This window comes from Quercus robur, chromosome 6, assembly GCF_932294415.1.
Source record: "Quercus robur chromosome 6, dhQueRobu3.1, whole genome shotgun sequence".
NCBI classification, from domain to species: Eukaryota; Viridiplantae; Streptophyta; class Magnoliopsida; order Fagales; family Fagaceae; genus Quercus; species Quercus robur.
In genome coordinates, this window is record NC_065539.1 from 9667053 (window position 1) to 9739141 (window position 72089).

Consider the following 72089-nt stretch of genomic DNA (forward strand, 5'->3'; position numbering starts at 1 on the left):
AGCAATCACCTGTGCAGCTCTCTAGAACGTTTAGGGAAGGAAATAAGATTTTTATTATTCAGTTGGGGTCCAATGCTAGGGGAAATTTTTTGCTTGTTTTTGAACTCATTCATGGACGACGAAGAGGGTCCATAATGATACTGGAAGGAAAATTAGGGAAAGGGTGGGGTGGATTTGGTCTTCACCAAGGAAGACATTAGAAGATTCTCTTCTCCGGCAGGGACATTCCGGGATTAGAAACAGTGAACCCAAGCATCCTGCTGTGGTGGTACAGGAGGGGCAATAGAAAAAATTTGGAACCATTGGAATTAGAAACGGTGAACACAAGCTTCCTGCTGTGGTGGTGCTAGAGGGGTAGCAGAGGAAGTATGGGTTTGTGACTAAAGGGAAGGGGAAATTTTCGGAATTTCAAAATTTGAAAATCCCAAATTCCAGTGGTAATCTTTGTGATCTCAACAATGATCTTCTTGGAAAAGAAACTGCTGGGTTTGGGGCAGAAGTCACGTCTGTTATAAATGGCATCATTACCAATGGTATTAAAGGTAAGCTGACTTTGGATATTTGCCTTTGTGTGGAACGTGGGTCTGAGGGGAAGTAGGGTGTTATTTTTTTAGAGGTCAAGGAAGTGGGCTTAAAGCCCAGTGGCCAGTAAGCTCCTACTAAAGTGTCAGCCCCTAGAAGAGAGAACAGGCCCATATTTAAACCTGCTTGGAAGCCCCGTGGCAGCTTCTTGGGTCATAGTGGGTCTGTTCAAAAGCCCAAAGCCCAGCAACCAGCCTCTTCTTTACAAGGCAATCACGTGAGGAGTCCTTCAAATGTGTTTCCATCTGTGCCATGTGACTCATCTCACTCCCAAGTTGACCCCAAGACTCATATCCCTGCCAAAGTGGTGTTGGTGAACATGGTGGTGACTTCTTTAGATGCCGATGTTGCTGCATGCTTCGATATTGGCAAATCTGAGTTTGCAATCCAAAACCCAAAGGTTAGTTTTGTTTTTCTGAAACCACAAGTGCTTAATCCTGCTCCCACCCCTCTTTCGAAACCAATTCTAATCAATGAGGTGCATAATTTTGAGAAAACTTAGAACCCACATGCTGATTTAGTCTCCATTCCACAAATATCCTCTTGCTCTGTTATGGTGGTTTCAGAGTCTAATTCCGCTGTCGATAGGGGGTTGGTACAACAACAGTTCAAGCATCTTTTACTTGATAATGCTATGGACTTGAATTATTTAAGGGGCTTCTCGGACAAGTGGGGATTAGAACTTGGTGATGGGAAGAGAGTGGTGGTGCCGATGGGGATCGAGAGACAGCCTTCAGGCTTTTTTAAGGGCTCTGTTTTGGATGAGCCTGTGGCCATGGATTATTCAGGAAATCCTTCGAGGCCTTTAGCGGTACAATCCGAGGGGGATGGGGTGATGGTGGAGGATGTAGACTTGAAGAGTTGGTTAGAAGGTGGTGAGATAGTTGAATTTGATTGACAAGGTTTAATTTTGGATTGGTGTTGTATGTGTAAAAGAAATGGGGAATTTGTTGACCACCTCCTCATCCATTACTCTATTGCTTTTGATTTATGGTCTATGGTGTTTACTCTGTTTGGCATTCATTGGGTTATGCCGAAAACATTGGTGGATCTGTTGGCTTGTTGGCAAGGAAAGTTGGGGAGGCATCGGAATTTGACTATTTGGATGGCTGTGCCCCATTGTTTGATGTGGTGCATTTGGAGGGAGAGGAATAACCAGCATTTTGAGGATTTAGAGAGATCAGTTGCAGATCTTAAACTCTTGTTTCTTAAGACTCTTCTGGATTGGGTTATAGTGTTTAGCTTTCGTTCTTTTTCTTCAGACCATGGTTTCATGGACTTTTGTACTTTATGCACTTGATTTGTATTTGTCCTTGATGTATACTTCCTGTATACTCAAGTGACACCCCTTTTCTTTTCAATATATTCTTATTACTTATCAAAAAAAGAAAAGAAAAGTAAAGTGCATTTTGTTATAAGATATGTGAATTGCATAAAAATATGACCCTTACACTATCATTATTGTTACACATAATAATGAAACTTTCTCATCAAAAGTTCATTTGTAGCATTTAGTAGGAGGAGATAGTAGAGTAGTTCTAATGGAATGGTATATATTGGTATTTTTTTTGTTATGACTTATGGTTTTCGGTACTAAAATGGTATTGTGGATGATTAATTGTAAAACCTTAATTAACTAGTCTAACTAGTTTTAGACTTTTTTCCCAACCAAACAACCTCTTGGTGTCTCAGCAAGCAAGAACCTATTTTGTAAAGGAAACCCCACCTAAACTTGGAATCTAAACCCTCTTTATCATTCAATTATATTTAAAAATAATTGAAAGGATTATAATAAGCTTCCCCTTTATTTATTAGTTCCACAATAGCATTTTTTTTTTTAATTTTTTTTATTTGGCATCTACACAAATTTATCAAAGGGTTTATATCCAAGTTGGCCAACTTCCTACCTTCTTAGAGCATTAGTAACCATGTTGTCATATGACATATGTTGGTATATTTTACCATCAAAACACAAAAGACATGCTTTATCTGGGTTTTCAATTGCGAATTTTTTTACAATATTGCTACAATAGCATCTTATATGTAAGATGGTACTGTAGTAGGCTTGGATAGTTTTTTACTAATTTATTCTCTCTCCATCACTCTGTCTCCCACTCTCTCTACGTCTCCCACATCTCTCTTTCTCTCTCTCTCTCTCTCTCTCTCTCTCACACACACACACACATTTCTTTGATTCTCTCTGTAGCAGTGTAGCATCAGTCCTCACTCGTGTGTTTGAAATCAGCATGGTGGCATGGAGGTCGGTGTGGTGGAGATCGGCAAGGAGACTAGCGTGGGGAGTGTTTTTTTTTTTTTTTTTTTTGGTGGTTGTTGTGGCCAGTGTTTGGGATTGGTTTTTTTGTGGTTTCTTTGGTTCTCTCTTGGTGGTTCTTGCTATGGCTGTAGTGTTTGGTGGGTGTTTGGTCCATCTAGATATGGGGTGGTGGGTTTTGATTTGGGTTCGATTCTGTCCTATGGGTTTGATTCTCACTGTGGCTGTGACTATGGTGTTTGGTGGGTTTTTTAGCCGTAGTTTTGTTGGTTTTGTGGGTGGAGGTGGTGGTGGATTTTATGGGTTTTGTTCCTGATGGTAGGGGTGGGTTTTTTTCATGCTAGTGGTGGTGGGTTTCTTGTGGTAGAGGTGGTGGTGATGGGTTTTTTCTTGGTGGTGGTGGTGGGTTTCTTGTGGCAGAGGTAGTGGTGATGGGTGATTGAAAGAGAGAGATGGTGAGGAAAAGATACAGAGAAGTGATGGGGGAGGAGAGAGAGAGAGTGAGAGATTGGATTATATTATTTTATTGGGTAGTGTATATTATTTTAATGAGTTGAATGAGAAAATAAAAGTTGAGATGTTGGGTGTGTTATAAATTGGTATGATATAATAAATAAAGTAGCTTTTGAGATAGTAAAATGAGATTTTTTTGAAGAAACTGGATGCTAATGCCCTTATTAAGTCTCTTTTGTACCTTGGAAACCCAAGTTTGCATAATGTCCAACAAACTTACACTTATCAAATTTTTCTAGAATAAAAGGATATTTAATGCTATACTCAGGTTTTTGTCACTCTCCAAGTGAACAATAACTATGGGGAATTTAAAACTCATAGCAATCATCATAGAGTCATAGAGACAGGGCATAGCCAATCCTTTGTTGATTTTTACTAATTGCATCAAAGAATAGGGGCAAATCTTAAAACTAATATCTCTAGACTAATATTATAATTAATAAACAAAATTTCAATAATAAAAAACTGTCTTGCCATAAACCCCAGTAGCTAATATCACTTAAACATGTCAAACTCCAATACTTAACAGGAAGGTTTGTAATTTTAATCCAAAATTGGAATCTTAGACCAAAAAATGCTTCAAGTACATCTACTACATACCATTTATAGAGGAGATCATTTAACTCTAAAGTTGATAAAATAACAAAAAACAAAACTCTTCAGTTTGCTCTATGCTTCTCTATTGAGCTAAAGAACAGGAAAGCCCCCAATTATCGAGAGAATCTTCCACAACGCAGAGTTGCTAATTTTGTCAGGACCCTCTAGGCTTGTTTTAAGTTTTAGAGCATCCACACCAGCTCGTGGATACTCATCTAAAATACAAAAAGTGCTCCAATTTACACATTTTATCCCAAAATCCTTCCACATCAGTTCTTGTAAAAATGTCTAAATATACATGATATCTTGCAAAATGAACAGTAACCGTGCATATATACACGATTACTGTTTACCATGTAAAAGATTTTTTTTTTTTTAAATTTTCTCTCTCCTCTATCAAACTACTTCTCTTCCCCAACCATTACAACATCCTAGCGCGCCAGAATAACCACCCAACCACCAAACCCAGCGCCACCACCAAACACAGCAATCTAGCACAGAGTATTAACCAAACTCAACTGAAAATTAACACAAAATCAATTGAAAATTAACCCAAACACATCCACACAGACAAATCAACATAGAGATACACTTGCTCAAAAGTTAAAAAAAAAAACACAAAGATACACCCACACACAAACAAACCCAAACGAACAAACAACAAAGAGAGATCGGTGCTAATCAGAACGATCGGTGCTTGATTGGAACGATCAGAGCTCTTGGGTCTTGCTTGATCGGAGCTCGTGGGTCTCTCTTGATCGGAGCTCGTGGGTATGGGTCTTGCCTGATCGGAGCTAGGGAGATACATTAACTGATCGGTGCTTGTGGATCGGAGCTAGGGAGATCGGAATAGAGATGATTCAGAAAATTGATTCAGAAAGGGAGATCGGTATAGAGATGATCGGAGCTAGGGAGCTGTGGATCGGTATAGACCGAGAGGGAGAGTTGATTCAGAAATGGGTAGAGAGATGGGTTATGGGTAGAGAGATGGGTATAGAGAGAGAGAGAGCTGTATCAGAAAAAATGGGTTGAGAGAGAGAGAGAGAGAGAGAGAGAGAGAGAGAGAGAGCGCGTGTATAATAAGGGGTTAGGTGAGGAAATAATAATAAAAAATTGAGAAAATTGATTATTTAAATAAAAGAGGTGATAAAATAGATGAATTGATGTGGGTGTCTTGTAAAAGTGGATGTGTAAAATAGAAAAAGTAGGTTTTTAATGTAAAAATGAATTTGTAAAATACACAGACTGATGTGGTTGCTCTTAGCATCTCATTTTTCTTTTTGACAATTTGCTCCTCTTTTTAAAATATCACTTCCATAGAAAAAGTATCCAATAATGTCATGCAATGTGAGTGTTAGATTTTAACAATTATATTTATAGATGACAAATCATGTAGTAAAATTTGTAATGTCATACTAACATTTAGATAATACTCATCACAATCTAATTATGAAAATTTGAATTACTTTATTATGATTAGTAACATATTGATTTATAAATTTTATATAGTAAAATTTTTAATATTCTTAACATTACGCTAATTCACTTAATAATTCCTAGTGCCAATGACTTTTTTTCACGATAATTGATAAATCATTTTCCAAAACTTAGATGCCATGAATTTTTAGGCCTAGAGAACTTGGCGAGTAGTGCCAGTGTCACGTCGTATTTGCCCAGCTAGTGTGTCCAAACTCCAAAGTATAAGATTATTCAAGTGTCTAACAGTCACACGCACAACACAAGGTGGAGATGGAGAAGAGGGAGAGGCATTTTGTGCTGGTTCACGGAGCCTGTCATGGAGCATGGAATTGGTACAAAGTGGTAACCCTGCTGAAATCAGCTGGTCATAAAGTAACAGCCTTGGACCTAGCTGCGAGCGGGATTCACCCAAAGCAAGCACATGAGCTCAGATCACTATCAGATTACCTTGAGCCTTTGATGGAATTCATGGCATCTCTTCCAGCAGAGGAAAGAGTGATCCTTGTGGGCCACAGCTTCGGTGGAGCCTGTAACTCTGTTGCCATGGAAAAGTTCCCTGAGAAAATTTCTGTTGCAGTATATGCTACCGCCCTTATGCCTGGTCCTGACCTCAATTTCCTTGCATTAAACGAACAGGTACTGCTCTCATCATCTACCTCTAACAATCGTTAGAAAGCAGATCCGGGTAAGTAACACTTTCCTAGATCTTCTACCGCGTAGTTGCGTAAATAATCATTTTCACGTAAACCCATTATTTACTGTACCACGACTCAAAATTTTCTGAACAGGCTCAAGGATTTCCTTTCTTCTTAACTAATCAAATATTTTCGGTATATTTGAAGGCTACTCCCCCAAAAATAATAGGACATGTTTGAACATAATTAGATCATTTTAGTCTTTTTTTTTTTTTTTTTTTTTGGGGATAATTACTACTTACTAGTCTCCTATTATTAGTTGAAAGGGTCACGCTATTATGACCGTTCGAGTCTTCGACTATCCAAGTGGGTTGCTTTCAGATAATTTAGATAAAAGTCTTATGCATGCCACAGCCTTACACGTGGCTGGTTTTATCTCTTTCATTGAAAAATGTTACCTTTGTATTAAGAGAAAGTACAGGAAAACACAAAATTTGACATATGGTGAATTGGTGATGGGCAGATTATTAGTGGTAAGAAAAAAAAAAAAAAAAAATATATATATATATATATATATATATATATATATATATTGAGAGTGAATTTAGATAAGAATTAGTGGAAATTTGACAATTCGCCAAGTGCCAAAAAAAACTGTCAATTTTTCGTATGCTTAGTATTACTTTTCGCAACTTAAACGACAAGTATTGGTTATTTTTCTTTTTATAAAACATGAATTGATTGATTTAACATCATTTTAATTGATTACAAAAAGGAAACACCATTTTAATTAAATATTTGAGAGAAAGAGAGAAATGTAATCAGAATATATTATTATTATTATTATTTTATAAAGGATTATAAATCTTTTTTTTTTTTTTTGAGAATGAAAGGATTATAAATCATAATGTATTACTTTATAGAATATTCTAGTGTCCTTTTTTTTGCGTCATTTTATCTTATCTTTCTATCTAAGTATAAGGTAAAAATGGATAATCACTTTATTCCATACTCACAATGTCATCTTAACATTAAAAAAAGTTCCCCCTCAAAAAAAAACATTAAAAAAAGTTGTATTTATTTTCTGTGTTAATCTCTTACTTAATAAAGAATAGTCTCATTGTCTCAAAAAAATAAAGAATAGTCTCATTAAAAAAAAAAAAATAGTCTTATCAATGAGAGTCTTTAAGGAAACAATTTAAAAAAAAAAAAAAACAATAAATGATCATCTATAAGCTATAATGCTCATTTTTTGAAAAAAAAGAAAAAGAAAAAGAATGCACTTGTCATTTGTCAACAATGTATTATTGGCTTGCATAATGCTTTTTTTTTTTTTTTTGAAGTACTTGCCTATAATGTTTTAGCTTCCATATGTAAATTTGTTGTAATTGTGTTTTTTTGGAATGTGTGCACAAATAAATAAATAAATAAACACACACAACCTTAAATATTGCAATGATCCAACAAGAGTTTCAAATTTTGGACCCTCCTTACATCACACATTAAAAAATAGAAAGAAAAAAAAAATCTAATTATTGTAAACATTTTCCCATTTTCTTAAGTGTTTGGTACGGTTAAAAATGGTGTAAAACAATTTATGCCCCAAAGCTCTCGAATAGGAGACCTCCCCCCTCCCCTCTTTCAAATTTGCCACCTACCACAACCACCACACTCCTCCTATGGGTTGCACTCGTCGCTCCCAACCATTGTTGACCCATGACTTAAATAACCCACATTGTTGATCCAGCATATCTAGACCTAAGGAGATTAGTGGTTCTTGTCTTGGTGGTATTGTTTGAATGGCGTCAAAGCTTAGCAGTGGTGGTGAGATCTATGACTAGAAAGACTCTCCCTCTGGCGTGATCATTTTTTTTCCAAATCTATGAGTAGATCGTAGAGAGATTAGCAACTGGTTCATTAGTAATTTTCCGTACAAACCAAACACCAAAAATCAAATATTTTCCAATCAAAGAACATTTGGTGTTTTTTATTTTATTTTTTGAGGAGAAAGAACATTTGGTGTTGAAACAAATGTAGCATTAATTTCAATATCACTAAAGTCAATTGGAGTTTTGTAGCATAAAGTAGGATTTGAATTAATGATTTGGATTAAATGTAATAGTGTAACTATGTGAGAGGTAAAAAAGTAAAAAGGTTTAAAATGTTTTGATCCATGGGTTGAAATTAAAAGTGAACATGTCAAGTTTCAATCTTGTTCGTAAAAGTGGTAATGCATGGTTCAATAAGATCTTAATCCTTGAATTCATGTTCCACTTCATGATGGTTTTTAAGCACGGACATTGACATGGGTATGGGTCTAGATACATGTATGACATAGGGACATGATCAGTTTCTGAAAAATTGTAACATGAAACAGCTAGTACAACACTGATATGACGTGAATACAACACCCTAAATGTAATGTATGTGCTTCCTAAGCTTTTACTCACTGTCGACCACTAGTTCAGTGTGATTACCAAGTTTATTTACCACATATCAAGTCACAAAAGTTATGGGTTGAGATCAGGTACAACCATGCAATTAACTCCATTTCTTCACAAAATTTTTTACATTTTAAAATTTTTAACTTTAACTTTTTACTTGCTTTTAATATTTTTTATTATTTAATAATTGAGATTGAAAGTTACTTTTTCCAACTCTGAATCTCAACTCTTCATTGCAATTGCATCACCTGATCTCAATCCAAACAATTAACAATACTATTGAGCTTAGGTATGTGATGTGAGTGTGACCTTGATGGTGATATGTACCTATGAGATTGACCTTACCAAGAGAGAGACTGGTTTGAGGGATAGTATCATAGGCATATACCATGAAAAGATCACCTGAAAAATAAATGAAATTGTTACATGTTTTACTGTGCATTTGATAGTGTTTAGTTCATGGATTTCCAATCATCCTCTCTCAAGTTTAGGAAATTCCATCATTGAGTCAATTGTCATTGCTGTCTCCCTTCCTAGCTAGCTAGTTCCCAAATATGCTTAATGATATCTTTAGGTATATGTAGAAATCTCAAAGATTGGAGGATCCTCTCAAGGACGCGCAATTCACATTTGATCAAGGACCCAACAACCCACCTACCTCATTGCTATTTGGGTACAATTCCATGGCAACCAAGTTATACCAACTCTCCCCACCTGAGGTAAGATACATAATTTATACTTTATACTTCTCTTTAACTTCATATTTATTTAATGGGTTCTAGTTAACTTAACTAATTAATTTTTAATGGTTGAATAAGAAATTTAAGGTTCAATTCCTGCACATACTAAAAATCAATTGGCGTCTTAGTCTGATGATAAAAAAAATTATCATCAAGAGAGGACGTCATATGTTGAAATTCTCTATTAAAAATAAAAAAAACTTCATATTTATTCAATAAAGTCACACCTTCTTTAGGAAGAAAACATTAAATAAAAGAGCCAAAAAAGTTAGTCAGGCATGCAATCATTAGTTTAACAACTTTATAATTAAAGGTTGAATGTCTTAAACAATTAGCTACTTACCTAAATTGCATTTAAAAAATAAAGGGTCATATTAGCGGATGCCCTAAGGGCAATTATTAATAAACCATAATAGGAAAGTTTTGACACCACTTTCAAGAAAAATATAAAAAATTGTCAATAACATTTATTGTTTTATCATTCTCCTAATAAAGTGTTTCTAAAAATAGTTCATTAGGGCATTGGTTAACATTTCTTAAAAAAAAAAAATCTTTAACAATGATCCTTTTTTTTGGGTTGGGGGGGAGGAGAAAACTTTAACAATGATGGTTGATGAATTGAACTAGGATTTGACGCTTGCCATGTCATTGGTGAGACCTTTTCGTCTTTATGGTGATGATGCATTATTGTTAAAAGAATCAGAACTCACTAAGGAGAAATATGGATCTGTTCGTAGAGTTTATATTGTGTGTGACCAAGACAATATTATAAAGGAGGATTTTCAAAGGTGGATGATCGAGAATAATCCAGCAGATGAAGTGAAGGTGATAACTGGTTCCGATCACATGGTCATGTTTTCTAAACCGAAGGAGCTATGCTCATGTCTCCAAGAGATTGCGGAGAAATATTCTTAAATTCCTTATCTATGCCATTTGCATGTTGGACTTTGGAATATATATTTTTCACGATATATTTGATATAGTGTGTGGGTAAAATCTGTTACACTGTTTGTGTAATGATTATAACCCATACTATATATTTTTTCTAAAAAGACATGATGAAAGTATTGCAAATGCACAATAACATATAACATATATGGAATGTATGTTATGTGCAATAACATATATTGCAAATCCACTCTTGCTATTCCTTAGGAGGTATTGAATATGATATACTTGCATCATGTGTGTGTGTGCTCAATACGATGTTGTATGTGTCTTAAAAATGACCGGTTATTCTGTGGCCCAAATGAAACTATTTTTATGGTTCTATACAACAAAAGCAAGTGAAAAAAATGCTCAATACTTCAAAACCTGCACGTACCAATAAAAGCTCAAGACTGTAAATATAGAATTGTCTACAAACATAAAAGCACACACACATTAGTATAAAATAGTATAAGATGTTAATTTTACTCATTTAAGTTTAAAAATTACCTACATCAATTAATCTAAAAGTTTGTAAATTTATATTGTTGTTACAATAACAATGTAAATATATATGGTTATTATTCATATGCAAATTTATTTTTTTATAATACTTCTTTATTTATATATACAAAGAAAGAGAAAGAGATAATTTGAGAGAGTAATAAAAATTAAATAATCTGATCTGAGTGTTAAAAAAAAAAAAAGTTGCATAAAATAAAAATAAAAAAGTAAATTCTTTTACTTAAATAGATATGGATTTTTGCTGTGGATGCTTTATCATATATAGATACGGTACTTTATCAGATATGGTGTCAAAGTTGAAATTCAGTAATGACTTAAAAATGAGAATCATTAAAGATACAAATTTTATAAATCAGTGTCAGAGTTCAAACCACCCCCCCCCCCCCCCCCCCTTCTACATACACCTAGCTATCACATTTTTCATTTTTGTAGGAAAAGAAGATATTATATTTAGTAAAACAAAGATTAACAAGAAGTCGTAGTAAGAATGACTAAAGCCTTCTTGATTACTAGGGGAAAATAAAGCCAAAGGCATTAACAACAAGCATCACAAATTATTAATGGATAACAATCCCTCACAGAATCCCCAACTATATATACTTATCTGCACTTAATAAAATTTTATAATTTAAATGTGTATATTATAAATACATGCTAGTTTGATTTATTCAGTTAGCTTGTTAAATATTATTACATATAAGTGCTGAATAAATTAGTCATTATTTGAATATATTCAAATTATATAAATATATATATATATATATATATATATATATAAAATCAATTTACAATTTAAGTGTGCGTTTGGCATTGATTATTTTTGCCAGCTTATTTTACTGTTCAAATTATTTTTGCTACTTTTTATAGGTTCCATTACACTTTTTAGTATTATTCATGGGTTCCACTGTACTATTTCAGCTAACTTTTATCTTTATCTATAGTATTTTCAACAAAAAATTTTCAATTTCAGACAAATAAGTTGTTCCTAAACGGACACAGATCTGCTTATTTTACTAAAACTGAAAACTTTTGTTGAAAGTACTGTAAATAAAGGTAAAAAATTAGCTGAAATAGCATAGTAAGATTTATAAATAATAACAAAAATAAACTAAATAGTTAAATAAATTAATAAAAATAATTTTTACCAAATTGACACTCAACTTTCACAGCTATGACTATGGTTTGAGCAGAAAAAATGTGGGAAATGCTGGTACTGTATTGCCGTGCCACCAGAACTACGAGACACATTTATGGACTCTTTGAAAATTTTGGTCCTCTTGTTTGAAACTAGACTAGTGGATTAAGAGCACTTGTTAGCATGACAAGGCTCTGTTTGAAATCTATTTATTTTGTTAAAATTAAAAACTTTTTATTGAAAGTATTGTAGATAAAAGTAAAATTTAGCTAAAATAGTATAGTGAGACCCATAAATAATATTAAAAAGTGCAATAAGATTCATAAATAGTAATAAAAATAAGTTAAATAATAAAATAAATTGACAGAAATAATTTTTACCAAACGTGCCCTTAGTTTTCACAACTATGACTATAGTTTGAGCGGAAAAAATGTCGGAAATGCTGGGACTGTACTGCGGTGCCACCAGAACTCCAGGACACATTTATTGACTCTTTGAAAATTTTGGTCCTCTTGTTTGAAACTAGACTAGTGGACTAATAGACGTAAGCCCCACCAACAATAATTACAATTACATACGTGTTTTACTCGCAAAGTCGAAACCAGTTTGACATCTAAACTTGCATATTTATTTGAGGAAAAATATTGAAGTCCTTATAATAATGATTAATAATTCATTTAAAAAATATTTATTAAAATAATAATAAAAATAAATTAATATTTTAACAATTTTTTTATTTTTTATAAAAATAATATCAAATTTTTTTTAAAATAAATTATTAACTATTATTTCAAAGGGACCAGTTAACTTGGCCCTCATTTGATTGAGACGGAGGAGATTTGCTTGCTATTTACTGTCAACTAAATTCCATTGTACTATCTTACGGAGGAGATTTACTTGCTATTTACTGTCAACTAAATTCCATTGGAGATTTGCTTGCTATTTACTGTCAACTAAATTCCATTGTACTATCATATCCGTGTGGGACATATGGGCCGGCTGTTAAGGTAAAGTAATACTTTGAAGCAAAAAAATAAAATAAAATAAAAAAGGTAAAGTAATTCTGAAATATTTTTGAAATATTGTAAATAATACTTTTTATTATTATTTATATTTATAGTGGAATTTATCTTTAACATGAGAGGAGAAAATATAATTTTATATTTTAGAAATATTTAAGAATTTTCTGTTATAGTGACAAAACTGATTGAAGTATGAAGTTTTTTTTAGATGTTTTTTTTGAGAGAGTCCGTTTGGTAGATGAGTTTAAGTAATATTGTTTGTATTTTTTTGAAATACGTGTGAGTAAAAAAGTGTGTGAAAATACGTATAATATTGTTTAAAAACTGAAAACATGTATTTAAGATGTTCTACCAAATGGGACCAAAACTGTCTCCGGGAGTGAAATCACCAACTAAAAGTTGAAGAATAATTGACCAAAAACGAGAGGATTTTTGGGTAGAACAAGCTGCATATTAATCATTAATAACCTGAACACATCATTGACTGATCAATACATCATAGGTATCGATATCAAGATCCAAATTAATTTATATGTATTAGTTACAATATAGTTTAGCTATCAAATTTATCAAGTTTAAGAAAGCAAAATAATGCTAAAAAAAATTCTCTTTAGATCAGGTAAATTCTTTTTAATATTTTCTCTAATTTGACATTTTATTTATTAATATTTATTAATTGAATATTGTGTATATATTTATATATAAAATTTTTGTCGAACTTTGTTGTACATTGCATAACTAGTATCCTAATATTGTCTCTCTTTTTTCTTTTTCTTTTTTTCTTTTTTTGGAAAGAATTCTTATCATATTGTGTTGATGTATATGATTGAATTGATAGGTAGACCTAGCTCTAAGACATTCTATAACACAAATTCCTATTCAGGAATTCCGTGCATATATACACCTATCACATTTTTCATTTTGTAGGAAAGGAAGATATTATATTCAGCAAAACAAAGACTAACAAAAAGTAATAGTACTAAAAATGGCCAAAGCCTTCTTGATTACTGGGGGGAAAATAAAGCCAAAGGCATTAACAGCAAGCATCACAAATTATTTGGTATCATAGTGGTTTATAGATGAAAGCATGTAAACATTATTAAGCATATTTATGTGCTGTCTCCAGAAGACAATGGCAAAGTTCATCTGGCTTTGAAAGCATTGCCATATGATCAGCTCCTTTTATCTCCATCACATCTTTAGGCACTCCATTTTTAATCATCCATCGCTGAAATTCCACCGGAATCCCTAAATCCTGATCACAAACAACATAAACTTGTGGAACCGACCCATATCCGTCATTTGAGAAATTCTTTGCCTTGGACAAGTCATCAAGGAACAGCGATCCTGGCCTTGCTAAAGTCATGGCTAGTTCAAAATCCTTGAAAAATGTACACACATTTGAATCATGTCCAAAATTCTTCAATTATGTATTGCGCATGCATATGTAATGTTGCACAAAAGGAGAAAGTGTTTACCTCGGTGGGGCTTAATTGATAGAGCTTCGAGGACAAGAACTTGGGGCCAAAAATCATTGACGTTGAAGGTTGGTTGACGCTTCCATAGTCAGAAAACTGTGTGTCCAACCATGCTTCTGCAGGGGTTCTTTCATTATACTTCTCGCATAGAAAAAGACTACACGATTAGCACAACTGGAAGTTTCGGTATAAACTTCTGATGTCTTAATTTCACAACTACCAAATAACAAGGGCGGCCCATAATTCTAAGGAATGAGTCAAATGCAATTGGAATCAAATCCCCTCAATCTAATCTCTTTTAACATTCCTTCTCAATTTTAATTGGATGTACGATATGTGTCTATTAAAAATCAAATAAATTTTACGTGTAGCAGGTCATCTAAAAATGGGAGGCAATTGAAGGGGATCAGTTTCACAACGTGATCAGCCTAATAATCTGATTCTCCCAATGTTTTTTTTTACGAACCTCAATTTCTTCATGAAATTTATGTGACATTATCGACCATTATATGGAGAAACTGGGGGCTAATCATCATTCATCAATCATCAGTACAAGGCAGCAATATCAGTACCCAAAAATTCTAAGACCACAATCTAACCCTAAATTTTTATCACAAATATTTATATGATAAATTATGAGTGGTGAAGAAAAATCAGTAGATTTTTGTAAAAATGAAAGACAGTTAGTTACAATTTACCATGTGAATATAAACAGTTATTATTTAGTTCATGATACTAAAATTACTTTTTTTTAAATACCCAAAATATGATATTCATAACCGATGTGTAAATCTAAATGATATCATAAATATATATATATTTTTTGCCAACAATAAATATCTATTCCCATGCCAAACGACTTGTTATAAGAGTCCAAAAAATCACACCCACAAATATAATATATATATTGGGTTGAAAATTCCCAAAATCCTAATTTTAAATAGTAGCTATCTATGTCATTCCTTTCGTAATGGAAATTTAGTGGGTAAAATATCAATGTCAAACCTGTTCCAAGACATATGAGGGCTTGTGTTTCGTATCTGGCATAAAGGCCGCCATGAAAACCCCAACAGCTACCTTCTCTGGATACTTGTCCATGGCTAGTGCTATATTCAATCCACCTAGACTGTGCCCAACAAGCACCACCTTTTCATTTGGAGGAAGAGAGGCCAAATACTCCAACAAAGGCTCAGTGTACTCATACATAGTATGAACATCTTGAATTGCCTTCCTGTTGATGCCTGAAGCCGCAAGATCAAGAGCTGTGACCCGGTGGCCAGCGGACTCGAGCCGTGGTTTGAGCTTGTACCAACTCCAGGCCCCATGACATGCCCCATGCACTAGAACAAAATGCTTTTGTACTCTGGGAGATGCCATGTTTTCTGTGGGGAACGCTGTTTTTTTTCTTCTTCTTTTTTTAATGGGGGCAGTGATGTTCTTCGTTGAGCATTATATATAATGTCAAGTGGAGAAATCTATTTTTTCTTTTCTTTTCTTTTTTTGATACAGAAAATTCTAGTTTATTATAAAAAAAAATAAAAAAAATGAACACTGCCCTTGGATAACCTTTAGATTATTGAACGAATCATAATGGTGGGTCCATGATACCTTATGGGCTGTCCTTTTGTTTTATTAATAGTTATTTCACAGTGGTTGGTATTGAAGGGCCGGCCCGGCAGTGTCTCTAGGCCTGAAGTGACCTAGGCATAGGCCGTTTGGTTTGTCTTTTCAAAACACATTGTTCAGTGTTTAAACACTGAACATCAGTGTTCAAAAATAAAAATATGCGTTTGATAACATATCTGTGTTCAGTGTTGCTTGAAAATTGTTGTTGAAAATATAGTTTTTAAATGATGCTTTTTGAAATCACCCGTCGTCTCTTTTTAAATAACAAACAAAATTTTTTTGATAGGAAGTGGCAGTACCGTAAATACCTTTAAATACTGTGGAAACCACTTGATGTGACATATCCGTGTCAGTTCTATTCCTCTCATCAGACCATCTGCCCCTCATCAAATAAAAAATTTTATTTTGTATAGGATAGATGTTAGCCTTTTTTTTTTAAATTAAACACATATATACCAAACATATATTTATATTTTTCGAACACTGAAATATATTATTTAAACTATGATGTCAAACACATTTTTTTTTTTTATAAACAATAAAGCACGTTTTTCAATAACACTTTTTAAATCACAATTTTCACATCTTTTTAAACAATAATTTTTAAACTCTATGACCAGACGGACCAAAGTCTCCCGCTACCCAAAAATACATCTCAAAAAATTCGGAATGACAATGTAATTGTATTTGTGATTTTAGCTTAGTTAAATTTTATTTTGTTTTAGCTTTTTAATTTTCAAATTAAAAATACGTGAGAGTCTACATGGCAGTTTATGTGGTATAAATTAATATTTTAGTATTGCCGTACGTTAATCATGTCAATTTTTTTTCATCTACCACTTAGCTATTTTGACATAATATCAAATGTTATGCACTAAACTAATATATTCGAGAGGTTGGGGATTATTTTGATGCATGATACAAATAGACCAAAATGGTAAATAAATAAGTAATGCACTTTTTTCATATATTAACTTTAAAAATTTTATTAAAAAAAAAAAAAAAACCTATGAAAATTCCAACTCAATTAGAATATAAAATGTATAAATAAAATATCAGCAAAAAAAAAAAAGTATATACTTTTTTATGAGTGATGTTTAAAAACACTAAAAATTTTATTACGTAAATCTTACAAATTGATATGTAAATAATCTTAAAAAATAATTAAAACACTTAATATTTTATTAAAATGACATTTTTATAAACTTTTTATAGTAAAATTTATAATATTTTTCTTCTTTAAAAAAATTATTTAACCCAAGCTCACTTGGGTTGGTTATTATTTAACACGGGCCCATATTATTTTGTGTCATGGGGCGCAACTAAGTCCGTATTTGCACACGCAAAAGTAATGAAATGAAATTGGTGTAATTATTGGGCACTTTTTAGGGGCATTTGTTAATCATTGTTTTAGAAAACTTTTCCAAGAAAATTTTTTAAAAAAAAAAAAAAAAAGATTTTTTGAACGCTTTTTATATTTCACTGAAAATAGGATCAAATACTTTTTTTAAATGATTGGTTTACAAATGCTTTAAGTTAATCAGATCCATTAGATAATTCATAGATAATTTAGAATAAAGAAGGATTGGTGGGGGTTGGGGTCATTTGAATTGAATTCTGAAGATATGTTATTGCATTCAGGATTGGTATTACTTTCACGTGCAAGTGGGATTTCTTGTTTCTTTTGTAGTTCTTTTCTTTTGTCGAAAACTGACACCACTATGTAAGAGTGGCCCCTCTAAATTAGTGGGTATTTAGAAGAATAAAATTTAATTATAAAATTGGTTATAATCTAAGATTACAACTTTATTTAATATTTTATTTTTATTTTTACTATTGGATTACATATTTTTCTTATATCCTTCATACTTGCAAAATTTTTAGAAAATTAAAAATTAATAAATATGCCATCAATAAATTATTTAAATTGCTAGTTTTTGTAGTTTAAAATTATAAATAAAATATAAGCTTATAAATTATATAATATATAATATCTAATTAATATAAAATTTGACATGTGTATTAAGAGTATAAAGAACATGCAATTAAATGGTTAGATTTTCAAAATATGTAGTAATGTTTATTTTATTGAGTAAAGTTATAACTTTAGGTTATAACGTCTAATTTTGTTGTTAAACTTTGTCCTATTTAGAAAGAGTTAAACTCCAAACTAAATTGGAGATGTATAATTTGTTGTTGTCTTTAATTTGTTGTAGCATTTTAATATTATGTAATTGAAATGGATAAATATGGCAACATAAATATAAAGATGTAGGAGTTAATATGAAAGACAAAGAGTTAATAAAATGTTTAATTCCACATTAAAAATGAGAGACTTTTTTTATTGTTAAATGCGGTGATTAAATGGCTGAAATGTATTAGAGTGGATATTGAATTAGATATGTGCACAATGGGCAGGTGAAGGCTGAAGGGAGAAGATACTTTTGTCAATTTCACATAACTTGTTTAAATAATAGATATAAATAGTATAATAATCATCACATAGTGTGTTGGAAGAAATTAACTCCAAATCGATTTAGACCTAAGTTTTGTTTGGTTTATTTTCTCATGACAGTGGGGGAAAAGAGGTATGGCATGCGACGATGGTGGGCAATTGCTGTGTAGTCATGGGTCACGACATGATGTTAGCTTTGCTCTCTCCTCTCTTGTATATTTGGTTTAAATGTTTGAGTCATGACATGGTAAGGCTAATTGGTGGAATTTTTAAGGGTAGCAACAATGGAAGTGGTGTCTAATTACTTTTTTTTTTTTTTTTTGGTTGAGAAACAGTGGTTAATTACTTGAACAAGTGATGCGATTTCAGGTTGAAAGTCTTTATTAATTTATAATTTTATTTTAAAGAGGAGCGTATATTATTGGAGATTGTAATAAGTGAAGAGGGCTAATAATGGGTGGAATTAGGGATGTGCATAGTTGAGTTAGGTCAAGTTTAAAGGATTTTTTAACCTAATTCAACCTAGTTGGGTTATAAATTTTTAACCTAATCTAACCCATTACATGTGTAAAAACCAACCCACATGGATTGTCATGGATCGGTGGGTTGTACTTACATATTTCATACCTTGTAAAAAATTTGACTTTCAAAAACTATTTAATTTTTGTTTTGTCAAATAAATTATTATAATTCATATCTATGCCTAAATTATATTCTAAAATTTCAAATCCATAAATTTTTTCAAAAAAATACTGAAATAAATTGAACAAATAAAATAAGTATAGTAAAATAAACTATATATATGGTAGGTTGGGTTGAGTCAGGTTAGTTGAAAGACTGTCAACCCAAACTCAACTTAATCCGAAACTCAAAATAAAACTCTAGCCTAACCCATGAACCCCAGGCATTTAGTTGGATTGGGTCAAGTTTGCGGGTTGGATGCACAACCATAAGGAGAATGAAACTTGACGGCGGCTTGATGTTATTTGTGTGTGGGGGAGCTTGACTGAGAATGATAGAGGCATTGGGTGTCATATTGTAAAATAAGTTTTGGTATTTCTATCATGTAATATGCTTAAGGAATTTTTTTTTTTGAAAGGACTTGAACTTAACACTTTTTTTAGGATTTATCTTTTTTGGAATCTTTCTAGAGTCTAGACACCCGTGAGAAACAAGATAAAAGAGTTTTAAATTGTCTTCTATTTACACTATGTTTGACACACATGAGTCGGCATGAGAAACAAGATAAAAGAGTGCTAAATTGTCTTCTATTTACATCGAGTCAGGATCAATTCTTCCTTCTTTTTTTTGTCGCTTTCTTGAACTCCAGCGACTTCTTCAATCTATGAAGTAGCGATTTTTCTCTACTTCCGCTTTTTTGGTCAAATCGCGCGCGCTATAGCTGAAGTTTCTGTTTTGCTTGAATAGTTGGATATGGTGGTGCGTAACACAGTTGTCGAAACGATAAATCTTATCGTGAATTTATCATGAAAGTATACCGAAGACGATGGACCGATCGAAAAAGAGAAAAGAATTCTGCCAACCCACAAACAAACCACGTAGTTAATTGGATGAATTCATTTTTAGCACACATACAGCCTTACAACAATACTATACAACAAGGTATCGTGTTTTACAGGGTATTGCTGTGCTAGTCCTGATGCGGTTAATGTGGTTTTTATCAATTTGAATTCATCCATTTTCTGCACTGTGTAGTTAGTTTGTGGGCTTCAATGCTTCATAATTTGGTGCGTGTACAAAGTTATCTTTTTTACACGTAATGTCGCCTAAAAATAATTATAGATATACATATAAAGGTTTATATTTATTATAAATTTAGGACATATTCAAGCCAAAATAATAATGTCTTCATTATCATATTCAATATTTTGCCTAATCAATTTCATCTAAGTTAATGTTTTCATCATGAACATCATTTTGCAAAACTATTTCTCCATTGACATTCCTTATCATCAACATTTACCATCTCTTCTTGTTCTTTTAAAAAATATATATATATATTTTCTTGGCATTCTAGCTTCTTAGGCTTATATATAACAACAATAGCAAAAATAAAAAATAATTATATTGTCATTTAATACCTTATTCATAGTATAAAGAAGAAATTTGCAAATATAAAAGGAAAGTGTTAAGTGTGTAGTCTTAATGTTAATGTTGTAGGAGGAAAAAAAATCATAGACATGCTATTTTATTGGGCTCAATCTAATAGTCCAATAATTTTATGTAACGTTACATAAAATTTTAATCAAAAACTCATTTTAAACTCACGTATTTATGCATCAATTGTATGATGTTTATGTTTTTATGATTCATACGATACTCATTTGGGTATTGTATGATTTATGAGCATGTTTGATATATATCTATGACATAGTACTTTATTATCAATTAAAAACAAAACAAAACAAAACAAAATAAAACGATAACCGACATCTATGGTGCTTACAATAGAGGATAGAGATGATGCTAATGGGCTACATGCATGCATTATATTTTAATTCAAGTAATGATCGGCTGAAATATAATTTCAGTTGACAACACCCCTAAAAATAGAACTTTTGCCAATTATTTTTTGGTTATGGGTATTATAAAAAACTAAGAAATGTAATATAATATAATATTTAGGCATCTAATATTAATTTAGTAATGAAAATTTATCTTACAGGTATAAATTTTATAAAAGATAGTAGTAATTTACAAAAATTATAATTTCTCTCCTTCCACTTTTTCTTTCAATCAAACAAAGCAAAAATACATTTATTTTTCATTATTATCATTTTTCATCATCTATTCGAAATACACATGATATAAAAACTAAATATTTTACATTTTGCCACTTTCTATCCTCTTAACATTTTCCTTTCTCTTATTTTTCTATGATCACAACCAAACAGAATCATATAGGCATTCTTAAAGGCAGCAAAACAACTTCCAACTTCTATATTTATTTTTTGTTGAAAGACAATTCTATATACATATACTCTACTTCAAGCATTTTTTATTTTAAGTCGACCTTACACTTGCCAAAACTCATATGGGTGTGGTTACAAACATAACGATTGACTCGATTTCCAAATATCATCTCATTCTTCGCATGACAGCACTGTGGCCATGTAACGTCGTCAGCTAGTGCCACCGGGCTATGCATGTTGGGTGCGTGGCACCTAAAGGGTCTAGCCCACTTACTTGTCACATCAATCAAAGTGTAATTAATGTGCTTGCTTCCCTCATGCTTCCAACTGAAGAAAAAGAAAAGAAAGAAGCAAAGGCCATTTGGCCTTGTGGAGAGCTGAAGCAGAAACAGAGAGCTGAAGCACAGAGAGTTTCGGCCTTTTCTGTGTGAGTTCTAGAGTGAGCAAGAAACACAAAAGAGAGAGCTTCAGTTGAGAGTTGCAGTCCGAAAAATAGAGAGAAATCAGTGTTGACTCCAGGAATTTTGTCCAGGATGTTTCTATTCTACTTTGAAAAAATTTCGGGTCATTTCGGGTGTTTCGGAACGTTTCGGTAAATACTGGCCGAAATTCAAGATTTGGCTGGCATGAAGTTTGTGTTTAAAAAAAAAAAATGTTTTTAAAACCAAAACAAATTTGCATTCTGTACACCGAAAAACCTTAAAAGGAAAAAAAGTGAAAAGAAAAGAAATGAACAAAGATACCTGCACAATAAACTATAATGACCTGTTTGGAAGTTTAGAGAGGGAGTAGAGGGGAGGAGAGTAGTGGGGAGGAGAGTAGAGGGGAATGGTTCCCCTCCACCTTATTTGGATGTTTTTAAAATTAGTAAGAAGAAATTGAGTAATTAGCCATTTCTCTTATTTGGATGTTTTAAAAATTAGGATGGATAGGAGAGGAAATGATTAAAATAGACAAATTTACCCCTATTTGAAAATGGACTTACAACATTGGTCTATTATTAATTTAGAAATGGTAAATTGAGAAATTTATTTAGTCAATAATTTATTTACTCTACTCTCTCTCCAAATCTCTCCAATTTGGGGGAATTAAAAATGAGGGGTTAGAGGTGGTTGAAACCCTTCCAAACCACTCCAAACTCCTCCCCCTCCTTCCTTAAAAAACTTCCAAATAAGGTAATTGAATTACTCTTCCTCCCTCTACTCTACTCCCTCTCCTTTTTTAAACTTCCAAACAGGCCATAAGTTCATTTGAAATATTAATAAAATTATTAATTATTGTTCTTTAGTTGTTTCATTAATTTGTTTGTCTTTTATAAACTATAATTTGTTATATTGTTATTTCATTAATTATAAAATTATTAATTGTTGTTTAGCTTAACATAATTTAATTTGTTTGTCTTTTATAATTTATTGGTTAATTATACTGCTTTAATTATTGTTGTTTAGCACAACAATAAACTATATTGCTTTAATTTGTTTGTTATTAATTATATTACTTTAATTTGTTATATTGTTTAGCCCCATGTGCACATTACACTAAAAGCACTAAAAGAGCCACTGATGTGCACATTATTTACACATCCCATGGCCATGTGGAGCACAATAATTAAATCACTAAGACAATTAATATTTCACAAATAACGCAACACACAACACACATCCCATGTGCCCATCCACCTCCATCCCACTCAACACATAAGCACGCCTCATGATGCCTCTGCCAATCAGAAAATTTCACAAATAACGCATTACACTAAAAGACAATTAATATTTCACCAACACCAACACCAACAGATGATAAAGCCAAATTTAATTTTCAAAAAGTCAAAAATAGACAAAATTTAAAGCTAAAGACTAAAGTTCAGCCAATCAAAAGAGAGAGATAGTTATTGAGTTGGTCTTATTAAAGAATAAAGAGAGAAAGAGTGAGAGTCATTTCATAATTTTCATTTCAGACTTTTCAGTTTAGATAGAGAGAGAGTCAGAGACTGAAAGTGAGAGTTAGAGAGAAAAAGAGAGAGACTGAGAGAAGTTAGCTTAGAAAAAAAATGAAATACCTTGAGGGAGGGTCGGAGGGAGCACCGGAGCAGCAGCAACAGTCGAGCAGCGAGCAGGGAGGTGGGAGGCCTGAACTGGATTGGGCACGAGTGGACGAGCCGGCGGGCAAGCGATCTGCCAATTTGGCACTGGCGATCTCCATCTTCCGATCCGATGAGTGACGACAAGCGGCGTTGGCTACTTGGCTTGGATAAGCCTCAACAAGCGGCATTGCTCAATGCTCTGTGACCTTTGTCTGTCTTTAGGTTAGGGTTAGCTTAGTGATTTCCCTTTTTTTTTTTTTTTTTTTTTTTGTGAGAATTTGTGGCCTGTGGATTTGTCTGTAATCTGTTGGGCACTTGGGCTTGCCTCTGTTACAAATTTTTTTTTTCTCTTCGGATTTTAGTTCAAATTTGTTTTTTTGGGCTTCTTTTTTTTTTTTTTTTTTTTTTTTTTAATTTGAGGGTGTTCCTAATTTTGTGATTGAGGGTGTTCCTAATATAGGGCAAATATATATATTTTTTAATTATATATAAATTTTTTTTTCAGGTCAGGGTGTTCTTGGGAACACCTTGAGCTGTACGTGGCGTCGCCACTGAGAGAGCCACAGTGAGAGTGTGAGAGAGTGAAAAAGAAAAAAAAGAGACATTTTTCTTTGCTCAAGTTACACACAAAGAAGACAAATGGTTCTCATGGAGTCTTTGAGAGTTACAACTATGAAAAGTTGGAGTATTCAAAGGAAGATTTTGCTACTGGCTTTGTGGTGAGATTGTATTTACTCTTTGAGATTTATTTGTCGTATATCCAATTTATTGTGAACTCAAGTTTAGTATAAACTTAATAGTTGTAATCTCTATTCTATAGTGGATATTTTTCGGAGCTATCCCGTGATTTTTTCTTCTACACCGGAGGGTTTTCTACGTAAGATTTGGTGTTTTTGTGTGGTTGTGTTTATGTGGTGCTTGCTAAATTTTATTTGTTTCCATAATATTGCTATTGTTTGAAAGTCATTAATTTTAATTCACACAAACACATAGGGAATTAGGATTTTTCCCCAACAATGCACACGCTATCCCACGAGCAAGAAAGCAAAAAACGGTAGAGCTTTTAGCAATACTGCTGCGAAATTCAAAACAGACTTAAGAAGAAACCCCACGGAACAGAGATGTTGGACGGTTCCCATATCGTATAGAAAGAACAAAATTTTTGTAAGAAAATTTCTTAGGGCAACCACTAATTGTATTTTATTATATTACTGCTAGAAAAGTTCAGTTTGCGGCATCAACTTGCATGCAAACTCATGCTGCGTCCACGCAAAAGGTGCGCATCTCATGTTGCGTGATCGTTTTGAAAAGAAAAACTCTTCCATGTCACTAAAAAGTCATAGTAGTTACTCAAAAACAAGTGCGATTTGACTTACTCATCAGGATCGAACGCCACCGCTATGTCATTTGCGGATAATCCTGGTGGTATCTCCATGTCTAGAATAACGTAACTTAACTCTCAAGCCCTTTTTACTATTAAGCTTACCCCAATAAACTTACCTCTCACACACACACATATATATGTCATGTTTAATTTAATTAATGATTAGATTATATTACATTTTTTGACAAAGTCATTATTATTTGAGGAAGCTTAGTAGGCTTTGGTGGTGTAAGATATGACAGAGTTGCTCCTGAATTTTTTTTGGGATATAAATGAGTTAGGTAGAAATTTCTTTTGAATTATAGTTTGCCTTATATATACTATTGCTTTGGCCCTTTTGAATATTCTGAATATTTCCTTTTTAATAGTGAAAGTTCTCAAAAGAAATTTCAACTTCAAAGATGTTGAGAACTTTCATATTTCTTCCAAGTATGTCCCACAGGTTGACCTGAATATTCCAACTTCATTTTTTATTTTCCTAAAAATTTCATCCTTATTTGTAGTAATAATATATATATATATATATATATATATATATATATATATGTAAAATCAAATGTTGTGCATTCAATAAAACAACAAATGTTTAATCCTAAAAATTTTTGTGTATCCATGTTCAAAATAAAATACCAAAATTTATGTCCCCCCCCCCCCCCCCCCCCCAAAATTTTTTCCTTAATAGCTCAACATTCCTTTTAGATTTCATTTTGATTTAAAGATTATATTTATCATTTTTACATTGATTTATTTTTTTAATTTACTCTTGCACTTCATTTGGAAGTTTATAAAGGAAATGATAAAATGAAATGAGTAAATCATTATAAAGAAATAAAATAGAATAGAATGCATTTAAATAATGAGAAGGAATTGAAAAGAAAAGAATAGAACAATATTAGAGAAATAAGTGAATCAACTTTCCATTTATTCTATTAAAACTCCAAACAAGGAAAATGAAGGAATATTTCAAAATTATTCTTTTCGTTTCTTTCAATTTTATTCTTTTCTCTCCTCTCAAACGACATGCTAAAGATACATTTACATTTATTAAATTTAAATGAATATTAATTATTTTTATTAATATATTTGAATTTTATAAAAAAATAAACCTATTTATTTGATATTACGTAGGAACATGAGCATAATCTATATATATATATATATATAAATGTGTGGGGGTAAAATTTATCAGTCAATAGTGGGCCTTGGTACCCATGCGGAGCCCAGCCATAACAGGAAGTGAAGACATGGCCAGAGGACTTCCAGCCCAACCCTGTTGGGCCAGACCGGGCTTGTTTAAGAGGCGTCCGAGGAGGAGTGTCTCCTCGAACGCACCAAATGGGAGTCTAACGCACACCCTTCACATGGTGGGAAATCGTCCCAAATCGAGGGGAAATGCTAGACGCTCAGGGGGCAACCACAACTGCCGCATTAAATGCAAGGAAGCTACTTTTTCAGCCGCATTAATGTAGAAAAGACAGGAGAATAGTATTATCTTGGACAGTGCAACTCACAGAATAGGGGGGGTGTCCTATGAGACAAGCACTCAAGTAGAGGCCCAGATGGTTAACAAGTGTAGGGCCATAACCAATTGAAGGGTGCTATATAAGAGAAGAAAATCCCCATGACTAAGGGATCGGAAACTGGAGAGAAAAAAGCAAGGAAAAGAGAGAGAGAGAGAAGTTCTGTAAACAAAACATAAGATATAGTCCCATGGACTGTAATCCCATGAAACTTGATGAAACGTCCTCACGTTCAAATGATTGTATGGCTTACTAACAATTACGTTTACTCTGTCAAGACCTAGTTCTACGACCCACTCTCTACAAATTCATTGTTGAGAGTCTTTTGGGCCAGAATCGCCTGCTTGCTGGGCCCGGGCCCCAAACTCCGCCCTTACAATTGGCGCCGTCTGTGGGAAGAATTTGTGTCTTGACAAGTGAAACAATAAGAAATGGAAGGATCAGGCCCGCGCCAAACTGGACGTGCAGATTCTCAACGGCAGGACAATTTTTTAAATATCAAACGAGGGAAAGACCAAGATAATCAGCGAGAGGGCAGCGTGAACACCTCTCACACGAGTAAAAGCCACTCAAAAGGGAAGGATCATGCATCCCATAAGCAAAACGATCGAAAGGCTTTACAACAAGAGATTGATGATTTGAAGAAAAAGCTGCGCCGAGCACAGCAGAAACGTACTTCACCCGGCTCGGGCACTAGCAGTGACGAGGATAACGAATACCGGCGAAGATCAAAAACCCCTCCGAGCGAGACCTTTTCCAACGAGGAAGAGAGGCCTCGTAAACGCAGCCACAAAAGCCCATCTTACCAAGGCCTGGCCAACGATGCCATGAGCAAGGCCCTGGATAGCATTTCCCAGTCGCCGTTTACACGTAGAATAGAGAGTGCAGTGCTTCCTCGGCGGTTCCATCAACCAACGTTTGCTATATACAATGGTCGGACCGACCCAGTGGAGCATGTAAGCCAATTCAATCAGAGGATGGCCGTCCATACCAGGGATGAGGCGTTAATGTGTAAGATATTCCCATCTAGCTTGGGACCCATGGCGATGAGATGGTTCGATGCCCTCCAGCCGAATTCCATAGATTCCTTTAAACAGCTGACACAGGCTTTTGGTTCCTGTTTCATCACCAGCACTAGAGTCCATCGGCCCCTCGATTCCCTCTTATCCTTGTCCATGCGGGAAGGAGAGACGCTGAAGGCCTACTCGGATAGATACTGGGAAATGTATAACGAGATAGAGGGGAATTATGATGACGTCGCCATCAGTACGTTCAAAAGGGGCTTGCCGACAGAACATGGCTTAAGAAAGTCCCTCACTGGAAAGCCAGTCACCAGCGTGCGCCAACTCATGGACAGAATTGACAAGTACAAAAGGGTCGAGGAGGACCAGCAGATGGGGAAAGGTAAAGCGAAGGTCGTCCCTTAGGAGAGGAGGAACTTCAGGTCGGAACGATTTAACAACAGTAACAGGCCGAGAAGGGACTATATAGAGCAGTCCGGATCTACTGGGGCTCAGGCAGTTAATGCTGTGTTCCGAGAACCTCTTCACAAAATCCTAGAGAAGGTGAAGTATGAACCTTTCTTTCAGTGGCCGAACAAGATGGCTGGTGATCCTTTGAAGCGCAATCAGAACCTGTATTGCGCATACCATCAGGAGCCGGGTCACACCACTAATGATTGCAGAAACCTGAAGAACCATTTAGATCGGCTCGTCCGAGAAGGGAAGCTGAGACATCTGCTGCATCGCCCAGAAGGATGGCAGGAACCATCGAGCAATGAAACCAGACAAAGTACGTTGAGGCCACCCATTGGCACGATTAATGTTATTCTCGCCGCACCTGGAAGGACAGGCTCTGTCCCCTTCAGGGTAATGTCAGTAAGCAGTTTCCCAACTGGGCCAGACGACAGGGAATCCAAGAGAGCCAGAGTGAGTGCCACGCCAGTAATCGGGTTCACGGAGGAAGACAAGCAGGGAACTATTCAACCCCACGACGATGCCCTAGTCGTCATGCTCAGAATAGGGGGTTATGATGTGAAGAGGGTGTTGGTTGATCAAGGCAGCGCCGTGGAGGTAATGTACCCTGATTTGTATAAGGGGCTGAACTTGAAGCAAGAGGACCTGTCGCCCTACGATTCCCCCCTGGTTAGCTTCGAAGGGAAAATCGTCATCCCGAAGGGCATGATCAGGCTGGCTGTGCAAACAGATTCAGACGTGGTAGAAGTGGACTTCATTGTCGTAGATGCATACTCCCCCTACACAGCTATTGTGGCCCGGCCATGGCTTCATGCACTAGGGGCTGTGTCGTCAACCTTGCACCAAAAAGTCAAGTACCCGTCAGGGGGTCAAATCAAAGAAATAATAGGGAACCAGGGAATGGCTAGACAATGCATGGTGTCGGCAATCTCACGACAGCCGAATAACAAACCTTCCACTTCAGCCGAGAACGGCTTATAGTAACTAATGACTGCGGTCCCAACTGCGGGCAGTGGAGGACCGGCCATGGAGTTGAACTGTGAGGAGTTAGAGAAAATACTTGTCGGATCTGACCCCGAGAGGTTTTTTCAAATCGGTTCGGAACTACCGCCCCGGGAAAAGTCAGCACTGATTGCTTTTCTCCGACGGAATGTAGATGTGTTTGCTTGGGACCTCTATGAGGCCCCCGAGGTCGACCCAGATTTCATCTGCCACCACCTTAATGTGAACCCGGCTATAACACCTAAGAGGCAGGCTCCTCGACGACCGTCGAAAGAACATACCGACGCCGTAAGGGAAAAGGTCGCAAGATTGAAGAAAGCAGGGGCTATCAAAGAGGTCTTCTATCCCGAATGGTTAGCCAACACGGTGGTGGTAAAAAAAAAGAGCGGGAAATGGCGGGTCTGCGTAGACTTCACAGACCTAAACAAGGCTTGCCCAAAGGATCCCTTCCCTATGCCCCGGATAGACCGGTTGGTAGATTCAACTGTCGGACACCTTAGAATGAGTTTTCTAGACGCCTTTCAGGGTTACCACCAGATACCCTTGGCTGCCGAAGACCAGGAGAAGACTGCTTTTGTCACCCCAGTTGGGAATTATCACTATAAGGTGATGCCTTTCGGCCTGAAGAATGCCAGGTCAACCTATCAAAGGATGATGACCAGGATGTTTGAACAGCAGATGGGTAGAAGCGTTGAAGTGTACATAGACGACATGGTGGTTAAAAGCAGGTTGGGTCCCGACCATATTGAGGACCTCGGCAACGTTTTTCAGATACTGAGAAATTACAAGCTACGACTGAACGCAGCCAAATGTTCATTTGGAATGGGATCAAGGAAATTCTTGGGTTATATGATGACTCACAGAGGCATAGAGGTTAACCCTGATCAAATAAGAGCCATCCATAGCTTGCAGCCTCCTCGGAACCCTAAAGAGGTCCAGAAGCTTACCGGTATGATAGCTGCCTTAAACCGTTTCATCTCGCGCTCAGCAGACAGATGCAGGCCATTTTTTCTCCTATTACACAAGTGGAAAGGATTTGAGTGGAATGAGGAGTGCGCTATAGCTTTCCAACAGCTAAAGGAATACCTCGCCCAACCACCAATTATGTCCAGTCCCGATGCCGACGAAGTTTTGTTTGCCTACATCGCAGTAGCCCCACATGCAGTAAGCTTGGTGCTAATCCGAGAAGACAACGGCACACAGCGGCCAGTCTATTACGTTAGCAAATCACTGCAGGAGGCAGAAACCCGTTATCTTCCCCTCAAAAAGGCAATCTTGGCCATCGTACAGGCCACACAAAAGCTTCCCCACTACTTTCAAGCACACACCGTAGTAGTGTTAACTCAGCTCCCTTTAAAGTCCATCCTGCGCAGCGCCGATTACACAAGCAGAATTGCAAAGTGGGGAACGATTCTGGGCGCCTTCGACATTAGATACATGCCACGCACCGCTGTAAAAGGCCAGGTCCTCGCCGACCTAGTGGCAGAATTTGCGGAGCCCACACTAGAAGAAAAAGAGGTGTCGGTATTACTAGGGGCTGATGAGAAGGTGATCAGCACAGTTTCTCCGCGTGGACACACCTTGTGGAAAGCATACATTGATGGCGCAGCGAATCAAAGGGGCTTAGGGTTAGGACTTGTCCTGCTCTCACCTGAAGGGATAACAATAGAGAAGTCATTGAGACTCGGTTTTTCAGTCACGAATAACGAAGCCAAATATGAGGCACTATTGGAGGGAATGGGGATGATCCGGAAAATGGGGGGGAAATCCGTAGACATGTTCTCGGATTCAAGACTTATTGTGGGGCAGGTAAATGGAGACATGGAGGCGATGGACGAAAGAATGCAAGAGTATCTAGTTCGGGTTAAGCACCTGCAGACCCATTTTCATCACTTCCGCTTGACGCACGTACCCAGAAGTGGGAACACTCATGCTGATTCTTTCGCGACGTTGGCTACCTCCTCGGCTCAACCCCTACCTCGAGTCATTTTGGTAGAAGAGATCCTCCGTCCACTAACAGAGAAGGCCAATGGGATTGGAATACATAACATCAGGGCATGACCGAGCTGGATGGACCCTATCGTTCTGTACTTAAAGCACGACACCTTGCCAGATGATAAGGTTGAGGCTGGCAAAATCAGGAGAAAAGCTACTCGATTCTGGTTGTCGGAGGACTCCAAGCTTTACAGACGCTCGTTCTCGGGGCCGTATTTGCTGTGTGTGCACCCAGAGGCTGCTGAACTCATCCTGGAAGAGTTACACGAAGGAATTTGCGGAAGTCACACGGGGGGTAGGTCTTTGTCTCACAGAGCCTTAACGCTGGGTTATTAGTGGCCGAGCATGCATAAAGAAGCCCTGGATTATGTGAAGAAGTGCGACCAATGCCAGAGATTCGCTCCGAGCATACACCAGCCTGGTGGAGAGCTAAACCCATTGTCCAGTCCCTGGCCATTTGCGCAATGGGGCCTAGATATACTTGGTCCATTCCCCAAGGCATCAGGGAACCAGAAATTTCTTCTCGTCGGCACCGACTACTTCACCAAATGGGTGGAGGCTGAGGCGCTGGCAAACATTAGGGACGTCGAAGTCAAGAAGTTTCTCTGGAAAAATATAGTCACCAGGTTCGACACCCTGCACACCCTGGTGTCGGACAACGGGCTCCAGTTTGACAGCAAAGCCTTCAGAAGGTACTGCAGTGAGCTAGGAATTGTTAACCGGTACTCCACACCAGCTTACCCCCAGAGTAATGGACAAGCGGAAGCCGTCAATAAAACCATAATGAACGGACTGAAAAAGAGACTAGATGATGCAAAAGGAAGATGGGTAGAGGAGTTAGCCCATGTCTTGTGGACATACCGTACCACGTCTGGTAGGTCCACAGGGGAAACCCCTTTTTCAATGACCTATGGGGCTGAGGCTGTCATTCCACTGGAGGTGAACTTTCCAACCCAGAGGACCACCACCTTCTGCCCCGCTACCAATAACAAACTTCTGGAAAAGAGCTTGGACCTCATTGACGAAAGAAGGGAAGGCGCGATGGTCCACCTAGCTGACTATCAGCAGAAGCTCAAGCAAGGTTACGACGCCAAGGTGAAGTCCAGACCATTAGCGCCTAGGGATCTAGTACTGAGGAAGGTCTTAGGCACTGCGAGGAACCCCGCATGGGGAAAGCTCGGACCAAATTGGGAGGGACCGTACCGCATCACTTCTGTAGCCGGCATAGGAGCCTACTTTTTGGAAGACTTGGACGAACGTGTAGTGCCACGCCCTTGGAATGTAAACAACTTGAAAAGGTACTGTTATTAATGAATGATATAATCTTTGATGCCGTATTGCTGTGCAGTTACTTATGTAAGTGTTAAACAAAACCCAAGTCCTGCATGGCTTCTCGGCCACAGACTTGGGGGAAATTAACCGCGAAGCGATTCTCTCTAAAAGTTAAACAGAACCTAAGTCCTGCATGGCTTCTCGGCCACAGACTCGGGGGAAATTAACCGCGAAACAGAACCCAAGTCCTGCATGGCTTCTCGGCCACAGACTTGGGGGAAATTAACCGCGAAACGATTCTCTCTAAGTGTTAAACAGAACCCAAGTCCTGCATGGCTTCTCGGCCACAGACTCGGGGGAAATTAACCGCGAAGCGATTCTCACTAAGTGTTAAACAGAACCCAAGTCCTGCATGGCTTCTCGGCCACAGACTCGGGGGAAATTAACCGCGAAGCGATTCTCACTAAGTGTTAAACAGAACCCAAGTCCTGCATGGCTTCTCGGCCACAGACTTGGGGGAAATTAACCGCGAAACGATTCTCACTAAGTGTTAAACAGAACCCAAGTCCTGCATGGCTTCTCGGCCACAGACTTGGGGGAAATTAACCGCGAAGCGATTCTCACTAAGTGTTAAACAGAACCCAAGTCCTGCATGGCTTCTCGGCCACAGACTTGGGGGAAATTAACCGCGAAACGATTCTCACTAAGTGTTAAACAGAACCTAAGTCCTGCATGGCTTCTCGGCCACAGACTTGGGGGAAATTAACCGCGATACTATTCTCATTAAGTGTTCAATAGAACCCAAGTCCTGCATGGCTCCTCGGCCACAGACTTGGGAAAAATTAACTTCACAGCCATTTTTGTCTAATTATGAACTATCATTATTTTCACGAATTCATTCATTTATACTTAACTTTCAACAGTAAATGACAGAACAGACGTCCATTCATGATGAAAACAGAAGAGAATAAAACAACGATATCTGAAAGGAAATAACCTTTATCATTCAAACCCAAAAGCGGTTCTGTTCACAAACATTAACAACACAAAACAGAACAAAACACGAAAAGTAAAACAAATAAAATCCTACACTACTTTCCTAAGAGCCCTGAGTCAGAGCGGGCTGATCATCTGCTGCTTGGGTCTCCGGGGCAATCTCCTTGGCCTGTGCAAGAATCTCGCTAATACGAAGGCTGTCCTCGGGTGACTTGCCCTGCGCGGCCTGCTCCGTGCCCCCAGCCTCGGGAATAAAGGAGTCTGTTGGAAGAGGCTCTTTAGAGGCAACCTCGTCAGGAATCTCGCGTATGTCCTCCGGGAAAAAGATGTTCTCAGCCTTCCTGAGATCAGAATCTGCTGGGACAGTTGCCTGATCCAGGGCTACACCCTAGGACGTGGTGATGTATTCCCTGCAGACGATGGCAACTTCCTCGGCCAACCTAACCTCAGTATCATGGACTCCACGTTCATATAAGGCCGCCACAGCCTTCTCGGCAGCTTCCCTAGCCAAGCGGGCCTCCTCCTTGGTCCTTGTAAGCTCAGCCTTGAGCGTTGAAACCGCCTGCTGCTCCGCCGTAAGTTTCTCCTCAGATTGGCGGAGCTGTATGCGCAGATCGTCAGCTTGCTTTTCGGCATTCTTAAGGCCGGCTTCCGCACTCGCATGAGCCTTCTTCACCTCCTTTATTTCATTATTCTGGCGATCAAAATCCTGTTTGAGATCGCCAGCGGCCTTCTCGGCGGCTGAGAGGGACTGAGCCTCCCTATGCAAGTCCTCACGAGCCTTCTTGGCCCATTCCTCAGCAACAAAAATTTGTTGAGTGACCTGCGCTCGGAAGGAAATAAAAACCCTATTAAATCATGACGATAAGAGGGTACACAATATAGAGACGAGATAGAAGATTCCACTTACCATGGCCATGTCCCTCTTCAATAACATGAAAAGGTCTGGCTGGCGAGTCTTTCTGAGACCCTCCATATCACGAGGCAAGAGAAGAGGCTGCTGTAGGGCCTCGTCCAAGAATGATGCCTGCCCTCGTTGGGATTCCCATAGGGTCGCATCCCAAGGGATCGGGGCGCCGTCTAATTCGATCCGCGGCGACCATGTTCGTTGTTCCCTACGAATGGCCGCCTCGTCTCGACTGTCAGTGGACCTAGTCCTCTTCTCTCGGGGCTCTTTCGTCTCCTTGCCCTTCTTCTGAAGCCTGGTCTTTTCACAGCTAATCTTGGACTGCCAGCCCTTATAGCCTGACCGGCGTCTACCAAGGATCAAGTGAGGGGAACGTAGTCCAAAATCAAAGGAGCTGACCGCAATTGTCCATCCTCGCTTACAAAAATCTTAGATCTCAGGAGGTAATTTAGAGCCGGGACGTTGACCAAGCTCAGCCGAGGGGATGTCCGCTCCTTGTCTGCAAAGGCCGTTAAAGGGTTTACGTTAGTCCAAGGAGGCATGCAACCAAACCAACAACTTTAAAATTTAAAAAAAAAAAAAAAAAAAAAAGAGAAAAAGAAAGAAAGAAAAGGGGGGGGGGGGGGGAAAGCTCAAAACTAGGGTCCTCCCCACGGAATCTAGTTCTATGACACCCCACCTGGCGTTCCCGCCCTAGTCGGACAGTGAATGCCGTCATGCCATGGTCCGGAGACGATCAGATGGTCGTCCTTCAAGCCTTTGCTAAACTTGGGAAGACAAGATATTAACCTCACTTCGTCAGTCCTGGACTTTAAGTAGTATGAGTCGCCGAGCTTATGGCATTCATAGAGATGAACCACGTCGTGCCATGAAAGGCCGAGGTTCATCTGGTTGTTTAAGGCGTTGGCGCACCCCAGGATACGGAACAGGTTCGCGGTGCACTGATGGGGGGCCAATCTATGACCACGTAGGTAGTCCCTAGTTATTCTCCCCATTGGAATCGTCATTTCTCCTTCCACGAAGGCTATCATTGGAATTGCGACCTCCCCTGTTCTCCTCTTGAACAAAATTTCCTCTTGGTGGCAATACTCTAGGCCTACCTCCGGAGGAATACGATACTTCGCCCTGAAGCCCGCCATACCAAACGGAGAGTCTACCATTTTTTCAAGCCTACCCATTCCCCCTAATCCTAGACAACACGAAGGGAGTTTGCCTAAAGAAGAGTAACAAAGAAGGAGAAGGTAAATTGCGCGCACTTACGGGTAAGAAACTCGACGGAATCTTCAAGGGAATGACGGCAAAGGTAAGAGCGTGCTGAAAGAGAAGGCGCTGAGACGTTCTGAATACTGGAGCGTTCGTCAAAAGTAAGGAACGGACGCCTTTAAAACCTTATATACTCAGAGGGAGTTGGACAGACATGCTCCCGCCTAGAGCAAATGAAATAGTGTCCACTGTTGATCTGATCTCCAGCCGTTGGATTGAAAGAGCGTAAGGCTCCAAAAGCTGCAATTAATCCCCCCCCCCCCCGGGTCATTAAATGCCTGCTGCATTAATGAGGCACGTGAGGGCACACCCTCGCACGGGTGAAGCGGGGATCCACAGCGAACTATCCAGTAGGTATCAAAATCTCGCCTTTCCTCCTCGGATCAAGAAGAAAGAGTCGAAATTTTGAGGGGCTATTGTGGGGGTAAAATTCATCAGTCAACAGTGGGCCTTGGTACCCATGCGGAGCCCAGCCATAATAGGAAGTGAAGACATGGCCAGAGGACTTCCAGCCCAACCCTGTTGGGCCGGACCGGGCTTATTTAAGAGGCGTCCGAGGAGGAGTGTCTCCTCGGACGCACCAAATGGGAGTCTAACGCACACCCTTCACATGGTGGGAAATCGTCCCAAATCGAGGGGAAATGCTAGACGCTCAGGGGGCAACCACAACTGCCGCATTAAATGCAAGGAAGCTACTTTTCCAGCCGCATTAATGTAGAAAAGACAGGAGAATAGTATTATCTTGGCCAGTGCAACTCACAGAATAGGGGGGTGTCCTATGAGACAGGCACTCAAGTAGAGGCCCAGATGGTTAACAAGTGTAGGGCCATAACCAATTGAAGGGTGCTATATAAGAGAAGAAAATCCCCATGACTAAGGGATCGGAAACTGGAGAGAAAAAAGCAAGGAAAAGAGAGAGAGAGAGAGAAGTTCTATAAACAAAACATAAGATATAGTCCCATGGACTGTTATCCCATGAAACTTAATGAAACGTCCTCACGTTCAAATGATTGCATGGCTTACTAACAATTACGTTTACTCTGTCAAGACCTAGTTCTACGACCCACTCTCTACAAATTCATTGTTGAGAGTCTTTTGGGCCAGAATCGCCTGCTTGCTGGGCCCGGGCCCCAAACTCCGCCCTTACAATATATATATATATATATATATATATATATATATATATATATATAAATAAAACCAAAGCTTTTGAATCTCCCACAATTTTCCACATTAGCATTAATTAAATTTAAAAAAAAACATTAATTAAATTATAAAAAATAATAATAAGAAGCCCAAAATATTTTTCCAAAATCATAAAAAGCAAACCCGATACCCACAAACCCTACGCTGAATCCTCTCTCTCTCTCTCTCTCTCTTTCTCTACCTTTCTCCCCAAAACCCAACTCTGAATTTCAATCCCAAATGCCATCTTCGTCTCCTCTATCTTCTCTAAAACCTTCCCTAAAACCTTCTCTTCTCACTTCCCTTGGAAACCAAATTTAATCATCAATCTGTATCTCCTATATTCTTCCCCAAAGCAAACCCTATACCTAAGGCAGCCAACATGCTGGGCCTATGCAGGAGTTTCCTTGGTCTCCACTCTCAGCCTCTTTTCTCCATGGACGGATTCAACCACAGAGCCGATTAGGTTAAATAATTCCCCCTCTGTCATTCTCTTTCCTATTTGATTGATCTACTTCTCAAGAAATTCTTTCTCTACGATTTTCTCTAAATCTTATTTTTTGAGTTTCGGTTTCAGGTAATGATGATGATGCCAATTACTCAGTCCGAATGCCAACTGAATCCTAGCAGAGGTGTGGTTGCCTTTTCGGTTGTCATCGTTGGCATCACCAGGTCTATCTCTATCTCTCTTTTTCTAATTTTAGATTGTTTAATAAATAATGGAAACCCGTAGTTCTAATAGTTCTTCATTGCATGAGAAGAGAAAAGAGGCCAACCCCATCATCCTCAAAGTGTTTGACAAAATGCCTGGCTTGGAGGCATGGCTTATAAAGATAGCTTTTGACCTTAACATAGTCCAAGTTTGTTTTGGATTGTGTTTATCAGTGAATAACTAATGGACTAAGAAAGCTTAGTTATAATCTATAATCAATTCAATTTAGTAGATTCTTTTTTAATTCTCAAATATAAAATTGTTTGCTTATTGTCTTCCTTGATTTTGTACTCAACCGTATATCATGGTTTAGATTGATTTTATTAGGTATGCATTTATTTGTTTAATTGATTGAAAAAAAAAAAATTAAAAGTCTTTGTTTCTCCATAATTTATAAGATCCTTCTATAGTGGTGGCTATTTCAAGAGATGCTTTAAGTTCAAATCAATATGTGTCAAATTACCTAGCCAAAGCATCCGACAACTATAATTATGAAAAACAATAACTCAGCCCTCAAAAAATGTTTGAATTTTGGCAGTGTTTAAATTTTCAATGTAGATTTAACAATGTTTCTTTCTCATTGTAATTTGTGATATATGTTAATGATGATTTTAGGGTCCTCCAACTCATGAAAGTATGCAAGATTTATGTTTCTTTCTCATTGTGTTTCTTCCAACCCAAATGGATACAAGAAGAGAGAAGTTTTGATGCTAAGGTTGACAGTCATAAGTGGAGAGATTCCTAATCCAATTAAGTTTCCAATATATATTCTCTTTGGATCTGCTAATTTTTCATACTTTACATTGTTTTTGGACAGTACTGGTCTGTTGTTGACCATTTAGCGAGGCCATAAGTGAAATGAACCTTCTGTGTATTCTTGCATTGCCATCACTATGTTAGTTCTATTTTTTTTAGTGTATTACGTCAATGTTGGTGTGTATCATATTTCTATGTTTTTTTTTTTTTTTTTTAGTGAAATATGATACCAAAACATTGAGTATGTGTGTGAATTTAATTAGTAATGTATATATGAAAAGTTAATTGTGTAATTTTCTTTTAGTGTTATTAGTGTGTGGTTGATGCATTGCTGTCTATATAAAAGGTTTTAATTCTGCATTGTTTTGGTTTGTGACTTTTAATATCTCCCCCAAATTATTTCTCCCCCAAATTCCGATACTTCCTACCCATGGACCTCTACATTTTTCAAGTATGTTGGCAAATACAGAACCCTATATTATAAATAGTGTTTTTTTAGAGATTATTTGTTACAATCGCAATTCACGGCTTAAAATTTGTATAGTTTGATAGGTGATTTTACTAATAGGCTTTGGCTTTAGGATTTATTTTATTTTATTTATGTCAAGTTCTATAAAAGGAGCACTGTTATTTGTTCCTATGATTTAATTTGTTGTATTGGTTGGTATGTGATTTTACTAATAGGTTTTGGCTTTGGGATTTTTGTTTCTAACATGCATTTGAATCTAAATAAATTAGGTTTCGTATCTCAAGTGCTATAAAAGGAGTAATGTGGGTTTGAAGGTTTTTTCTTGGTTAACTTTGTGTTTGTTCTCTATGTGTAAAATTTGGTCTATGGATCCAATTTGTTAAAAAGTTTTCTTCTTCAAAACGTTATTTTTCTGCACTATTTTTCTACATAAAATCTGCACTATTTTACATCTAAAATCTGCATTTTTTTTACAACCAAAATTTGCACTGCATTGTTTCATAAAAATCTGCACTGCACTGCACTATTTCATAAAATCTACATTGTTTTGAATAACTTTCTGCATTGTTTTTAAATAACTTTCTGTATTAAGTACTTTTTAGCACCTATGATATAACCAATTTTCTGTTTCGTATGTCAAGTTCTATAAAAGGAGCAATGTGGGTTTGAGGGTTTTGTCTTGGTTATCTTTGTGTTTGTTCTCTACGTGTTTGTTTAAATTTCTCAGCGAATATGTAGAACATATTGAATGTGTGTGTGTTCTCTATGTGTTTGTTTAAATTTCTTAGCAAATATGTAGAACATATTGAATGTGTGTGTGTGTGTGCCTTGGATGATCTTAATTTGAATTCCTTTGACATTGTTTCCTTCATATTCAGAATCAATAATGATTAGATTAGTAGGACTCTCCTCTATGTGTTGGACTGAATTTTTTATTTTAGCTCCCAAATTTAGTAGCAACCCTCAATTGTATTTGGTATGAAGGGAGGTATTACCTATGTGATTGATAGGAAGTGTTTAGCCATTCCTAACTATGACTTGGATGATTTTTATGTTCTAAATGCTTTTGTTGTACTTTTTTCCTCTGCATTTGTAGTTCTTTTCCGGCTACAGTTGGTTTATTTAATTTGTTCTATTCTATTAATGTTTCTTGAATGTTGGCTGAAAATTGGATTTTATTGTTTTGTAGATAGGTATTTGGCAATTTTTTATCTGGGTTATTTGGAACTGTGGATCCTTATTTGTGTAAGACTCTTAATACGACAGCAAGATGAGAAAAGCCAGGTATTTACCAGTCTTCTCCTTTATTCTGTATTGTTTCTTGCATATTTATTGGTAATATGTTTCTAGAAAGAATTTGAAATTGGAATGTGATTTCATATTTCAGTTTCTTTGTTATCTTAAACTTGGTTTTATGTTTGGTTTAATTAGCAAAATTACAAATTTGATATTTCACTTCTATATGCTGTAATAGATTTCTCAACCTATTCTATTGACAGGCTTACATCAGTGGTATTTCAAATGAATGTGACAATAAGATGGTGATTCTACAAAGTTTCAAAAAGTTGATGTTGAAAGCAATGTACAACTCACACCAACATTTGTAATCAAGGAGAATAAAAGGAGTTATTCAGTGGCTACTGTGAAGCAACAAAGGAAGAAAATACAAATAATACTTTAAAGTTGGCTTTAAATTTATTTCAAATATTAATTAAGTAGTTCTTTAAATTTGTGTTTCATATATTTATTGGATGATTAAGGATGTTAAGGATTGGAATCTTAATTTTAATTTAAATTTAAGTTTGATTTATATTTTTCATTATGTAATTTAATGTTTTATATAAAGGATAGAAAATTCTGAGGCTGGAATCTTAATAAACAATCAAAGAGAAAGAGACAAATAATTGTTAACATCTACATACATAATAACTTTCTCGTGCATCGCACGGGATAGCAACTAGTATGATTATTATATTGAATCCCAATTAAAGCCTCTATAAAGTTTTATGAAAGTGGGATTTTTCGAATCTTCATATAAATCCTTTGTTAAGAACGGATTTTATATATATATATATATATATATATATATATATATATATATAATTTATTTCCATCTCATCAAATACAGTTCAGTTTTACATTATTCTAATTTTATATAAATTTAATTTTTAATTGTTTATTTATTTTATTGCTTATATTGGTTAATTAATATTAGTCATTACTTTCAACAGTTTTTTTTTTCGTTAACTACAAGTATTATTTTTTAAACTTTTGTGATTTTTGTCTCCTAATTACAATCTTGAATTTCGTATGAACTATGACCTTAAGCTGAACTCGTGCCAACTACCACAGAGGAAGCAAAGCTTTTGCCATCTAACACACAACCACATTGTGTTGACACAGAATAAATAAATAAAATTAATGACTGTAATCCTTGTTGTCAAAAGATCTCCTCCGCTGGTTGCCACCTTCCTTGCAAGCTCCAGCTCCACACTTTGGCATACACCAATCAGGGCTTCTTACTAACAAAGTTTCCATATAATAGACAGAAAAGAAAACATTACTATATTGCATTTTTATATGCTTTTTCCATAAAAAAATTTGTTAACCGGTAACTATCAAAACTTCATAGAATTTATTGCAAGTGGGAAAATCTTCATAGAATCGCCAATATTTGCATAAAAAAAGGGATTCAGATTCTCTAGATTTTTTAGGGTACTCTATCAATAGATTTCCTTAAATCCTAACCATTCTTTAATGATTTAATGGTCTAAATTCTACCATGTCAGTATTCCACTGACAATATTTTTAAAATAATAAAATAATATTGCAAACAAAACAATTAATATTATTGTTAGTGGAATGCTGACATGAATCTAGACCATTAAATCATTAAAGAATGGTTAAGATTTAAGAAAATCTATTTGATAGAATATCCTAGGAAATTTAGATAATTTGAATTCTAAAAAAGCACTGTAAGTAGGGAATCTTTATTGAAGGCAAAGTTATTTATGGATTTCACTTTTATCTTTAATCTGTTTTTTACATTGTTTGTGAAATTAATTCAGGAGACTTTATTTTCATTAATTTATTGGACTTAAATATATTGGAAAAAGCATAATTATATTTTAAAAAAAGTAAAATCTTAAAAAAAGAATTGTACATGAATCAAATAAACTAGTGAATAAAATTAAAAATAACAAGTTAAGACACATAATCAAATCACTTTTACTTGCACCTGGGGATGAAAGTATGGAAACAAAGGGTAGGGGCCAACCCCTCAATTTTTTATTCTTTTTTTTTTTTTTTTTTGTATATAACTATATATTGCTAAATTTGTCCTTGAATTTCCAAAATTTACACTTAACTCCCTCTAAAAAATTAAGTGAAAAAAAAAAAAAAAAAAAAAAAAAAAGGAAATAGTTAACTAGTCCACAGACTCACACACCTAAAACTCCCTAACCTCTCTTCTAAATATATATATATATATATATATATTTATATATTTAACCTCCAAGTGCTGTCAACTCGTGCACCAACCAGTGTTATGTCAAGGTCGTCAATTATACCTACAGTATCAGATAGGCCTTAGGACGAAGGTTCTTGCCCCCACGTCTCTCTCTCTCTCTCCAATTATTTTCATAAAAATAAAATTTCTGATTGATCTTATTTATGATTTTGGTTTCTTTACAAAAATTGTTTAAACTTTGCGTTTGAAAAAATTATTATTATTATTTAATTTACTAATTTTAGTTATAATAAAAAAATTTTAAAAATAAAGAAAGTTGAGGCATGTTTGGATATAGCTAAAATAATGATCAACAAATTGTGTCATGAAAATCAAGCTTCCCAATAAAAACTAAAACCAGGCTACACAATTATGCATGTTCACTGCCTTTGTCATAAGCAAGTTGACTCTTCCGCTTAATCATCTTTGCACCATTTTTATAGGAGAAACCTTATTGTTGACACCTCATTCTGAAGAATAGTCTCTTTTCACTTACGCATTAAAGAAGGGAGGAAAATCTTATTAGACTTATATAACGTATGCTAAGAGTTTTATAACTTAATTAACACTTGATGTTTCTAATGAAAATGTTCAAGATTCAAATTCTCTACCCCAACTCTATATATATATATATATATATATATATATGACTCATCTTCACAAATCTGTATTAATAGATTTATGAATTATGACATCTCCACCTTATAACTACAAAATTGCTGTTGTCATGTTCTCTTTTTAACTCAGCCAATTTTTACCTTAGCTTAGGGTCTAACTTGCTTATAACTGGGACAAATACAATTGAATAAAAAGATAATTGGCAAGGCAATTCATTATGGATTATGTTGGGATCCTTTTGAAGTACTAGTTTCCAACACCAAAGCAAAAGATAAATGAAAGTAAGTAAACAAAACAGCGAATCTTTAAATCAGAGTAATGAAGGATTAGGAATTGGGCAAGAACTTTGTTCTTCTTGGATGAGATTTCCTGGTGGAGACTTAAAGGTAAGCACAAGGCCATGACAAAAACTGCTACTAGTGAAGTTTATTGGGGGAAGCTTTAGGGGTTGAAGTATAAACAAAAAAATAATAATTATTATGAAATTTCAAATAAGCATTCATTTAGTATTAACAAACTCTTAATAAAGACAAAAACACAAAATCATTATTTTTTAATACATTACAATGCAATCATTTATGTAAAAGAAACTCAACATTTTTTTAAATCTTCAAAATCATCTATGATTGAATCCGTACTAACTGTTGCAATGATATCCTTTTCAATGAATAACATCATAGCTTTCATAAAAAACTCATCGTCTATTTTATTGTGAAAGTTAGTTTTGATGACATTCATAGTTAAAACTACTTGTTCCGTAATTGCAGTAGAAACTAAAAGAGTAAGCATAAGAGTAAGCATAAATACGATGACCACTCTATCATTAAGCAAGTGATATTTTGATTTTCTAGTTCTCAATATTTATTGGCACAATTTAGAAATAATTTTCAAATTCTTGAACCCTAGACGTTAAACTACATCATGCTCATAAAGATTAGGTTCCGTATTCTAATCCTTTTTTCATCATTTGTGAAATCTTTTTAATAAAACTTATTTACCAATGAACAAATTTCACTTATTTGAAAAGATTCAAATGCCTCTCAAGGGTTTAGAGTTGAGGTAAGCATAATGATGTGTAACAAAATATATACAATAAAGTACCCTCATATTTGCAAATTTAGCCTCATTTTTGTGTTAATTTGTGACTTATTATAATTTATCTTGTTTTATAGGTTATAAAGGTTTTACATGCTAGTGGGCTTTGTTTGAGACAAAATGATGGATTCTAATTCAGGTGGGCTGAACCCAAATCAGACTTGAAGATCTACAAGATGTGAATAAGCCTAATCAGAAGTGGAACAAAGAAAAGAAAGAAGTTACGTGGCCATGCTAGAACAATTTACAATGCTCAGGCTGGGCCAATTGACTCAAGCCAACTAAAATCCGGCCCTGTGGGAATTAAAAGAAGAATAAAGCAAAGAAAGGTGTGGGGCATAAAGAAAGAATATGAGAAGCCCACTAAGTATTTAACATGGAACTGTTGAGATGGCTAGTAATGCAATGGGCCAATGGCTTTGAACGGTAGTATATTTGAAAGTCTTGTTGCATACTTGTTAGTGGGCCTTCACCAAAACAGTAATAAGTGAGCTGTAGTCTGTAGAGGGTACTTCAGCTTTTCTTTTTTAAGTGCTTTAGGTCGGCGTTCATGTGGGATATAAATAAGAGCAAATCTGAAAAATAAAGGGAGGACGACGGGGGCTGGAGCGAAAAAGAGGAAATAGGAGCAGGAGCTAGAGGCCCCGCATGAGACTTCTTGCTTTTCTCTAGCACTGTGGCTTATCTCTTTCACTCTAGCTTTATTTTATTTGTTAAGTTTAATGCTTAGTATTTTACTTTTGTGTTTTTTTGTCAATTATTCTGAGTAACTAAATTTTAATTGAGGATAAAACTTTGTTAAGGATTAACAGTGTTATTTATGTGATTTGATTTTTCCTACAATAGTTGTTCTTTAATGATTTAAATTGCTCTTGCTTCATTACAACTAATTAAGATAGGATTCTTAATATGAGTTCAACATGTTTTTCTCATGATTTTGGATTTATCTTAATTAATTGAATGCTTGGTTTTATAATTGTTTGATTTTAAAATTGGATATTTTTTGTGATTTGTTTGGCTATAAATACAATTGATGATTTGATTTTATATTTAAAAAGCGAAGAAGAACATACTTTAGATTATTAAATTGAGAATTTAATGAGAATATTTTCCATAATAGCAAGATTGATTTCTAGATTATCATGCAGTGGGTTGGAAAAAATTAATGATCATAAATATATGCCAATATGACTTACAAGGTGGGTTCCAAAACCTTAATTCATTTATCTTGTTTGTTTATATCTTTTTACTGCTTTATATCACATCTTTGTTTTGTTTAATTATTTACTTAGTTTATTTTAATTTCAAAACAACCAATTTTTATTAAACTAGATTAGGATTAATTTGGTTAAAATTTGACTAATTTTCCTATGTTCATACAAGTCTATGTGGGTTCGACCTCGTTCTTGTGAAACTATACTTTGGTACAGTTCATACACTTGTGAGTACTTTAAAATTTCACAACACGTAAATAACTCCATGCCATGCTCGTTGAACAATGATTCAATTCCTGCAATTAAGAATCTATTTCAACATTAAAAATATCCACTCTATAATGATGCTCATTTCTAAAGTTCTCTTGTTGATGACGAGCTTGACCAAATCTCACAACATATCAGACATCCTATTTGGGATATTTGTGTTACATTTCTCATAAATTGATATCACAGTGATAAATAAGCCGTCCTATTTCTGACCCCCAAATTTTTGAATACGTATTTTAGTAGATGAATCCAAATGCATGACATTTAAAATGGTTTGAGATTGGCTTTGTAAAACTTGAAAATAATCCCATAATTTCATTCAAAAAATGAAAGATTCAATGATTCGAATAAATCTGAGGAGTCCAATCCAATATTCGCGCCCACACCGATGATGAGGAAGGCTATTGATGCACTCTTTGATCACAAAAGAGCCACGTTTGCAGAAAGAGAAGAAAGAACTTGCAAAGGAAAAACCTTTGTAATATGCTGGGATTTAAACATTTGCCTTAAGAATTTGGAAAAATGGGGAGGAGTGAGTTGTAAGAGAAAAAGAACAAGAACTCATGAGATCATTTTATACTTTCTCTTAAAATAATTATTTCAAGGAGTATAAGGATCAAAAGGTCTCAAGTGTTCCAAGTATATAGGTGGGTGTAAGTGGGAAAAGGTTTCTTTCAAAACTAGAGAAATCCTTCAGACTTTTCATATATTTTTTAATTTGATGTGTGATGGGACCGACGAACTCTCCTTCCTTGGATGACCTCATCAAATATACTCGTCCACCTTGGCACAACACGGACGAACACTAGCGAGTCATTAATAAGAGTATTCAATGCCTCGAACAATTATCAATCAGTTGGCAGACCGTTGGAGCCTCATCAAAACCCATATTCATGAGCCCTGAGGCGTTACAAAAAGGGCACTAAAGCCACAATTAAGGCCCCAACGGCTAGAAACCATGAAGCTGTATATATACACATTGATCAGAGACAAAGAAGGGAGATAGATTCACCCAAAAATATTCTCACATAGATATTCTGATATCTAGAACTTTCTTATTATTCTTAAAAGCTTCCATATACTGACTTTGGCATTGGAGACGTTACGACAGGCATCACATTGGTGACCATCTCAAGAGAGATTTTGTCCTAGGTTTGCAGGAGTAGTGACGAGGATTCGCCTCCATCTGGACGAACCAACGGGACTGACGATTTACCCATCATCAGTTTGGCGTCGTTTGTGGGAACGACATTTTCGCACTTAGGTTTGAAAGCATGGTTCCAGTCAATTCCCAAATTTAGATGGAGTCCAACCAAGATCTTACAGCATTAGCCTTGCAAATCCAGACACTTGCAACTAGTATGGAAGAACTCACCAAGCAGAACCAGGAGATGAGGCTGCGACTTCAGCAAAAGGAAAACTGGTCTAGGACTAATCAAGAAGATGAGGGAGATAGCCAAAGAAGGAGTGACTGTCGAGGATCAGCTACTCCAGATGAACCAAACTTAGATCTTCTCCGGGAAATGAGAAAGTAGATGGATGAGCTAAGGAATGCCATTAAAGGGAAAACAGGTTGAAGCCTGGATAGAATGGTCAGGATGACAAATTCGCCTTTTACAGCGGCAGTCTTGGAATGCCTAGTGCCATCAAAATTTTGCCTGCCTCAGCTTGAGCCATTTGACGGACTTAAAGACCCCCTGGACCACCTCAACACCTTCAAGACGACATTGGGCCTTCAACAGACTCCTAACGAAATACTGTTTCGCTCTTTCCCCACCATTCTCAAAGGAGCTGCAAAGGAGTGGTTCACAAAGTTACTAACATCATCCATCGACAGCTTTGAGCAGTTGGGCAATGCCTTTTTATGCCACTTTGTTGGAGGACAATGCCCGAGGAGGCTAGCAGACCACTTACTCACCATTAGACAAGAGGAGAAAGAGACCTTGAGGTCGTACGTGAAACGTTTCACTCGAGAAACTTTGGAGGTAGACGAAGCTGATGACAAGGTGTAGTTAATGACCTTTAAAGCTGGATTGAAATCCAGAGAGTTCATGGTCTCACTCGCTAAGAATCCTCCTAAGATGATGGTAGAGATGCTCCTATAGAAGTACATGAATGTTGAAGACGCCTTAGCCGTGATAAAGGACGTAGAAAAAACTAGCGAAAAAGGAAGGAAGGAAGACGATCGTAGAGGACGAAAAAGGGAGCGCCTAGATCGTCAGACTAACGACGGGGGTAAAAGGAAAGACGAAAAAGCTCATTGAACGGTAAAATTCACTCCTTTAGTTATGCCTGTTGACAAAATTTTGGCGCAAATTAAGGATAAGCACTACCTCAAATGGCTAAGGCCATTACATTCGTCGCCTAATGTACGGGACAAGAAGAAGTATTGTCGTTTCCACAAGGATCACAACCACTACACAGAGGATTGCAGGGACCTAAAGGAGCAGATAGAGGAACTTATACGAAAAGGGAAACTACAGAGGTTTATGAAGAATGGGAAACCTAGTAGGTCTAGAGACAATAACAAAAACCAGCGTGAAGCCTCGCCTAGGGATGAGGACCACACGTTCCAGCGCCCACTAAGCGTGATCGGGGAGATAAAAACAATCACAGGTGGGCCATCCGCAAGTGGGTCATTCAGATCCCTTAGGAAGGCATGTCAGAGGTAGGTGAACAACATCCACAGAATGCCCCCCTTGAAGTAAAGATAGACAAATAGGGACATGTTTTTCTCCGAAGAAGATGCTAGGGGAATGAAGCAGCCTCATGACGACCCTTTGGTCATAATGCTCACCATAGAAGGATTCAATACTAGGAGAATCCTCGTGGATAATGCAGCTCTACGGACATCATCTACCTCTCCGTTTTTCAACAGTTGAAGCTAGATCCAAGAAGGTTGTGCCTATTTGACTCCCCCCTCGTTAGCTTCAGTGGAGACAGAGTGTATCCTAAAGGCATAGTGACACTGACGGTCATAGTGGGGACTTACCCAAGGAAACTGACATGTTAATTGGATTTCTTGGTAGTAGACTATCCCTCATCTTACAATGTGATTATCAGGAGGCCCACACTCAACCGTTGGAAAGCAGCCACGTCCAACTATTGCTTGAAGGTAAAATTCCCAACAGAAAACAGTGTAGGCGAGGTAAAAGGAGATCAAGTACTGGCCAGGGAATGCTACCAGGTTGTGTTAGCTGCAAAAGAAAATCATACGTGGATGATCGAGGGGAAGGAAGAAGATAAAGTGGAACCCTAGAGACAGTGGAGTTGGTTGAAGGAGAAACAACAAGGACAACCAGAATAGGGACGACATTGAGTCCCGAGATGAGGATGAGACTCGTCCAGTTCCTTAAAGAGAACATGGACATCTTTGCATGGAGTCAAGAGGACATGCCAAGTATATCCCAAAATGTCATCCAACATAGGCTGAATGTGAACCCCGAGAAGAAACTCGTCCAATAGAGACAACGGGTCTTCGCTCTAGAACGAAATCAAGCAATTACAGACAAGGTCAACAAGCTGTTATCAGTAGGCTTTATTCGAGAAGTCTACTACCCAGATTGGCTCGTGAATGTTGTCCTAGTGAAGAAAGTGAATGGAAAATGGAGAATGTGCGTGGACTTCACGGACCTAAACAAGGCTTGTCCAAAGGACAATTTACCTTTGCCAAGGATAGACCAGTTAATGGATTCCACAGCAAGGCATAAATTACTGATGTTTGTGGATGCATTCTCGGGATACAATCAGATAAAGATGGTTGAAGAAGACCAGGAGAAAACTGCTTTCATCATGAGCCAAGGGCTTTATTGCTATAAGGTAATGCCCTTCGGACTGAAAAATGCAGGAGCAACCTACCAAAGTTTAGTAAATAAAATGTTCAGCAAGCAGATTGGGAGAAACATGGAAGTATATGTGGATGACATGCTCGCCAAGAGTAAAGAAGAGCTTGCTCATCTGGACGATCTCAGAGAGACGTTCGCCACACTCAGGCAATGCCAGATGAAGTTGAACCCCAGTAAGTGTGCCTTTGGAGTAGCCTCAGGGAAGTTCTTGGGGTTCATGGTGTCCCAAAGAGAGATATAAGCAAACCTAGAGAAGGTGCGAGCCATACTTGACATGATGAAGCTAAAAGTGACAAGATCCCTTAAATGGGTGTAAGTCACAAAAATTGGCTAAATAACAAGATTCCACTTAGACGGATGTAAGTTACTAACGAAGCCAAAAATGACAAGATCCCTTAAATGGGTGTAAGTCACAAAAATTGGCTAAGTAACAAGATGCCTAGACAGATGTAAGTTACTAACGAAGCCAAAAATGACAAGATCCCTTAAATGTGTGTAAGTCACAAAAATTGGCTAAGTAAAAAAATTCTGCCTAGACTGATGTAAGTTACTAACGAGACAAGACTCCATCAACGAGTATGATTCACAACAGGAACTTTAACTAAGTCACAATAATGCAAATTACTGACGCAAAAAAGGCAACTAAAGGAACAGAGCAGTCACTAAGTATCACGCAACAAAGGAATGAAAACAAGTAAGTATAAAAATTACTGATATAATTGAAGGCCCAAAAACAATGGGCAACCAACATTATTTCAATATGATAAGTAAAAGCCCATAAACACTGGGCAAAAACATTGTTCTTAAGTTAGAATAAAAATATTGTTTTGAAATTAGAATTAAAAAGCCCAAAACACATCGAGCACCAAAAAAAAAAAAAAAAAAAAAAAAAAAAAGCAGGTAAATAGGTTTAGGCATCTATAGCTGCATCGTCACCTGCCAGAGGAGGAGGAGCGTCCCAGGAGCATCACCCTCAGGAGTTGACAGAGAAGCTTTGTCAGCTGCCATCTCCTTGTCCACCTCTTCAAGGTCTAGGTTCTCTAAGTCCACTCTGACGGGATGCTTGGCAAGATACCGCTTCAAGAGCTTGAAACCTTTGAAGTACCAGTTGAAGAGGATGGTGTTGTACTCTTCTGTCATCTGGAAGGCTTCCACGGACTTCACAGAAATCGTTTTGATTTTTTCCCTCGCAGCCAAAAGCTGCTTGTCTTTCTCCAAAGTTAGCTGCTTTTCTGCCCTCAACTTGTCGAAGAGGCCTTTAACCTTTTCCTTAATGGTATTAGCCTCGTCCATAGTAGCAATTAGATCCTTCTTTGTTTGGAGTTCTCTGGCTCCAAAGCCTCTGCCCGAGACACCGCGGACGCAACCTTGTCTCCTGGGTAAGGAACTCTAAAGTGATGTGAAGGCTCTCCCCTGGCAACTGAAAGAAGGAACTAGACCTCTAAACAATGCCAAAAAAAAAAGAAAAAAAAAAAAAGAAAAAAAAGAAAAAAAAGAGATGAATTTGCACAAGTACACTACTTGGATGAGCTTGTGGAGATGACAACCCACAACCTCGTTGGGAGATGTGCCCGAAAATACCTTCATCTCCTTGATAGTAAAGGTCTTTTATGCCTTTGCCAGTGCGAACCCAGCGTCGTCCTGGACATTGGACGAATGAGAGTCAGCTTTATCCTTCCCTTTGTCACCTGTACACTACCTCTTCCAGAGGAGAGTGATCTTTTCAATCGAGGTAGCCGGGGAGGCTGTCCTCGTTGTCTCAATGCCGGGGGTGGCTGGATTGATGGAGACCCCCTTCTCCACTACGTGCACAGCCTTGGCCCCAAGACTAGAAAGGGGCTCATTCTTCTTAGCCCTCATTCATGCGTTCATCCCCTGGTTGAACTTCGTCGTCATCCCTACAAGAGGAAAATACTTGTTAAAAACACTTGTTAAAAAAAAAAAAAAAAAATTAGTGACGAGCCAAATGAACATTTACTCTTTTTCTCCTTAATTTCTATATTTTGCAAGACGAAAACAGAGGGCTCTGAACCAAGGCAATGAAAAGCTAGAGTACGCGGGTCAACTAGATCGTCAAAGTCTTCAATCGTCCCTGCGTACTTGATGGCCGCTTCAACACGTTGCCTGTGTCTGCTCTTAAGCTTTGGCCGTCTCTTTACTGTGCACGAGATAACAAGCAAGAAAGTTATTAGTGGCAAAATGTGGGCCATGAAAAATAAATTAATAATATTGATGAAGGACTTGGAAAAAGACAACGCACCTAGACTCGGGGTTCCCTATCGACGAAGCAATCTAGGGATGTCTACCCAAACTTCGCCAGAAGAGGTCTCCCACTCATCCTTGGAGACAAAAAAGAATTGGGACTTCTAGTACCAGAACGACGAGGGCAAGTCCTTGACGATCCTAGCTTCCTTGACCTAAGGAACTAGCTCGTAGTAACCGTACTTTTTAGATTCTTTCAAACGATACAAGTAAACGAGCTCGTCCACCTTAATCATATCCCCGTCAGTAGTGGCCAGCCATATCTCCATACAGCTAACCACTATCCTCCAGGAGTTCGGCATAAGTTGCCCAGGAGCAAATTTGAAGTGGTTTAAAAGCTCCATGATAAAGGGGTGGAAGGGGAATTTGAGCCCACTCAGGAAGGCAACCTCGTAGAAGCCACCTCCCTGGGCGAAAAATGACAAGCTTGTTCCTCTGATTAAGGAAGACGAACCCTAACCCTCTCAGGAAACTGAAACCTATTGCAAAATCTGGAGAGAATCTCAACATCTAGGCTACACTCCTTCCCAAGGGCAGAGAAAGCCCTAACCTCCCAAAGGACGGAGACTGCAGTATCCTCCCCCACCTCCACTGGGTCGTCACTAGAAGACAACCTAGCCTCGAGCTCACTTGATCTTACCTCATACATTGCCCCTCGCTCACTCACCAAACCCTCAAACCAATCAATTGACTGACAAAGCAAGGGAAGCAAATCACCCAATGCAATGCCTAAACTACTACCCACAAAAACAAAGTTTTCAACTAAAGGAAAAAAGGCATGGGAAACACCTAAAGAAGCCCCCAAACGCACAAAGAAAAAGGAAATTAAGGGGCAAGCTATCCTAACCTTAGAGTTACTAACCATGGAAACCTAGAAAACCAAAGGAGGGAGAGAATAATCCTAAAAGCCCCAAAACAGAAAAGAAATTAGAAACCAAGCACAAATTTACCTATACCATTATAATAAATAAATAAATAAAAAGCAAAGGAAAAGGGAAAAGAGAGACATATCACAAAGGAAGCAACCATAAAACACAAAAGCTCAGCCACAGAAAGGCTCAAAGAAAATCGCAAATTGAAGAAGAAGAAGCACAGAGCAATGATTGAGAGTTGGAGAAAGTGAAGGGGAAAGTGAAAAGAAGGGAAGTTTAAAAACTAAGGCACAAAAACTGAAATTCAGCGGGAAACCCAAGAGTCACACAATTGGAGCATTAACTCCATTGGTCAGAATACGCCACATGGCCACAATGTGTGTGGCGCTGCCACTATGCATTAAATGTGGAGCGAACCCCAAGAGCCATGTCTAGACAAAAAACCTTTCATCTTCTGATGGTCATCATGACACACCATGACGACCACAAAACCTGGAGGGCAGTTGGTGGGATCGACGAACTATCCTTCCTTGGACGACCTCATCAAATATACTTGTCCACCTTGGCACAACACGGATAAACACAGGCGAGTCATTAATAAGAGCATTTAATGCCTCGGATAGTTACCAATCAGTTGGTAGACCGTTGGAGCCTCATCAAAACCCATATTCATGAGCCTTGAGGCATTAAAAAAAGAGCACTAAAGCCACAATTAAGGCCCCAACAGCTCCAAACCATGAAGCTATATATATACACACTGATCAGAGACAAAGAAGGGAGATAGATTCACCCAAAAATATTCTCACATAGATATTATGATATCTAGAACTTTCTTATTATTATTATTATTTTTTTGAGAACAGGTCAGAAATTCTTATTATTCTCAAAAGCTTCCATATACTGACTTTGGCATCAGAGACGTTGTGGCAGGCACCACACCGGTAACCATCTCAAGAGGGATTTTGTCCTAGGTTTGTAGGAGTAGTGATGAGGATTCACCTCCATCTGGATGAACCAACAAGACTAACGATTTGCCCATCATCAATGTGAATTTTGAAAAATATAACTATTGGATTGTATGTTTTTTTTCTATCCTTTATGTTTGCAAAATTTCAAGAAAATAAAAAATTAATTGTTGTGTCATCAATTACATGTTTAAATTTCAAGTTTTGGTAACTTAAAATTTTGCATAAAAAAAGTTTATTGATTGAATAATAAATAATATCCAATTTGAATGAGATTTAACATGCAAGTTATAAACATAATAAACATGTAATTTAACAATTAGATTTTCAAAATTCACATTTAATGAAAAAATATATGAAAAGTTTAAAAGGTTTCTATCCAATTTCCGTGTAAGTATACTGTGGGTTTTAGCTCTAGAGCTATTTTCAATGTCGCAAATTTGGGTTCCTTTCCCTTTTATAGTGGTGTTAGGAATAATGTAAGGGAGAGTGGCAAGAACCATTGGGTATTAGGTTGGGTTATTATTGAATATTGAGTAGAGTACCTCCTTGAACGATGTTAGAACATTCATGATGAGGTTGCTAAAATGACTAAATAGTCATTTTAGCAACCCAAACACGAAAAACATACTCTACAACAAAGTTGTTATTTTGACTCATTGCTACAATGGGCTACTAGAGATAGATGCCCATTCTAGCTGAGAGTTATTTGCTACAAATAATATTTTAATCACACACACACACACACACACACTCAGTCTCTCCCACATGCGTGACTCCTTTCTAGTTTCTACCCTATCTCTCATCTCATTATCTCTCTCTCTCACGCAGAAACAAACACACAGGGACACAGCTTTGCCACCTAATCTCACTATCTCTCTCTCATACAGCTAAGGCCGATGCCACCATCAATTCAACATCCCAGCCCAGCCCTCACTCCCCTTCACATAGCCCTCCCTTTGCCTAGCCCCCTCTCCCTTCCCCCAACTTCTCCCTTTTGCTCAGCTCTTTCTCTTCTCTCCCCTTTGCCCAGACCAAAGCCTCGTTTTGTTAGGTCCATTTTCTAGGCTTTTGTTTTCCTTTTTCTTTTTTTCAGCTATTGGTGATGATGCGATTGTGGGGTTGGGATTGAGATTTGGTTGTGATTTGGGTGGTTGTAGCTGTGTTACGATGATTTGGGTGGTTGTGGCTTCGATGACTTGATTTGGGTGGTTGGGTTACAGTGGCGTTGCAGGGCAAAATGGTTATTGATTTGTTTGATTTCTTTTAATAGTTGTGTTGTGCTTCTACTTGTGGTTGAGAAGTGAAAGAGGAAGGTTGGTGGTGATTGGATTGTGGGTTTTTTTTTTTTTTTTGGTGGTTTGTGTTTGTGGCTAGTGGGGCGACGGTGGAGGTGGTTATTGCTATTGCTGTTGTGTAGGTTTTTATGGTGGTTGCTTATTGTTATTTTAATGAGTTGTTTATATTATTTTAATTGAATTGCTAAAAAAAATAGAAACTTTGATATATGGTGTATTATAAAGTGAGTTGTTAAAATAATTAAATTTACTTTTTAAGTTACTAAAAACTATATTTTTTTAAGTTTCTTAAAGCATTCACATTGGGAATGGCATATGCCATATGTTGGTTCAATTTAGAATAAAAGCCCAAAACCCCCCACACAATCTGAACTTGTAAAACATAACTATTGCAAAAAAATTTGCAATTGTGCTATAGTGTGATTCTATGCATTGTATCTCAATTATAAAACAAAATATTAATATTTTATTCCTTTTTCACTATTTACTTTGATATTTTCTCTTTCAACTCCTCTCTCTCTCATCATTCACTCTCATCTCCTCTCTTTTTCTTTTTCTTTTTTAATCTTTTTTTATCTTCTTTTTTAGTTCTAATTCTCTCATTCAATCCCTCCCCCTTTCTCGTCCCTCTCTGTGTGGATCGGTGCCCGTGCATTGGTGTATCTCAGAGCATATGGCATAGGTCAGGTGGTGCGGTGGCATGGGTCTAGTGGTGTGGGCAGGTGGTGCGGCGGTGTCGGGAACCAAGTTGGCGGCGTTCATCAACAGCGCCTTCTCGACGATCTTCAAGCTCAAATCTTTGTTCATCGCTTCGTCATTGTCGTCGTCGCTACTCAGTACCAAGAAGGAATTCGACGGCTTGGCAGAGCCGATGGGTTCTGCTTCTTCTTCTTCTTCAAGATCGAGTTTTGCTTTTCGTCTCTCTCTCCTCCCCATGCTCGATGATAATCAGTACCAGCTGTTCGGACGGCAACAATTGTAGAAAGAATGAATATATTTAGACTGAGTTTAGGGTTTGGGTTCGCAAAACGTTTTAAATTTTTTTTTATTATTATGAATATTTGAGATTAATGGCTTTGATTTGATTTCACTGTGTTGCTTGCTTGGTTCTAAGCTTCACACTCCTTGCTGTGGTTTATGGATCGGGGTGGTGCCGTGGTTGGCCTTCTGTAATGAGGTAGATGCCAAGCTAATCTCAAAGATTTTATATTCTAAATTGTAAGTTTAAATTGTGCTTAAATTGGGAGGATGTTGTGTTGATGATGGTTGGGTTGAGATTTTGTGTTGGGGGTTTGTTTGGGGTTTGGGATGAGTTTTTGTATTAGGAATTTTGGGTCTGGGTTTTAGGTGGTGATGATTGATGAGTGGTTGAGATGGAGAGGAAGAGAAAAATGAGATTGAGAGAAAAAAATATTCCATTGTGTAGATATATTATTTTAATATGTTGTATAGAAAAATAAAAGATGAGATGTTGGGTGTGTCGTAAAATGGTATGATATAATCGATAAAGTAGCTTTTTGAGATAGTAAAATAGAATAGGATGACATTTCTGACTATAAATGCTCCAAGGTCAATCTCTCACATAGAGACAAACCCAGTGACCAAAATTCAAATTGATGTCTAATAAGACAACCACCCCCTTCATACCCAAGTTTCCTAAAGAACCATTTGTATTTAATTTGAACCATCCTAATAAATGGATTAGGATCCGGTGCAATACCCTAGAGTTTTTCACATTTCACTTTTTAAACTTTTACTTTTTACTTCTTTTTTATTTTACTTTTTTTATAACATTTTTTAATCAATGGTTGAGATTGAAAGTTACCTTTTGCAACTATTAATCTCAACCATTGATAGTAATCATATTAGGTGCAATACCCTAATAAATAAGAGCTTGCCATTTACCACAATTTTTTCAACAGTCCTATGATTGTCGGTGGAAACTAGCTAGGGGAGGGAATGTGCATAATAGTTGTTAATAGAGATTCAAAGTAGTAAGTTAGGAACTGTTTTAAAGTATTAAAAAAAGTAACATCTCGAGTTTTAAAAACTCGAGATTCAATTAAAAATCGAGTTTTATAAACTCGCTTTGCAGTTGTTGTGGCCTACCGAGTTGGCTAAAAACTGCTACATATATCTCGAGTTTTAGAAACTCGAGTTCCTATAGTGGCGTTTTTAAGTTTTATAGTGACGTTTTAAAGCCCTATAGCGGCGTTTCCCTGCAAATTTTTTTTTTTGATCACCCCACACTTCAGGGAGCCCTATAGTGGCGTTTTTAATCCCTATAGCGGCGTTTTCCTACAATTTTTTTTTTTTTTATATAAGTATGATCACCCCATACAGGTTCAGGAAGTCCTATAATGGCGTTTTTAAGCCCTATAGTGACGTTTTAAAGCCCTATAGCGGCATTTTCCTGCAATTTATGGAACTCGAGTTTTTAAAACTCGATTTTCACATGGATTTTTCCACATCCACTTACAAATTGAGACTTAAAAACTCGAGTTTTTTCTTGGAACTCGAGTTTTAAAAACTCGAGATGCTACTTTTCAGCATTGTTTTGAAACGTGACAACTAACTAATTTTTTTGATATTTATTGTTATTTGGAAAGGGTGTTCCTAGCTAGGGAGTGCTTTGAAAGAATTCAAGTCAGATTGGATGATTTGACATTTATGTCTACAAGTTCCCTCTCTCTCTCTCTCTCTCTCTCTCTCTCACACACACACACACACACACACACATATATATACACACACAGCCTCTCTCTCTCTCTCTCTCTCTCTCTCTCTCTCTCTCTCTCTCTCACATATATATATATATATATATACACAACCTGATTATAAAAACTTGTAAAAGAAAATTATAAAATTTTATGTATTTGCATGTTTGTTTTCTAAATTTTTTCTTATGTCGATAATTCTATATATTCAAGTTTTTTTTTTTAATTTAAGTTTTTTTATAGCTACCCTGAAGAAAAAAAAAAAAAAAAAAAAAATTCCAAGACTAGTAAGAGCCTTTAACAATCTACCATATTATTTTTTTTTCATCAATAACAATCTGCCACATAAGTGGTTTTAAAATTTTTTATGTTTATAATCTTTCTCATAAAAATAAGAAAGGGTCCCATACAATGATCCATGATTAAAAGCAAACGGAAATAAAAGAAAACGCTAGAAGGTTATCTTTTTAACAACATAGCAATTGACCATAATTGAGATTCCTTGACCTTTATTACAATTTTTTTTTTTTTTTTTTTGGCTGAATAAATTTGCTCATCAGTCAAGGACCATCTGCATGTCCAACACTTCAACTTCGCCCAACATTTTTACTTTACTTTTACTTTGCAAAGCTATAATGGTTGGCCTAATAAAGACGATGATATCTGCCAGCAACTTCCAATAACCTTTGGCAAAGTACACTGGGTTTTGAGAGCATCACCATATGCCCAGCTTCCCTAATTAAAATCACTTCTTTTGGGGGGCTGTCCTCGATTATCAAGCGTTGGAAATCCTCTTTCATCACTTCATCTTCTTCGCAAACTATAAAAACCCGATCAATTGACCCATACTTCTCTTCTGTTAACATACCCTCCTTAGAAAAGTCTTCCATGAACAATCCATTTGGCCTTATCAACACTTTAGCCAATTCCAAATCCTGTATGCAAGTCAAAACCATATAAATAGTACGAATAATTTAGTACAATTTTGGCTGATTTCAAATACTTCTCTCCCTATCTCTCTCTCTCTCTCTCTCTCTCTCTCTCTCTCTCTCTCTCTCTCTCTCTCTCTGACTTTAACATGTTTGTACTTCATTTAAGTGTCATTTTAGTCCTTTTCACTTTATTCATTTTCAATGTAATCTTTTCATCCAATTCACACAATCAAGTTCACCAAAACAACTTCGTTTGGAAAGTAAAAAAACACTCTAAAATGAAACTTAAAATAGCTGAATTTTAAACTTCAGAGGATGTAATGTAGCCTATAATTTTTTCATCAAATATTAAGCACTTGAGAAAAGTATGAATTTGCTTGTAAAGCTTACCTCTGATCGACAGTGGGCGTACACCTTGGTTCTCATATAATCCGGACCAAATAATACCGAATCTAAAGATAATTGGCAATCCATTGTGGATTCTTTTGGGGTCCTTTTGAAATACTGGTTTGTGGTACCCAACTCCAAAGCAAAAGATAATGAAGTGAGTAAACAAAATAGCAGTTCTATAAGGCAGTCAAATGAAATATTAGGAATTGGGAAAGAAACTTTTTACTTCTTGGATGAGAGTTAGTGGTGGAGATTTGAAGTCTGGCATATAGGCTGTGACAAAAACTCCTGGTGAAACTTTTTCTGGGAAGCTTTCCATGGCTAGAGAGATACAAAGGCCGGCATAGCTATGACCAACCAAAATCACAGACTCACCTTGAGGGAGAGAGGTCATGAACTCCATCAACGGGTGCACGTAGTCCCAAATAGAAGTGATCTCATTTAGCTGTTTGGGGTTGATCCCACAAGCACCAAGGTCCAAAGCGGTGACGCGGTGACCAGCTTGTTTGAGCAGAGCGATAAGCCTGTACCAGCACCAAGACCCATGGCAAACTCCATGAACTAAAACAAAGTGCTTCACATCATCTCCCATTGTCGTTTTCCTAGGTTTTTTTTTCTTAGTTGGGGCTGACTTTTTTTCTGGGTTTATATATATGGATTTGAAGCCATATGGGAAATAAAATATAATAGAATATAAGGCCTAAAAAACATGTGATGGTATTCATAAATTTAAATAAAAAAAAAAAAAACTGAGAATTTGGTCGGTTCACGTAAGTTTTTGAATTTTTCCTAAATATTTCAAACACCACAGCCAATTTCAAGAAGGAAAAATTACTAAACATGCCGTCTATTTTGTTACAAATAATTGTTACTACAAATAGTTTACAAACTAAGGTAGCCATAAATGTGAATTTCATTGATGTTACACCAATCATATTGTACGGCACCGAGATCCTAGGCCCACACAGGCCCTGGGCCGAGTCCCATACATGCCCTGGGCCCAATCCCACACAGGCCCTGGGCCGAGTCCCATACCAGCCTTGGGCAAAAGTCCAGCAGAAAGGTCCAGTTGTCCTGCGCCCTTCTTGGAGCTTCCTTCATGTACGAACAAGCGTAGGGTATTGAATTCCGAGAGGTGATCGGACAAACGTTCCCGGTCAAATATACGAACTGTTCCCGGGAAATTGTGATATTCCCAGGGAACTGAGTAGCCGAACATAGTCGGTCAAGATGGAGCCAAGTTCTAAGATCATAAATGCTGCACCGCCCTTTCACCTAAACATCCACTTCAATCAGATAATATTGGACCTCCAGTAGCACTAACGGTGGCTGTAATCATAATCTCCCCACTAACCTTAGCTATAAATAGAAGAAAGTTGGGAGAAGAAGGGATTCAGAAAAATTGAGAGAAAACAGTCAAGGAGAGAGTATCAACTGAGTGTTACTTTGAGTCTCTCTGCCGAGAACGACCCATTGTAGGAAATCCTTAAACCCACTACAAATAAATTGTGAGCCCAAGTGACTTAAGGCCCAGAAGTCTTGTACTTGGTTCCTACAATTGGCGCCCACCGTGGGGCTCTCCTACGAAGCTGTGGTTCGAGTGAGACTCAAGCAAGGGAGATGTCTGAGGAGCGTTCAGGGGGGCATGTTCCGAGCAATTCCGCAGGATCTTCTCGGGGATCGACGTGGAGGGAGAGAAGGCAGAAACGGCTGGAGGATAGGGAGCATCCAAGAGGAGAGGAAAGGTCCGGATTGGGAGAAGGATCGGCCCAGACACACCGGACAATTTCAGGCGTCTCAGCACATCGGTAATATGATGATAGAGACCGAGAGCTGGAGCGGTTACGCAGATTGGTAATGGACTTGGAACTGGAAGCAAGGGGTCGGCGCCACGAAAGGAACCACAACCCCCAACCCAGGAGAAACCGTGGCGAGGAGGGTTCCAGCCGATTTGTTACGCAACAATACCGGGACCGATCACGCTCTCAAGAGTCACATCGACACTCCCGGGAGACGCGTCGTAGACGGGACCGTTCCCAATCGCATGGATATGATAACCAAGGGTCAGAGTCGCCAGAGGAGCGGCGGCACCACAACGCCGCAATGGACGCCATGAGCAGAGCCTTGCGGATGGCAGCCCGGTCTCCATTCTCCGATGAGATTGAACGGGCACCCATGCCGAGCAGATTCACGCGACCACCATTCAATTCCTATGAGGGGAGGACAGACCCCGTGGAGCATGTCAGTCATTACATCCACATGATGTCTTTGCATGCGCACAACGATGCATTGATGTGTAAAGTATTCCCCTCTAGTCTCGGCTCTACCGCACTGAGATGGTTCAATGGGTTGCGGAAAGGTTCTATACACAGCTTCGCCGAGCTGATTCAGGAATTCGGCAGCAGGTTCGTAACATGCAGCCGAGTGCAACAGCCGGTCGACGCATTGCTTTCCATGAAAATGAGGGTCGGGGAAACCCTTCGGAGTTATGCCAGCCGATACTGGGAACTCTACAACGAGATTGGTGGAGGAAACGAGAAAATTGCGGCTAGCACCTTCAGGATGGGGCTCCCCGAAGATTCTGAATTGCGGGAGTCGCTGACAAGAAGACCCCTGGAGGATATGAGGCAACTGATGAGACGCATAGAGGAGTACAAACGCCTGGAGGATGACCGGCTGCAAAGCAGGGGGAAAGCTCCTTTTACGGGGAGATCTCGGCAAAGCATCTTGCCACCAAAGCCGAAAAGGGACTTCAGAATGCAGGAACCAGAGGTGCAGATCGAAGGGGTTAATGTGGTGTTTAAAGAGCCCGTGCACAAAATCTTGGAACGGATAAGGAACGAGCCATTCTTCAGATGGCCGAACAAAATGGGGGGCGACCCATCTCGGAGGAACCAAAACCTATACTGCACCTATCACAGAGACAAGGGGCACACCACCGAGTAGTGTAGGGTATTAAAAGATCATCTCGGACAGTTAGTGAAGGCAGGGCACCTGAAAGAGTTTGTAGCAGATTCCATTGACCGGGAGCCCGGGCAGGGCGCCCAACAGAAAAGGAACCCCCTTCCACCACCCCTGGGGGTAATCGACGTCATTCATGCCGCACCGAGAAGAGCAGCAGCGGCAAAAAGGGTAATGACAGTGGCTTGCGCGGAGGGAGAATCATCCAAGAAGAAAAAGAAAGTGGGACGGCTGGCCATCTCGTTCGGAGATGATGATTTGGAAGGGACGATCCAACCTCATGACGACGCTTTGGTGGTGACAGCCCGGATAGGCGGATTCTTGGTGAAGAGGGTGATGATTGATCAAGGTAGCGGGGCTGACGTCATGTACCCGGACCTCTTCGAAGGGCCCGGGTTAAAGACCCAGGATTTGGCGAAGTATGACACGCCATTGGTCTCGTTTGACGGAAGAGTTGTGATTCCCAAGGGGCAAATCTCTCTCCCAGTGAACATGGAAGGCAAGGAAGTTATAGTTACATTCATAGTAGTCTGATCATTCGCACCTTACACCGCAATCCTGGGGAGGCCGTGGATTCACGCCATGGGGGCTGTTCCGTCCACCCTTCATGTGAAAGTAAAATTTCCTACTGAGTATGGAGTTGCAGAGGTAAAGGGGAATCAACAGGTGGCGAAGCAATGCCTTGTAGCCGCGGTCCGGTGGGAAAAGGAACAGTTCGGTCAAGCTGAGCACGCTGAGAAAGAGACTGCATAGCAATTACAGAAACCCCGGGAAACTGGGGCGGACGTTGCCGAGGAGGTGCTGAAGGTAAGAATTCTCCCAGATAGTGACAAATATTTCCAGATAGGTACAAGCATGAATGACCGGGAAAGGGTAGAGATGTTGTTGTTCCTGTTGCGGAACATAGATGTCTTCGCATGGAACCCGTATGAAGTGCCCGGCGTAGACCCCGAGTTCATTGTTCACAAACTCAACGTGGACCCATCATTTCCCCCGAAGAAGCAGAAGCCGAGAAGAGCATCAAAGGAACACGTCGATGCAGTAAACCTGGAGGTCCAGCGACTGAAGGAAGCCGGGGTCATAAAAGAAATATTCTTCCCGAGATGGCTAGCAAACACTGTCGTAGTGAAGAAGAAGAGCGGTAAATGGAGAGTTTGTGTGGACTTCACAGATTTGAACAGAGCGTGTCCCAAGGACCCATTCCCGATGCCCAAGATTGATCAGCTAGTAGATGCCACGTACGGGCACCCGAGAATGAGCTTCCTAGATGCCTTCCAAGGCTACCACCAGATTGCCTTGGCGCCCGAGGACCGAGAAAAGATAGCATTTATATCCCCGAACGCAAACTATCACTACGAGGTCATGCCGTTTGGATTGAAGAATGCCGGGGCCACCTACCAGTGTATGATGACAAGGATGTTCCGAGAAAAAATTGGATGCACGGTTGAAGTTTATATCGACGACATGGTGGTAAAAAGCAGAAAAGAGTCGCTGCATACTGAAGACCTTCGGGGAGTATTCGAGATACTACGACGGCACAAGCTGCGCCTGAACGCCGAAAAGTGCACTTTCGGAGTGGGGGCTGGCAAGTTCCTGGGTTATCTGATCTCCACTCGGGGAATAGAGGCTAACCCCGACCAAATAGAGGCCGTCAATCGCCTCAAACCACCCAGCAATCCTAAGGAGGTGCAAGTGCTCACTGGAATGTTGGCCGCCCTGAACCGATTCATCTCCAAGTTTGCCGATCGCTGCCGGCCATTCTATCAACTTTTGAAGAAGTGGAAGGGGTTTCAATGGGACGAGAGCTGCGATGAAGCTTTTGGAGAACTAAAGGAATATTTGGCAAAGGCGCCGAGGTTGACGGCCCCGGAGCCCGGGGAGGATCTGTTTATGTACCTTGCAGTCACCGATCATGCCGTAAGTGCTGTGTTACTAAGGGACCGGGGAGTGCAAATGCCGGTGTATTACGTGAGCAAAACCTTGGTCGATGCCGAGACAAGGTACCTGCCTCTTGAAAAGTTGGTTTTGGCCCTGGTGCACGCCACGAGGAAGTTACCACACTACTTCCAGGCACACACAGTGTTCGTCCTCACCGAGTATCCATTGCAATCACTGTTGAAGAGATCCGACTTCACAGGACGGATTGCTAAATGGGGGACTCGGTTGGGATCGTTTGACATAAGATACCGACCTAGAAGCTCGGTGAAGGGACAGGTTCTCGCCGATTTCATCGCAGAATTTACACCCAAGAATGAAGGCAAGGTAATCTGTAGTGCGGAGATTCGCCCGTGGAGGTTATTTGTGGACGGCGCATCAAATGCTATGGGGGCCGGGGCTGGTATTGTCATAATCACCCCTGAAGGTATGCGACTGGAACACTCCTTCAGATTGGGGTTCAAAGCCTCGAACAACGAAGCCGAATATGAAGCCCTACTGGCCGGGTTGAGGGCAGTATTGCATCTGGGCGCAAAGGACGTGGAGATCTACTCGGACTCTCGGCTGGTTGTTTATCAGATCACTGGGGACTTCGAGGCTCGGGACCCCCGAATGAAAGCTTATCTAAGTACGGCAAAGCAAATTATCGGTCAGTTTGGAACGGTAAAGATATCCCAGGTAGCCCGGTCACAAAACAAGCATGCTGACTCTCTTGCCACGTTAGCCTCATCGGCTACCGAGGACACGCTGAGGCTTATCACGATAGAACTTATAAGGGAGCCAAGCATCTGTGTGAAGAATGCTCTCAACCAGGCCGGAGTAGAGGTTGCGCAGGTGGCGGTAGCCGGACTATGCTGGATGAACCCAATCATAGACTTCCTTTTCGAAGATAAAGTTCCAGAGGATGAGGCCGAGGCCAACAAGATTCGACGAATGGCTCCCAGGTACTGGTTGTCTTCGGACCGAAAGTTGTACAGAAGGTCCTTCGCGGGCCCTTACCTCTTGTGCCTGCATCCTGAAAGAGTCAAGGAGCTTCTGACCGAGCTGCATGAAGGAGTGTGCGGCGGGCATGCTGGGGGACGATCTTTAGCACACAGAGCAATGACACAGGGGTTTTGGTGGCCACAGATGTAGAAGGATGCCGCTGAATATGTTCGGAGTTGCGAACAATGTCAAAAGCACGCCCCAATGATCCATCAGCCGGCAAGACGTTTAAATCCTATCAGCAGCCCGTGGCCATTTGCACAATGGGGGCTTGACATCCTCGGGCCATTCCCCCGAGCAACGGAGAACTGCCGATTTTTACTGGTGGCTGTAGATTACTTCACAAAGTGGGCTGAAGCTGAAGCCTTGGCCAATATCCGGGATACTGACGTGAAAAAATTTGTATGGAAAAACATAGTTACAAGGTTTGGGGTGCCAAATTCGCTAGTGACAGACAATGGGCTACAGTTCGACAGCAACGCTTTTCGGACCTTTTGCATCGAGCTCGGCATCAAGAACAAGTATTCAACCCCGGCATACCCACAAAGCAACGGCCAAGCTGAAGCAGTAAACAAGACTATTTTGAACGGGCTCAAGAGAAGGTTGGATGGAGCGAAAGGAAGATGGGCAGAAGAACTACCCAGTGTTTTATGGGCCTACCGCACGACCCCCAGGAGATCCACGGGGGAAACCCCATTTTCTCTGGCATACGGAGCAGAAGCAGTGATACCAACCGAGGTGAGCTTATGCAGTGCACGGGTCGCCGGGTTTGACCCCGTACAGAACGCCGACCTGATGATAGAGCATTTGGATTGGCTAGAAGAATGCAGGGAGGCCGCGACCGTACGTCTTGCCGAGTATCAGCAGAAGCTGGCCCAAAGGTACAACCAAAATGTAAAGGCCAGGGAATTCCGTGCCGGGGAACTAGTGTTAAGAAGGGTAGTGGGGAACATGCAGGACATGGCTGCAGGGAAGCTTGCTCAGAGTTGGGAGGGACCATACAGAGTCACAGCCATCGTAGGTGCAGGGGCCTACTACTTGGAAGACCTGGACAAGAGACCGCTCCCCCGACCATGGAACACCAACAACCTGAAGAAATTCTACGCATAATCGTCGGTGTAAGCCAGAACTTGTATTCTATTAAGATTAAGAGCATGATGAACTTTTTTGTCTATGCTGTTTTTGACTCTGTAACCGCACACCAAGAGAATCGCCAATAAATCTCTAAGGACAGAAACCTGACCCTCGGCTCGACCAAAATCGCCGAGCAGGTGGAAACCTTACAAATAAATCCTAAGGGCAGAACCCTGACCCTCGGCTCAACCAAAATCGCCGAGCAGGTGAAAACCTTACAAATAAATCCTAAGGACAGAAACCTGACCCTCGGCTCGATCAAAATCGCCGAGCAGGTGAAAACCTTACAAATAAATCCTAAGGGCAGAAACCTGACCCTCGGCTCGACCAAAATCGCCGAGCAGGTGGAAACCTTACAAACAAATCTTAAGGACAGAAACCTGACCCTCGGTTCGACCAAAATCGCCGAGCAGGTGGGAACCTTACAAATAAATCTATAAGGACAGAAACTTGATTCTCGGTTAAAATCAAATATCCGGACAAGTGGAAACTTTACAAACAAATACTCTAAGGACGAAAACACAATTCTCGGTTAAACCAAAACCTGATAAAAACCTAACCCTTTTACAAATACTAAGTCCAATAGCGCTCTCAAATTACCCACAGCGCCGCACAACAGGTTTTCGGGGGTACCATTCTATTAAGCGGCCATAGCACTGGTATAATTCAAGCAAAACACAAATAGATATAAATTCATTCAACAAATTGAAACGGAAAAAGAAAATGGACTATTAATTAAACAAATAAAGGCAATCGTTTAGCCACCACACCCCGGTGACGTGGGCAAATAAAACCAATAAATTAAAGCAATTGTTCAATCACCACATCCCAGTGACATAGGCAAATAAAACCAATAAAATAAAAATAAGCTAGTAAATAAAAGTAAAATCAGCTGGGAGGTTGGGTCGGCGGTGGCACTTCCTGTTGGACGGTCAGGGGAAAAGGCTGGCCCTCACCGAGAAGCTCCTGCACAGTCGGGGTGCTCGTGGCCTCCATTTCCTCGGGCTCGGCGTGAGAATCGATTTACGCAACCAGCTCCCTCATACTGGCCGTCTCCTCCTCGTCAAAAGCAGCCGGGGCGTCCTGGACGGCAGGTACAGGGTTCGGAAATGGAATTTGGCCGGGGTCTCTCAGCGGCGAATCTTCAGGAACTCCCATTGCCTGAAGAGTGGCAAACCACCCAGCCTCGAAACCCATATTCCGAGCCCGAGCCACCACCGGCTCTGCGGAATTCTTGGCGTCGGCAAAACCTACGTCATACCACTTTTGTTCCGCGGCCGCCAAGCCTGCCCTGAGATCGGCTATCTCCTCGGCATTGGAAGTGTTAAGGCTGATGGCTTTGGCTAATTTGACTTCCGTCTCATTTTGCTTGGTCAGGAGCTCTGCATACCTTTTTTCGGCCAATGCCCGGAACTTCTCCGCAGCAGCAGCCTTCTTCTCAGCAGCCTCAGCAATTTTCAGCTTTTCCTTAGCCGTTTTCACTGCTGACTCCCGCACCCCCTTCTCGCGCTCGTTTTCCTCATCAAGTTCTCGTGCCCGGGCAGCCACAATGTGAGCCAGTTGAGCGGCCTAGCAAGCACGGAGGTTAGCAAAGAAACAAAAGGAAATCTATATGGAGTAGATAGACAAAAGAATTACCGCAATGGCGTGCCACTCTAACCGCCACCCCACAGACTCCTCGGACCCATCCTCGAAAGCATGCACGTCCTCGGGAAGTTGGAGAGCTTCAGCCAAAGTTTGGGCAATACGGCCACCCTCGCCCTTATCCCACATCCGAACAGAGACGGTTGAGGGCAATGGCTTGCCGTCCAGAAGGAACTTTGGCTCCCACGCTGGAGCCACTTGGGAGGAGGACACGCCCCCCGTGCCAGCTTCGGTTGGCGGCTCGCGGATAACGATTCCACCTGTTGGTCGGGGAGGAGTCTGGACTGCGGCATCCCCCGGGCCCGTGGAAGGTTGCTCGGTTACTTTCTGCTTCTTACGGGCCCGTCCGGACTGCGAAGGGGGAGGAGGCTGAGACGCTTGACCCCGACCCTGAGTAGGCGGGGGCTGGTTGGGCTGCCGGGCACCAGGCACGAACCGGTCGAGGGTCATGACTCTCCTTGCCACCATTCTTGCACCGGGTTGGATCGCTTCAGCTAGCAAGGCAGCCGCTTCTATCACTTGCTGTTGAGGCTCGGCGGGTGGATTCTCGAGATGGGGCTGCTCTTGGGCTTGGTCCCCTTGCTGTATGGCTTCGTGAGCTCTCTCTCTAAGGCGCTGAGATACCCGTTCCGCGGACTCGTCTCGCAGGGGAGCTAGTTCGTCCGCGGCAGTGAACCGCCGACCAAATTCCCTCGCTTCCCCGGTTGTAAGCTTCGGCGGCAAAAAATTTACGTACCGGACGTCTATGTATGATAGCAGGGGGCTGTCAACTATCAGCGCCTGCTTGAAAGGCTGCCAAGTAGAATAAACCGGCTCCACTCCGAGGATCAAGTGTGAGGCCCGGAGTTGTCCGTCTCAATGCACGTATATCTCAGAACGGAGGACGAAGTTTAAATCCCTGGTGTGGACGGCTCTGAGGTCCTGAACAAACACTTTGCCGTCTGCAAAAGAACAGGTGACGCATTAGCCTTTAACAATAAAAATTTTTTACTCCAATAAGAAGAAAAGAAGAGGCGGTGGAAAGCAATTATATGAAGGGGATGGTACGAACCCACTTCACGCCGTGTAAGGGGACAAGGGATCTCCCCGACAAACCAATTGCCGCGCACCCTGACGAACTCCCCGGCGGAGTTCCTGTTCGAATCGGGTAGGCACGATATCAGCCGTACCCGAGCATCCCTTGTCTTTAGGTAATAATTGGTGGATTTGCTCCCACAGAGGCTGTACATTTGGTTAATATCATGGTGGTCTAACTGTAAGTTAAAGGTGTGGTTCAACTTACTGACACAACTAACTACCCGGTAAAAATTGGGGGGAAGCTGGTCAGGGCACAGCCCATAGTAAGTGAGTGTGCTTATCAAGAGGGGATCTACGGGGAACCTGACCCCACCTTCTAAAATGGACATCAAAGGAAAGAAGGTTGTACCCTGCCCTCGGTGGAGTTCCATATCACTCTCATGGCAGTAAGCCACGTCCACGTCATCGGGAATGCTAAATTTACTCCTAAAGGTGGCCAAAGCAGCCGGGGATTCTAGAAGGTAAGAGTAACCCATCTATAAAGCCTAAAACTACAAAAGTGAACTCAAAGAAACAAAGCTGAAGGAACAGGAAGGGGAAGAAAGACTTACTTTGGGTTCTAAGGAGGAAAAGAACACTGAGCAAGCAAGCGCACAAAAATGTGGTCGGCAGAGAGTAAGCACTAAAGATCAAAGGCGAAGGAAAAATGGAATGGTGTTCAGAGAGGGACTATTTATAAAGCCAAAAAGAAGTGGGGGGAGAAGAAACGTTTATTCAAGCAATAAATGGGCACAATTTACGAGCGACCCAGCGACTGCCAAACGTAACCGATTCGCGCGCCGCTTTGGTCCACGAACCGTCAGGCAATAATGACGACTGCGCCTGGCGCCGCGAGACGGCGCGACTTTTGAGAATATTAGTAAAAAGTAACAGTTATAAGTCCCAGACAAGAAGGTTCCCGAGGTCAAGAGGCCCAAACAGCTCATTGATTCTTCTCGGCGACCGAGTATGAATCAAGGGGGGCTATTGTACGGCACCGAGATCCTAAGCCCACACAGGCCCTGGGCCCAGTCCCATACATGCCCTGGGCCCAATCCCACACAGGCCCTGGGCCGAGTCCCATACCAGCCTTGGGCAAAGGTCCAGTAGAAAGGTCCAGTTGTCCTGCGCCCTTCTTGGAGCTTCCTTCATGTACGAACAAGCGTAGGGTATTGAATTCCGAGAGGTGATCGGACAAACGTTCCCGGTCAAATATACGAATTGTTCCCGGGAAATTGTGATATTCCCAGGGAACTGAGTAGCCGAACATAGTCGGTCAAGATGGAGCCAAGTTCCAAGATCATAAATGCTGCACCGCCCTTTCACCTAAACATCCACTTCAATCAGATAATATTGGACCTCCAGTAGCACTAACGGTGGCTGTAATCATAATCTCCCCACTAACCTTAGCTATAAATAGAAGAAAGTTGGGAGAAGAAGGGGTTCAGAAAAATTGAGAGAAAACAGTCAAGGAGAGAGTATCAACTGAGTGTTACTTTGAGTCTCTCTGCCGAGAACGACCCATTGTAGGAAATCCTTAAGTCCACTACAAATAAATTGTGAGCCCAAGTGACCTAAGGCCCAGAAGTCTTGTACTTGGTTCCTACAGATATAATAAAAATTAAAAATCTTAATAGTTTTAGTTATGGGTTTAAAAATTGACACTTCATCGCACGGAACATCCCTATGCAATTGTGCAACCATGTAAGAGCATTCTTAAACAAATTTAACCACCCAATATTTTTTTAATTAAATGTAAATTTTAATAAATTCACTGTTGGATTATATTATCTTTGTATATTCTCCGTGCTTACAAAATTTAAAGATGATTAAAGATCAATAATCATGTCATCAATCAATTGTTTAAATTCAAGTTTTTATAGTTTAAAATAATACATAAAATATGAGGTTATGGATCAAATGGTAAATTATATCTAATTGGTATGAAAATTAGCATGCATGTTAAGAACATATAGTACGTGTAATTCAATAGTTGGATTTTCAAAATATGAATTCAATAACAAGTTATTGAGTAGTGTAATATTACTTTGGTTACGTTTGATACATTGAATATTATGACGGGAATTATAATCTTTATTACTAGAAATAAAATGTGTTGTAATGTAAAAACTAAACATATTCATAAGTTTGGTTGTGAGTTATAACATTAGAATAAAACTTAAGATTTATTTTAGGAAATATCTTCTCATACAATTATATCTCTTTAAAAATTGTTATTTTTTAAATTTAAGAGCGATATGTGTTATTTTTTATGATTTTTATTTTTATAATTGTTAAATGTATATGTAAAGTGTGTTTGTTGCACTTACTAAGGAATAACTAATACAACCTGTGAGGGCCCGAAGATCGAGGAAGGGATCATTGAGTTGTTATCATTATTGTGGAGGCAACATGAGTCCAAAGAGGGAATCGACCCGAAGAGAGAGAGAGAGAGAGAGAGAGAGAGAGAGAGAGGACCTTTAGGAGATCCAATTGGGAAGGACAGGGTGTGGAGAGAGAATCCTGGAGAACAAGGAAAGTTTCCAGTGAGAAGTAGCTTACTGCCTCCACATTAAATGGCTGACAACAGTTTTATCAGTTGCATTGATAAGGAAGTGATCTAAACAGTGAAGCTTACAACTAAGCAGCTCCTTCTACCACCTTCAACAGAAGTTAAAGGGGACAGGTGTTGTGATGAGAATTTAGGTAGGTGGAGATGAGGGAACAAGATATGAAGTGCTAAGGAGTATATAAGGGAAGAGAATTTTCAGATGAAAGGGATCCAAAAAAAAAAAAGGTATTAGAAAGATAGGAATTAGAACAAGAACATTGAGAGAAAAGCATGAACAGTGTATCATTTTGAGTATCATTGGCCTCCTCGGGCGAGCTTGTAATAAGCCATTTATATACTCAATCTGTGATTCTTAGTCTATTTCCCTGTTTTTGTCCTTGGGCTAACCCCTCCTTTTTGTTTAATCCACTCTCTTACAAATATGTATTGACTTGGGCCTAGTTGAACTGTACAAACCTCACTATTCTAAGTGGATTTGGGTTGTTTGATTTTTGAGTCCTTACAATTGGCGCCGTCTATGGAAACATCAAGGTGCTTTGGGTTTATCCTAAGTAATCATGGCCAATGTAGGGGAGGAATCCGTAGGTTCACAAAGGGAAAACCAATTTGTCAATTTGGAGCAAAGGAGAGACAGGCAACATACGCCAAGCGTTATGGTAAAGTCTTACTATACAAAGCAGAGTCATTCAAGGATAATGAGTCACATCTCGCATGACCAAGAGACACGGAAGCTGCAACTTGAGATAGATCATTTGCGTAGGAAACTGCAGCGAAAGGAACATAATAGAAAGAGCCCCATCACGCGATGGATCAGGGGGAAGTAGGGATTGCTCATACTGTCATAGGTCTAGAACTTCATCCAGTGAGTCATTCTCAGCGTCTTCGCGCCAGGGCAAACTGGAAAAGGATAGGTACAAGCGTGAGAAATGGTCATCTCATTATGGCATGGGGAATGATGCGATGAGCAAAGCACTTCTATAGATCTCCAAGTCACCCTTTGTTAGGAGAATCAACAAGGCTAGGCTTCCTCATCGGTTTTCACAGCCTACCTTTACTATATACAATGGAAGGTTTAACCCTGTGGAGCATGTGAGCCACTTCAATCAGAAGATGGCAGTTCATTCTGGTAATGAGGCCCTCATGTGCAAGGTTTTTCCCTTTAGCCTCGGGCTTGTGGCTATGCGATGGTTTGATGCTTTGGAGGAGGGGTCAATAAAGTCCTTTGAGGAGTTGACGAAGGCATTTGGAGCAAGGTTTGTAACATGTAGTAGAGTTCCTAAGCCCTTTGATTCTCTTTTGTCCATGGCCATGAGGGAGGGTGAGACTCTTAAGACCTACTCAAATAGATACTGGGAAACGTACAACGAAATAGATGGAGATTTTGAGGATGTAGCTGTTAGAACATTTAAGGTGGGGCTTCCAACAGACCATGAGT

At 38.8% G+C, this 72089-nt stretch overlaps 3 protein-coding genes and 1 pseudogene across 4 annotated transcripts; 2 read left to right on the forward strand and 2 right to left on the reverse strand.

Moving 5' to 3' along the window:
* The first annotated feature begins 5599 nt into the window (after positions 1-5599).
* Positions 5600-10463, forward strand: LOC126732666 (methyl jasmonate esterase 1-like). 2 transcript variants are annotated; one of them, XM_050435638.1, is made up of 3 exons: positions 5600-6079; positions 9107-9241; positions 10040-10463. In XM_050435638.1, the coding sequence occupies exons 1-3, from the start codon at positions 5714-5716 to the stop codon at positions 10175-10177; spliced, it is 639 nt and encodes a 212-aa protein (XP_050291595.1). In that variant the 5' UTR covers positions 5600-5713; the 3' UTR covers positions 10178-10463. The 2 variants fall into 2 exon arrangements, with proteins under 2 accessions (XP_050291595.1, XP_050291594.1); XM_050435637.1 differs by having other exon boundaries at positions 5601-6079; positions 9890-10463.
* Positions 10464-13845: 3382 nt separating this feature from the next.
* Positions 13846-15785, reverse strand: LOC126732668 (salicylic acid-binding protein 2-like). The gene is made up of 3 exons (XM_050435641.1): positions 15355-15785; positions 14350-14487; positions 13846-14252 (listed from the first exon to the last, which is right to left on the reverse strand). Exons 1-3 carry the CDS (start codon positions 15724-15726, stop codon positions 13971-13973), a joined length of 792 nt encoding a protein of 263 aa, XP_050291598.1. The 5' UTR covers positions 15727-15785; the 3' UTR covers positions 13846-13970.
* Positions 15786-57660: 41875 nt separating this feature from the next.
* On the reverse strand, positions 57661-59026 carry LOC126732669 (methylesterase 10-like). Its single transcript, XM_050435642.1, has 3 exons — positions 58595-59026; positions 58369-58482; positions 57661-57981 (listed from the first exon to the last, which is right to left on the reverse strand). Exons 1-3 carry the CDS (start codon positions 58958-58960, stop codon positions 57691-57693), a joined length of 771 nt encoding a protein of 256 aa, XP_050291599.1. The 5' UTR covers positions 58961-59026; the 3' UTR covers positions 57661-57690.
* Positions 59027-71614: 12588 nt separating this feature from the next.
* Positions 71615-72089, forward strand: part of LOC126689832 (uncharacterized) — a 1451-nt pseudogene continuing 976 nt past the window's right edge.

Bases quoted from the DNA above. Each gene is read 5' to 3' on its own strand.
- LOC126732669 (XM_050435642.1), bottom strand. From the start codon at position 58,960: ATGGGAGATGATGTGAAGCACTTTGTTTTAGTTCATGGAGTTTGCCAT. The intron at 58,483-58,594 runs GTAAAAAGTTTC...ACCACAAACCAG, and splicing joins CACTAACTCTCATCCAAGAA to TATTTCAAAAGGACCCCAAA. The intron at 57,982-58,368 runs GTAAGCTTTACA...ACTTGCATACAG, and splicing joins ACGCCCACTGTCGATCAGAG to GATTTGGAATTGGCTAAAGT.
- LOC126732666 (XM_050435637.1), top strand. From the start codon at position 5,714: ATGGAGAAGAGGGAGAGGCATTTTGTGCTGGTTCACGGAGCCTGTCAT. The intron at 6,080-9,106 runs GTACTGCTCTCA...AGGTATATGTAG, and splicing joins TCCTTGCATTAAACGAACAG to AAATCTCAAAGATTGGAGGA. The intron at 9,242-9,889 runs GTAAGATACATA...GAATTGAACTAG, and splicing joins ACCAACTCTCCCCACCTGAG to GATTTGACGCTTGCCATGTC.
- LOC126732668 (XM_050435641.1), bottom strand. From the start codon at position 15,726: ATGGCATCTCCCAGAGTACAAAAGCATTTTGTTCTAGTGCATGGGGCA. The intron at 14,488-15,354 runs GTTTGACATTGA...CTATGCGAGAAG, and splicing joins CCTCATATGTCTTGGAACAG to TATAATGAAAGAACCCCTGC. The intron at 14,253-14,349 runs GTAAACACTTTC...ACATTTTTCAAG, and splicing joins ATCAATTAAGCCCCACCGAG to GATTTTGAACTAGCCATGAC.